Below are 72,089 nucleotides of genomic sequence, written 5' to 3' on the forward strand. Positions count from 1 at the left end.
GGGTCGCGTCCGGAGCATGGCGGGTGCATCAAGCCGTCGGTGCTGCTAATCTGGATGGGGTTGGCGCCGGCGCCCGATGACGCACTGTTGATGATGGCGTCTCTTGCGGAGGCGCGCGTAGTTATTGCTCCTTAGAACCTTTTGTTCCCTGCGAGGAATCATAATGACACCCCATGGGGGTATGTAAGGCGGCTGCCATGTCTTTTGTGAATTGTACATCCTTGTCGTAAAACAATGCGAGAGGCGCGTTCTGCCCCAGCTCAGCTCTCCCTTTCTTTCCTCGCGAGGGCTTGGTGCTCTACACCGACAGGTCCCGGTCCCCAGGCAGGCTTCAGCCATCGCTGGTATGCCAGGTCGCGATGCCGTGGTCAAGGCCAGGAGGTGAGTGGCCCAAGGTCCAGTAAGAGCCCTTGAGTCGCGATGCTCAGGAGGTCCCCTTTAGCGCTCAAGCAGCCTCCGCTGGGCAAGAAAGGCAAGCAACGCTGCCGTGATAGAGCTGCAGTAGGCGAGGGTTTAGCGCTGAGTGGATTTAGTTTTTGCGTGACTTATCTCGTAGGTTTGGTGTAGTTTTTGGCGAGGTGCCGGGCCTGTGTGGCGGCAGCTGGGGTGTTGCTGGGTTAGGCCTTCATGAGCTTCTTCCCTCTTCCTCGCACTTTCCTTCATGCTCTACGTCCTCATGTCCCGGCCCTCGAGCAAGCTCAGCCGCCGCTGGTATGACAGGTCGCGATGCCGTGGGTCAAGGCCAGGGGGTGAGGGCTGGAGAGCCAATAAGAGCCCATGAGTCGCGATGCTCAGGCGCCCCCCTTTTAACACGCGAGCAGATCATGCCGAAGAGAGGGATAGAAAGCTCGCGACGCCACCAGCGTTACTCCTGGAGTGGGTCCTGCGTACCAATCACGAGGGAAACAAGGTTTGCCGTTACGGTTGCCAGCCAGCCATTGGTTGCCCCTAAGGAGTGATGGGGGCACTGAGGGCCGGGTGAGGTGGCGCCTTGCGGGGCTGCCGCGGCCAGAGCTCGACCACTCAGATTTGTCGGTGTTGTAGGGACGGACCCATACGCAAGCGCCGTTCCAGAGCGAGCGGCTCCAAAGGTAGGTGTCAATCGAGCAGGCGGTTAAGTCAAGCAGGTTAAGCATGAAGGGGCAAGTCCGTTTAGATAGATGCAGAAAAAGCAAACGCCACTGGGTCAGGCCCGAGCAGCTTGGGGATAATGTAGCCCGAGGGGCGCCCCCAACTAGGTAGGTAAAGAACATAAGCAAAACGGATACATGCCGCAAGGACGAACCCACGCGGCCTGGGAATGATGCAGCCCTGTGGGCGCTCCCAGCTAAAAATGGAACTTTGAAAGATGTCACCTGATACCGTTGGAGATGGAGGGATGCTAAAGTAGCAGACGACGCGCGGTGAGGATGCCGACCCTCATGAGCTCCCGGGACCAGGAGCCTCGGGAGGCTCCAGGGGCACGGGTGGATCTTCGAGGACCATCTCCATCTCCGCCAGGACCGCACAATGCCTGACCTCCCGAGTGTCAGGACCGGATTTCGGGATGTTGATTTCCCAAAAAATGGCCCTTATGCTTACCATCCCCAGGATTACTGTTAGCTGGCAAGACCCAAACTTGATACAAAAATTCCAAGGAAAGTACATGATATGTAGTACAAGACCATTCTGGCCTATGAGTACAACACAAGGTTTCTAGAGGTTGGTGGCGGAAGCGGTTTGTGGATCATCAGTGTCTATGGGACTCCATTTCCCACGGGAATAGATGACCAGGTTAACTCCTATCTTCGAGGGACTGCTATCACCATTGATTAGGTTCCGGGGCTGTCGTCTCGTTACTCCTCTCCGTACGGGAAATCTGGCCAAGACAATGCCAGGGACAAGCCAGTGAGTACTTTGAATGTACTCGCAAACATTATGAACACATGAATAATATAACAACGATAATCATGCTCGGAAATACTCTATGATCACAACGTTAGTCACAAAAATAAAAATCCATGATGCACGCAAACAAGTTATTCACGCAACACATGAATAATGCAATCAGAGAGTAGAAATAGAATGCCTCAGCCGGGTGTCTGAGCGACACCACATAAAGGGCTCATAAGTGAGATAAATAACGAACGTGCCGCAGTCAGGCCTCTGTGCGATGCCACATAAAGGGCTTATATGGTAAATAAATAACAAGCATGCCACAGTCGGGCGTCTTATGCGACACCACATAAAGGGCTTATAATAAATGAATAACAAACATGCCACAGTCAGACGTCTTATGCGACACCACATAAAGGGCTTATAATAAATAAATAGCAAACATGCCACAGTCAGGCGTCTTATGAGACACCACATAAAGGGCTTATAATAAATGAATAACAAACATGCCATAGTCGGGCGTCTTATGCGACACCACATAAAGGGCTTATAGCGGAATACTCAAAGTGAATATCCCGGAGGTAGAACCGTCCCAGAGATACTCAATAAATCAACTAATGAACATCGTTAGTCCATAATAATAATAATCACAATCATCAAATTTCACTGGTCTAAATCAAAGTTCAGACTTAGTTTTTTTTCCTTCGAAGACCGACACTAAGACCGACATTCGACCCAACCCAAACTGTAGTCCTTAACCATGGACACGGCTACTCGAATAGGTTTAATCTCTGCAGAGGGTGTAGTCTTTACCCACGAGTAACGGATTTCGTTAGTCCATCCGGACTAATTCCGCTTACGGTCTTTCAGTTGAAAACACACCCAACCGCACACACCAGCTTGACTTATCAGTGTCTGGAATCACCCACGACACTCGTTAAGTAAAACTCTAAGTGGGGAGGCTACAACCTCGATTAGCATGGGATCACAAAATTTATACCGCGCGCAAACAGGGGAAGCTACCCCCTCGGCTACAACCAAAACACCCATACCCCCTGACCAGATGACTGGCTTTAATCCATGGCCATGGTACCCTCATCCCGGCCCCTCTGTACGGTGTATGCTAGAAAGAGGTTGACAAATTACTGAACCGTACCCTACCTGTGGCAGGGACTAGTGGTAGCACGAAACAAGTGTGGGGGTTACTGGAACAAGACTCGATCTACGGTCGACTCAGGAGGTTTATGTGTTACCTGCATGATTAGCATAACAAATATGCTTTCAACCAACAGACATAACCACCACTCATCATGTCCCACTGTGCCGTACCGGACACAATCGTCTCAACGACCGGGGACAAGCTCGTGTCTACCCAAGACAGAGGCTTTCCCGAGTACCTTTCGGTATGCACGAGAGGCATGTGAGGGCGACTACCATCTCAACATATCAAACTCCAACAGCATGAATCATCAATATGCACTTGAGAGTCTGATCATATCATCACAGGAAAAAAAATCGAGACGAGAGGTGTTGCAACCGTATCAAACAACACACGACAATATTATGCCAGGGTTCAGAATGCTAGCCTTCAAGTAGTAGGGAGGCAGGGTGCATTCCAAAACTTTGAAACTTTTTTCTCCTCTCTCCAGAATCCTATTAAAAACATTTTTGAATCAATGCATAGTTTCAAAAACATTACCAAAAAGTTGTCTTAAACATTTTGAAATAAATCTTAAAATAAACTAAACAATATTTGAGGTAGGTAGGAAAAAGAATCAATTCATTTGGAGTTATATTTGAAAAGTTATAGGCAGTCAAAGTTTTGGTCAAAAATCTGTTTTTAAGAATAAAACAGAAAAAGAAAAATGTTTCGATTACTGACCACGTCGAAAGCGTATTTTGGTTTTACGCCTCCACTTATCCAGCACGGACAGCGCGAGTGTCACTGACAGTGGGTCCAGCGGGCCCACTGGTCAGGTTTGACTAGTCCTCTCCCTCCTCTTCCTCTGCCCCGAGCGGAGGCGGGACTCCGGCGACGCTCGCCGGTGAACAGCAGTGCCGTTCGAGACACCAAGGGTGGAGGTGGATCCGCGGGTCCAGGGCGGTCCTCCCAGTGGTTGCCAGTCAGCTGGGGATGGAGGGAGTCGCCGGCGGCGAGCTTCGCGGCGGCCAGTGGCTTCGGGAGTTTTGGGCGTTTGAACTACGGTGGCTCTCGGTCGTGTTTGAGCAGGTGGGCGGCTCCGCAAGACGAAGGGGAGTCGGGTGGTGGTGTTGGCTGGACGGGGGAGGGCCTGGTTGCGACGAAATGGACCGGAGGGCGGCGGTGGCCGAGCTGGCCGGAGACGGGGAAGACAGCCTCTCCTGGTCGATTACGAGCTAGGGGAGCGCTAGTGGAGTGGCTTGAGGCTGCCTGAGGTCTAGGAGGAGCTCAGGGTACCCCTTTTATAGAGTAGCTAGGTCGGTTCCGCCATCGCCGAGGATAGGATCGTCGGCCGACCGTTTCTGCTACGGCAGAGCGTCGTGGCACCGACGAGCGCTTGCAGACGAGCGAGGGGATAAGCTCGGACTGCTCCAGGGGCAGCTGGCGCGCGGCTGCGGCTCGTGTGGCGCCGACCGTGGCAGGGGCTCATTGCGGACGCCGGCGTGCCGCCAAGGGCTCTGACAGCGGTGCTGCAGGCCACTAGAGGCATCTTGGCGCGTTCCGGTGAGTGGTCGAGGGTGGGGCGCGGCTCTGCAGGGCGAGCAAAAGTCAGGGGCGCGACGCGGCGGCTCGGTGCACGCGCGTGTAAAACGTGCGCTCTGGGTGTGCCCAGAGCACGCACACGATATGTTTGACAGAATGCCAATGTGGTCTAGAGCGCTCGGCTGAGGCTGGCAACTAACAGGACCAGGCTAGGGTTTGTAAGAAAGCTAATGGACATGGGGGTTAGGCCAGGAGACCAAGCTTGCAATGTTAACTAAAAACCATGCCAAAACTGGTCATGCCTACAAGGTGTTTGACAAAATGTCAGGAACACCTAGGCATTTCTTGGAGTGGTCATAATCTCCAGATTGGGGTCTCTTTAGGTGTAGGAGACGGTGGCCATGTTAGTTTGTCAAGGGATGAAATTTGTTAGTGCAAAAATTTGAGAAAAACGGTTTTTGGCATAAACTAAAAGCTGTCATTTCATGGACCAAAAATAATTCAATAGGTTCATGCTCTTGGACTTAAGAGTTTTGTAAGAAGGGCTACAAGTAGGAAAAAGAACCATGGATGACAGAGCAAGTAAAGATATGGTTGCAGTACAAATCTTCAAGTTGGACCAGAATGAAAAAGAGGTTGATTCAGTCAAAATTTTCAAAAGACATAACTTGGTTTTTGCATAAAGGTGGTTAATATACTCTTACTGACCTCCCCTAATTTTGGTGGAAGTTTTAAAGAAATATTTAACTAGGTTGTAGTGCAAAATTGCCCAGTGGACCAGATTTAAAAAATTAGGTGTAGAGCTCAAAATCTCTAATGAACAGAAGATGTTTTTGCACAAAAGTGATTTAGGGGTATCATATGTCATCCCCAAATTTTGGTGAAAATTTTAGATGCATTTTGTCAAATGGTTGCAGTGCAAAAGAGACTCTGAAAAAAAATCACTTTGAAAGAATAAGGCTCAAGAAAAAAACAATTATGCAGATAAAACTACTGATTAATAATTGTTTTATTGAGAGAGTATAGAAGTCCAATAATATTTTTGGAAAGTTTCCACTTGGGGAAGACTCCTCAATATTAAAGAAAAATGGTTCTGAAATCAACAGAAACTCCAAAGAGCAAAAATCTTAAACTCTTGGCAAAAAATTTAATACTAAAAACATGGTCAAATTTTTGGGGTGTTACAACACTAGCCCCCTTAAAAGAAAATCTCGTCCTCGAGATTTGCTAAGGGTTGTATAAAAAAATTACTCTCACTTAGCAAAAAAAACCCGTATTGCTACTGTAAATAAACGTAGCTACAGTGGGAGGGCAATAAGTGGTGCAAAACTACAGGGTGGCACACTGGCGAGGCGTGGAAAATTTTTCCGGTCAGCTCCTACTATCGGTCACAGTAAATTTCTAATTTACTGAAAATTTACGCCGGTCGTACCCGAGAGCACAGTGCTTTCGGTGGCTGACAGGTGGACCCGGGGTCCACTGTCGGTCTCTTCCTCTACCTCTGGCTCTCTCTTCTTCCTCTCTCTCCCGCGCTCTTTCCCACGCTTTCTCCACCGGAGACATCTAGGTCGTAGGGCATCTAGGCCGTACTGCGGTAGTGCGCGGCGTGCTAGCTGTCGGCGCAGCGTGCACTCACCTCGCGGGCCAGTGCGCTGTCAGCACTGCTCGCGGATTCGCCTTCGAACGCCGGCGATCGAGCGACGAGCGGCGCTGGTGGACTTCGCTCACCGTACACATATCTCGAGCTATAAAACAACCGTGGTGCTCCTCCTTCTTCCTCCATCTGACCTCGCTTCTCCTTCTCCTCCCTTCTTCTCCATTTCTGTCTGCAGGAGCTCGAGACGAGGCTCTAATGGCGGAGGCGATGCCGGACTGGTACGTGATCCTGTTGTGCGGAGGGTTGGCGACATTGCTGGGGCTCTCCATGCTCCTGTGCATGATGATCCTTGTGATGCGGCCGCTCGAGCGTTAGTTCTCCATGGTGGCGGTGATCATGATGATTAGGCGCGGTGTTAGGTGCTAACTGTTGTCAGGGTGCCGGAGGTAATTTGTACCCGAGTAATTACTCACAAATCTCTCCCTCTGAGACTGTGAGGTGTTAAGGGGGGGGGCGATTAGTTTGGTGCAAAATGCGCACGAGGCATTGCACTAGGTCGAGTGGTCGTGAGTCTGCTATAATGGTTCTACATGAAATAAAAATCTCTGTCGTGAAGAAATGTATGCTGCAACATCTCCAAGAAAATCCCACTTCAAAAATTTTCTGAGGGTGAAAACAGTTAATAATTTTTTTTTACCGTAGTAAAATCACTCATATTGATGGAAACTAACGATTTAATTCATCGTACAAATTTAGGATACCACACACAAGTTGCAATACATGAATAAATGCAGGGACCATAAACACCGTAATGACATCTACAATGTTAAAGGTAGTTGGACAGGGTCCTGAGAAAAAGTCTCTGGAATCGGGGCACACTCTTCTTCTATCGGGAAAAGTGGATTGACTAGTCGATGAATGTGCCTCTCCTGGTTGGGCCTCAGTGGTCTGCCGATGGCGATATGAGGATTCAAATCAGCGAGGTTCTGGAGATAGCCCATTACTCGCTGAGTCAAACGTTCTTGAGCGATGACATACTGGGCCAGATTGGCCAGTACTGGGTCTCTCTCGATTCGCTCACCGGGAAAAGATGCTACTTCTCCGGGTGTTGCACGACTTGGGAAATAATAATATCCCCGTTCGCTGGCATAGGGGACCGTGAATCGAAGACGTGTAAGTGCCTCATATGCCACAGCTTCTATGGCCATGTGAGGAGTTGGCATGGCTTTCCCCCACGAAGGAAGCTTCTGTGGGATCTTGGTTTGGGTTTGTGGGAGGGATGTGCACCACTGCCCAATATTTCGAGGTGGAAGGGGTGATCATCGATTTGAGCAGCTCATACTGGGGTGGATGGGTAGCACTCATGGTACTGCAGGTAAAGTCCCACAAAATTTTCACAAAGCTACCTGGGGTTGCATCTGGAGTCCTCAGATAAATACTAGGGATCGGCATGGCAATGGAAATGGTTGTGCGAGTGGTGCTCAGGGTGAGGGGTACTTGGCAAGATCATGGGGTAGCCTCTTATATAGCATTGGGGCTAGGTTATCTACCGTGGTGAAAGGTAACTAGTCGATCAAGTCTGCTCCATGGGGTCGGGGTCAATGCTACAGCTACACATATCCCGGAAAAGTGACGTATTACTGTAGGAGTCATTGGCGTGATTCAGGTAGCTGTGCCTGAAAAGAATGCAACCGCATGCTAACATATTTAATGCAAGGCTACTATTTAAAATAGAGGCACACAAGCAAGCTGTGATTATACAAGTCGAAGCAAGATTACATAACCACAGGACGTGGGCATACTGAGACTCGGTACTACTCGAGGGACTCAGTCTACCTCGTTTATATCTAAATGAGCCTGCCTTGTGGACGTCGAGGCTTCTCCACGGGTTTCGCCCGGAATTAGCTGGAGGGGGTTGAGGGGCTGCCGGGTCGGGGTAGCGATGATGACCATCCCGGGGATTGTTGGCCACAATCCCGCTGGAGCGTGTTCCCAAAATGCGACGAAGCACTTTTGGGGACACCAAAGTATTGTGGTCGATGGCTAGGGCAGTCCTCAAGGTCTCGATCGGATGTCCGAACAACACGACTGGGTTGTCGGCGTCGGGCTCATCTCCTCCTCTTGTCGGGGCTCGGCGAACTAGCTCTCCACGAGGGTGATTTGATCAAATAGTTCCTCTAGTGCACCTACATAGCGCACCAGATGCAATAATGCAGGATCCGTCTCGTGATCTCCGTTGACAACCTGGGGTGGCCTACCATACCCGTCATGGCTCGGGTAGTAGTAGAACGAGCAACAGTTAACTCTGGGCGACAAGTGTCGGAGTTGAACTATAGCCTCTCGAGCAGCTAGTTGAATGGCTTGTGGCTCAAAGGAAGTTGTCCTTCCGGTGAACCTGTAGGGGCATTCTGGCGATAGACCCCTACCATAGATGTGTACAGTGGCCCAGAATTGACGGCACTCACCGCTCATGGGTCCTTGGTACACAACATATTCTGGAGGCTCCTCTAATGCAAAGGCACGGCGGGTGAGGTTTGCTAGCACGGTCACAAAACCTCCAAGGTTGTTTGATGTGGTTTCATTGTGCACGACGGGGCCAGGCATTATGGCTTGGTTTGGGGAAGGAGGCTGGGTTGTGCTGTGATGAGGTTAGTGCGCCCTTTTATAGAAAAAGAGGGCGGAGTCTTCCTTCACACGCTTGCGAATGAGACAATTTAGGTGTCGGTCACTGGCGCGTGATCGACAGGCTAGGCTGATAGGTTGGGCACCGACTGCAAAAAGGTGTCGGGTCACTATGGGGCTGTCTTATGTGAGAAGCTTGGCCGGGGTTAGGTTATGGTCTGGTGGTTTGGTTAACCTAGGTTTATTGACCTGGCTAAGATAGGATTAACCAATGGTCAGCCTGGCTCTGATACCAAGCCTGTCAGGACCAGATTTTGGGATGTTGGTTTCCCAAAAAATGGCCCTCATGCTTACCAGCCCCAGGATTACTGTTAGCTGGCAAGACCCAAACTTGATACAAAAATTCCAAGCAAAGTACATGATATGTAGTACAAGACCATTCTGGCCTATGAGTACAACACAAGGTTTCTAGAGGTTGGTGGTGGAAGCGGTTTGTGGATCATCAGTGTCTATGGGACTCCATTTCCCACGGGAACAGCTGACCAGGTTAACTCCTATCTTCGCAGGACTGCTATCACCATTGATTAGGTTCCGGGGCTGTCGTCTCGTTACTCCTCTCCGTACGGGAAATCTGGCCAAGACAATAGCCAGGGACAAGCCAGTGAGTACTTTGAATGTCCTCGCAAACATTATGAACACAGGAATAATATAACAACGATAATCATGCTCGGAAATACTCTATGATCACAACGTCAGTCATAGAAATAAAAATCCATGATGCACGCAAACAAGTTATTCACGCAACACATGAATAATGCAATCAGACAGTAGATATAGAATGCCTCAGTCGGGCGTCTGAGCGACACCACATAAAGGGCTCATAAGTGAGATAAATAACGAATGTGCCGCAGTCGGGCGTCTGTGCGACGCCACATAAAGGGCTTATATGATAAATAAATAACAAGCATGCCACAGTCGGGCGTCTTATGCGACACCACATAAAGGGCTTATAATAGATGAATAACAAACATGCCACAGTAGGGCGTCTTTTGCGACACCACATAAAGGGCTTATAATAAAGAAATAACAAACATGCCACAGTCGGGCGTCTTATGCGACACCACATAAAGGGCTTATAATAAATGAATAACAAACATGCCACAGTCGGGCGTCTTATGCGACACCACATAAAGCGCTTATAGTGGAATAGTCAAAGTGAATATCCCGGAGGTAGAACCGTCCCAGAGATACTCCATAAATCAACTAATGAACATCGTTAGTCCATAATAATAATAATCACAATCATCAAATTTCACTGGTCTAAATCAAAGTTCAGACTTAGTTGTTTTTCCTCCGAAGACCGACACTAAGACCGACACTCGACCCAACCCAGACTGTAGTCCTTAACCATGGACACGGCTACTCAAATAGGTTTAATCTCTATATAGGGTGTACTCTTTACCCACGAGTAACGGATTCCGTTAGTCCATCCGGACTAATTCCGCTTACGGTCTTTCAGTTGAAAACACACCCAACCGCACACACCAGCTTGACTTATCGGTGTCTGGAATCACCCACAACACTCGTTAAGTAAAACTCTAAGTGGGGAGGCTACAACCTCGATTAGCATGGGATCACAAAATTTATACCGCGCACAAACTGGGGAAGCTACCCCCTCGGCTACAACCGAAACACCCATGCCCCCTGACCAGATGACTGGCTTTAATCCATGGCCATGGTACCCTCATCTCGGCCCCTCTGTACGGTGTGTGCTAGAAAGAGGTTGACAAATTACTGAACCGTACCCTACCTGTGGCAGGGACTAGTGGTAGCACGAAACAAGTGTGGGGGTTACTGGAACAAGACTCGATCTACGGTCGAGTCATGAGGTTTATGTGTTACCTGCATGATTAGCATAACAAATATGTTTTCAACCAACAGACATAATCACCACTCATCATGTCCCACTATGCCGTACCGGACACAATCGTCTCAACGACCGGGGACAAGCTCGTGTCTACCCAAGACAGAGGCTTTCCCGAGTTCCTTCCGGTATGCACGAGAGGCATGTGATGGCGACTACCATCTCAACATATCAAACTCCAACAGCATGAATCATCAATATGCACTCGAGAGTCTGATCATATCATCACAGGAAAAAAAATCGAGACGAGAGGTGTTGCAACCGTATCAAACAACACACGACAATATTATGCCAGGGTTTAGAATGCTTGCCTTCAAGTAGTAGGGAGGCAGGGTGCATTCCAAAACTTTGAAAGTTTTTTCTCCTCTCTCCAAAATCCTATTAAAAACATTTTTGAATCAATGCATAGTTTCAAAAACAGTACCAAAATATTGTCTGGATTTTTTCAAATAAATCTTAAAATAAACTAGACAATATTTGAGAGAGGTAGGAAAAAGAATCAATTCATTTGGAGTTATATTTGAAAAGTTATAGGCAGTCAAAGTTTTGGTCAAAAATCTGTTTTTAAAAATAAAACAGAAAAAGAAAAAGGTTTCGATTACTGACCACGTCGAAAGCGTATTTTGGTTTTATGCCTCCACTTATCCAGCGCGAACGGCGCGAGTGTCACTGACAGTGGGTCCAGCGGGCCCACTGGTCAGGTTTGACTAGTCCTCTCCCTCCTCTTCCTCTGCCCCGAGCGGAGGCGGGACTCTGGCGACGCTCGCCGGCGAACGGCGGCGCCGTTCGAGACACCGAGGGTGGAGGTGGATCCGCGGGTCTAGGGCGGTCCTCCCGATGGTCGCCAGTCAGGTGGGGATGGAGGGAGTCGCCGGCGGCGGGCTTCGCGACGGCCGGTGGCTTCGGGAGTTTTGGGCGTTTGAACTACGGTGGCTCCCGGTCGTGTTTGAGCAGCTGGGCGGCTCCGCAAGATGAAGGGGAGTCGGGTGGTGGTGTTGGCTGGACGGGGGAGGGCCTGGTTGCGACGAAACGGACCGGAGGGCGGCGGTGGCCGAGCTGGCCGGAGACGGGGAAGACGACCTCTCCTGGTCGATTGCGAGATAGGGAGCGCTAGTGGAGTGGCTTGAGGCTGCCTGAGGTCTAGGAGGAGCTCGGGGTCACCCTTTTATAGAGTAGCTAGGTCGGTTCCGCCATCGCCGAGGATAGGATCGCTGGCCGACCGTTTCTGCTGCGGCAGAGCATCATGGCACCGACGAGCGCTTGCAGACGAGCGAGGGGATAAGCTCGGACTGCTCCAGGGGCAGCTGGCGCACGGCTGCGGCTCGGGCGGCGCCGACCATGGCAGGGGCTCACTGCGGACGCCGGCGTGCCGCCAAGGGCTCTGACGGCGGTGCTGTAGGGCACTAGAGGCATCTTGGCGCGTTCCGGTGAGTGGTCGGGGGTGGGGCACGGCTCTGCAGGGCGAGCAAAAGTCAGGGGCGCGACGCGGCGGCTCGGTGCACGCGCGTGTAAAACGTGCGCTCTGGGCGCGCCCAGAGCACGCACGCGACATGTTCGACAGAATGCACATGTGGTCTAGAGCGCTCGGCTGAGGCTGGCAACTAACAGGACCAGGCTAGGGTTTGTAAGAAAGCTAATGGACATGGGGGTTAGGCCAGGAGACCAAGCTTGCAATGTTAACTAAAAACCATGCCAAAACTGGTCATGCCTACAAGGTGTTTGACAAAAGGGACATTTACATTTGTGCCCCTAACTCGAACCCACTACTCATATTTGCCCCTAATTTTGAAGCATGCTCAAATTTGCCCCTCCACCATTAGGTCACTACTCAGAAATGCCCTTCCGTATAGTACTGTAGCACTTTCCGCCCACTACTGTAGCACTTTCCGTCTGCTACAGTACACATGGGCCTTTGACGGTCAAAGGCCTTTGACTGGACGGAAGGGCATTTCTAAGTAGTGACTTAACGGCAGAGGATCAAATTTGAGCATGCTTTGAAATTAGGGGCAAATCTGAGTAGGTGGTTTGAGTTAGGGGCAGAAATGCAAATGGCCCTTGACAAAATGCCAAGAACACCTATGCATTTCTTGGAGTGGTCATAATCTCCAGATTGGGGTCTCTTTAGGTGTAGGAGATGGTGGCCATGTTAGTTTGTCAAAGGATGAAATTTGTTAGTGCAAAAATTTGAGAAAGCTGTTTTTGGCAGAAAACAGTTTGTCAAAGGGTTTTGTAAGAAGGGCTACAAGTAGGAAAAAGAACCATGGATGAAAGAGCAAGTAAAGATATGGTTGCAGTACAAATCTTCAAGTTGGACCAGAATGAAAAAGAGGTTGATTCACTCAAAATTTTCAAAAGACATAACTTGGTTTTTGCATAAAGGTGGTTAATATACTCTTGCTGACCTCCCCTAATTTTTGTGGAAGTTTTAAAGAAATATTTAACTAGGTTGTAGTGCAAAATTGCCCACTGGACCAGATTTAAAAAATTAGGTGTAGAGCTCAAAATCTCCAATGAACAGAAGATGTTTTTGCACAAAAGTGATTTAGGGGTATCATATGTCATCCCCAAATTTTGTGAAAATTTTAGATGCATTTTGTCAAATGGTTGCAGTGCAAAAGAGACTCTGAAAAAAAATCACTTTGAAAGAATAAGGCTCAAGAAAAAAACAAATTATGCAGATAAAACCACTGATTAAGAATTGTTTTATTGAGAGAGTATAGAAGTCCAATAATATTTCTGGAAAGTTTCCACTTGGGGAAGACTCCTCAATGTTAAAGAAAAATGGTTTTGAAATCAACAGAAACTCCAGAGAGCAAAAAATTTAAACTCTTGGCAAAAAATTTAATACTAAAAACATGGTTAAATTTTTGGGGTGTTACACCGAGCCTCCAGAATGCTCCTTATCAGGCGCTGATGAGCAGCGGCCTCATTCGGCAGGCCGAAAGGCATGCGAACGTAGCTGCGAGGTGCCCCCTCGCAACGCCCCACGCGCGAAGGCCAGAGGCGCTCCCGAGACGCGGCTCAGTTGAGCCCTGGCACGTCGATGCAGACGCGCAGCCCATCGTCCTCGCCTGGATGGGGGGCTACGGCGGGCAGGCGGCGGCTGCCGCGCATGACTCTTGACTCCTACAGCTCCTGAGTATTTCTTGCGATGAACTCCTGAGGGTTTAGCCCTCCTTGCCTCATACCTTCCTGAGGGAAACGCGCTTTGAAGCACGCCTCCAAGTGGTGCCCGAGCGCCTCCCTCGTGACCTTGGCAAAGTCGGTGGCCCTCCAGGGGAGAGCCCCCGAGCCTTGCCCGAGGAGGGCGCCGGGCGTGCCTTCCTATGCGACAGAGGGTGGCACCCCTTGAACGGGTGCGGATCCTGTCGCAACGCCTCTGGAGGTGCCTGCCTCCTGATGGTTTGGGCCAGGTGAAGTCTTCTTCTTCTTAGGGACTGCCTCGGGGAGGCTCCCGCTCCTGTGATCCGGGTCTTCGATTGCTGCGGCCTGGAAGGCACGCTCAAGAGAACACACTGCATCCTTTTCTTCGCAGGGGACTGTGATGACTCCACCGCTTCCTGGCATCTTGAGGACATTGTAGCCATGGTGAGTCAGTGCCATGAACTTGGCCAGGGCTGGGTACCCGAGGATGGTATTGTATGGCAGGCGAATGTGCGCGACGTCGAAGTCAATGAGCTCAGTGTGGTAGTTGTTGTGCTGCCCAAAGGTGACAGGAAGGTGAACCTGCCCTATCGGAACAGTGGAACCATCAGTAACTCCTAAGAAAGGCTTGGTCAGCTGAAGCTGATCATATGGCACTTGGAGATTGTTGAACGTCTCGACGGACAGGACGTTGAGTCCTGCCCCACCATCAATGAGGGTCCTGGTGACTTGCATGTTCTGATGACTAGGGAACAAAGCATTGGGAGGACACCGGCTGTTGCCGCGCACTTGAGCTGATCCGTTGAGCTGAACGTGATAGCACACGCGGACCACCTGAGAGGGCGCGTGGCCTCAAGCTTGGGGAGGAATGCATTCACCTCGCGAGCAAACTGCTTGAAGATGCACTGTGAGGCTGGGGCCTGGGCGCCGCCCAGGATGCAAGCGATTACGCGAGGCTCCTGGAAGCCCCCAGCCCCCTCGTCCTGATGATGGTCTTCATTCCTCATAGGCGGTGGTGGCAAAGGAGGGAGGCCTGCGTTGCCTTGAGGGCGGTCCTCACGAAGTTGACCCCTCCAACCTCCCTCGCGAGGCTGGTCCTCCCAGCGGTCCTCGCGAGGTCGGTCACACCACCCTTGGCGAGGGCCACGGTCTTCCCATCGTCCTCCACCTCTTCCTCCTGCTCGGCCATAGCCCCGGTCGTTGCGCTCGGGGCATCGGCCGATGCGTCCATCTCGCACAGCCCTGAGTTCTTGGCATTTGTTGGTGTTGTGGGTGTGGAGGTCGTGGTACACGCAGTACGGGCTGCCATTGGATGATTCCGGCTGATCCCTGCCTCGCTTGGTGTCTGGCTCCGCTGTGAGGACAACGGCTCCTTTGCGCTTCACGTCCTTGACCTTGGGCTTCTTCTCTTCCGGATCAGCAGTTGGGGGCTCGAGGAGGGAGATGCGCCCTTCCTCAGCACTGGCGCACTTGGTCGCCAAGTTGAACAGCTCCAGAGAGGTGCACAGGTCTTCATGGATCGCTAGCTCCTCTTTCATCTTGATGTCACGCACGCCATCGGAGAAGGCTGAGATGATGGCCTCCTCAGTCACCCTGGGGTCTTGAGGCGGGCGTTGTTGAAGTGTTGGACGTACTTCTGCAGGGTCTCTCCTAGCTGTTGCTTGATGCGGCACATGTCACTCATGGCCGGGGGGCGGTCGTGAGTGCCTTGGAAGTTGGCGATGCGGCGAGTGCGCATCTCGTCCCAAGAGGAGATCGTGTCGGGGGGCAGGTTCAAGAGCCAGGTGCTGGCGCCATCCTTGAGCGCCATGGGAAACCAGTTCGTCATGACCTTCTTGTCCCGGTTGGCGGCTTCGATGCCCAATTCATAGAGCTGTAGGAACTCCGCGGGGTTGGCAGTGCCGTCGTAGCGAGGAGGCAGGTCAGGTTTGAACTTGCCTGGCCAGCCCACACTACGCAGCTCGGCGGTGAAGGCGCAGTAGCCTACGGTGGCCATCGGAGCTCTTTGCTGATGCGGGGCTTGCTCTTGGGGACGTACTTTTGCAGGGTCTTGACATGGTGGCACAGGGATGCGATCGTGGTGCACCGGTGTCGGTAGCACACGAGCACCTTCTTGGGGACGAGGCATTTCTTGGCAGCTCATTTCTTGTCGCGTGGGTGCCGGACATGGTGGATCTCATCCTGGGGCCACGCTCCTTGGATCCAGGGCGCCTTCTTGGGGAGGAGGTGGCAGAGGCACCTCCTGATCTGCGCCTCCTGCGCGGGACGGTGGGCGAGGCAGTGGGAGGGACGGTGCAGGGGAGCCCCCTGCGGCGCGGACGAGCTCGGTGATGCGAGCGAGCCACTCGTCGTAGAGGTCGTCGACGGGACGGTAGTGCAGGAGCTCACGTGCTAGGAGCAACGTGGCGTGCGCATCCATGGGCGCGCGATGGGCGTGGACGATGAACCGGCTAGAGCCAGCGACGGGGTGGCGGTGCGGTCTTCCCGCCGCACCGAGGGATGCAGCAACGACGCTTGTTGCTCGTTCCCCGCCAGGCCAGTGGCGGCGTTGGCGGCAAGCGACGGGGAACGACGGAGGCACCCACCGACGGGAGCCTTCTGGGCGACTCGGACGGCGAGAGCAGCCCGACGCGCGGCGCGGGCTCGGCGAGCGTCAGATATGGGTGCGACGGACGACGAACGCAAGGCGGTGGAAGAAGGATTCCGGCGCACCCCTAGCTGGCGCGCCAAATGTCGGATTTCGGGTTCCGGCAGACCCTTGAGGTCCGAACTCTGGGGTGCGCGCGAAGATCTTTCTCCTACCAACTCACGTCTCGAGGCCTCGCAAGGAATCTAGGCTAGAAAGAAGGACACACAAGGGACACGAGGTTTATACTGGTTCAGGCCACCATTGTGGTGTAATACCCTGCTCCAGTGTGTGGTGTGGTGGATTGCCTCAAGGGCTGATGATGAACAATACACGGGGAGAACAGCCTCGTGAGTGGCTGTTCTTGAGCTGGTGCGATGAACTGCTTGGGTGAGTTAAGTCGCCTCTCTCTCTGGTCTACCCAAAACTCTCCTTATGCTCTGTGGTGGCTAGCCCTGTTTATAGAGGGAGGCCCTAGGCCTCGTCCCAAATATCAAGCGGGAAGGGCGCCAACAATTGGCCATTTTGAAGGGGAACATCTAGTACACTTATCCTGACTAAAGTTGGTCCTCAACTGCCAAAGACTCTGGTGGTGACGCCGTCCTGGGCTCCACGGTGACCTCCATCCTACCGCTCCGCTGGTCTTGCTCTTGTTGCACCGAAATGGTAACCTTTGCCTGATGCCTTGGCTTGTGCTTGCCCCCTTTGAACCGAAGGGGAAACAAGGACACTGCGTAGGCCGGCGCCCGCCTGGCGCCCGCCTGGTCTCGATCGTCATGGCTTGCGTCACGGGCACCTCACGAGGTACCCTGCCTTGATCTCTCCGCCCCCTCGCGAGCCCGCCTGATGAGGCTGCTCCTGTGGAAGCTTCCTGTCATCCACCCCGTGAGTCTTGGCCCCTCGTGAGGGTCTTGAGCTTGAGATGATGAAGCTGGGCTGCACTAGTCCCCCACTTGAGCCACGCCGCAGGCCGCAGGCAGGCAAGTCTGGGAACCCCCGTTTCCAGAACGCCGACAGTTCCCGTTAATTCGGCTAGGGCATAAGGGGAGCACCTCTGCGATTGTTACTGTCGGGTCAGCTGGATGTGTACCTCAGACTAGGTGAAGCCGAAAGCTAGCGTTCTTAAGGGAATATTCGATTGGTGAACAAAAGATGTTTCTTACTTATTGCAATACATGCCCCCAGATGTTTATATGCGTCGCTTTTCGCAGTTCGGACATTCACATTAATGCATGCGTACCTAGGGAAAGGAACCCTTAACGGAACTATTCTCCCTGGAAGATGTTTCTTACTATCCATGTAATATAACATAGCTAGTTGGGTACTTGTCTGTTCAAGCACTTATGACCCCCATGCCTGGTTTCCACGCATGCCCCAGTTTTTACATAACTGAGCGGGTATTCGGATACACTCCGGACTGTCAGGTCCATAGGTTGAAGCGAAAAGGTCCGCCTAGACAAATGATTTACAATCTGGCTAGGGACAAAATATGTCCTTTGAAGTACAAAGTCACTTATACTGACTAAATTCTTCTTCTATACCATCCAACAAGCTATCTAGCCTACAATCCTGTTGGGAATACTTCGTGGCTAATGCTACCTGGTCATATACCATACTAACGGGGATCTCTTTCCCATCTGACCCTACAGGTCCGACCTTGGCCATGTGGTTCGGGTCAGCCTTGGTGTATCACGTCTTCACCATGGCCTAGGCTTCCCTTACACCTTGTCGATAGGCCGATATCTTCCATAATCAGAAGCGCCGCCGCGCTCCCTTGAGCATCTCGACAAGCTCACCCATGCCTCCTGATAGAGGCAAAGGTGTCCCGTCTTTCGATGAGATGGTGGATTTCGCTTTGGTGGAAGTCGACTTTGACGATCCGACTACGAACGTGCGAGGACGTCGCGCCTTAGCAATCGCTAAACCAACTCCGAGATGTTATTGACCACGCCGGAGCACGATCAACCTGACCACGAGGGTCTGTTTCCTGCGAGCAAACGAAGAACAAGCAAGAAACTAAGATTGCAATCTGGATATTGCGAATATAAGATGAAAGCTTTATTGATCAAGGTGGGGTTCTGTGACGCCTTTGTCTGGTCGTTGAACACAAATGAAGTACGCGAAGTTGCAGCTATGGCGAACTTTTAATCTAAACAAAACCCAAGGAAAAGTTACTAGATGGATCTACTTATATAGGAGCAAGGGGTGGAGGCCAAGGAGGTGGGAGGACGTCCCAAGGCAGCCTAAAACTAAATCTAGGTCGTACAAGGCCAATGGGCCCAAGTGGAGGTGATGTAACACCTTTGGACTTGTAGTTTGACTCGGATTCTGTTGCAGCATCAGATTGTTTCGTCCACAACTCAACGCTCCGGACGAATTTGAAGGTGATTCCAACTGGGTTGGAAAGTGCACGAAATCTAGTTTCCAACAAAAAAAGAATCACCCAATTCGGAGTCCGTATGAAAAACTTGTGTGCGTTTTGAGTCAGGTGTGTCTGTGCAGTCCGAATCTGAATCCAGAACGTGAGAGACTTGGACTCTATCTTCTCTTGGGCCAAAAGTGACGTGAGAGAACTTTTTGGACAGCAAATAAACATCTCTTTCTTCCTTATCTTCATATGTGGATTGTACAAATGTCCCATACACCTGCAATTAGACAAAACACAAAAGTGTGTGAAGTATTTTTGTTCTGGATAACATAAATAGATTATTGAATAGTTTGCACTAGAAATCACCTGACAAATATGCATATATGCAATATTTTTGGTCATATCCATGGTAGTCATGTCCTCATCATCCTCCCCTTCTTGAAAATAAAGCCGTCCTCGGCGTTGCTTAATCTGAAATGTGGCTAACAAAAAAGACAAGGTGTACATGTTGTATATGTATATGTCATCCATTTTTACGTCCCTTGATTTTTGCATATATGACACATGAATAGATGAGTAACTTGCATAGTTCATAAAATCTAAAGCCAAAAAATTAGCACAAGAAGTAGAAGGCATGAAAATATTGCAACTCAGTTTTCACATATAAGTGAAGCTCTTATTCATTTCAAAAGATTGACAATGTTCATCATTAAACCATCCCAACATTGGTGAATAAACCTTACTTGCATCAAATTTGCATGCTACAACATGCTTAAATAAGCAAACATGCAATAAGTCATTCAACACAGAATCATCACCAAGATTAGAGGTCATATCAAAATGATTAAACATTGGTTCTTTTGCATCAATAGTTAATTCAATGGGTGCACTCAAAATTGTTGGTGTTTCAGTTGTTTGATCACATGGCAAAGTCAAATTATCAACGTAGTCCTCTAAAATAGGTGGTGTGATCAAAGTAGTGGGTAGCTCATCAGATGGTGCATTCAAATTGACAAGGCATTCATCATTCTCATGTAGAGATGGAAGATCAGTACCTTTGTCATTACCTCTTATGATCAACTCAGATGATGTAGCCACTCTCGGAGGCGATGTGTCACATGGTGGAGGTGATGTAGTCCTGACAACAACGGATGTGGTTGTCATAGTATGCCTAGTAGTTGAAGGAACAATCATATCAACTCTTGGAATGTGCACCGTGCGCTTGTTCTCCTCGTGGCCAACACGTCGTTTTATTTCCTGTTCAGCTTTGCAAGCAAGATGAAACAAATGGTCCATAGGATAACACTCTTCATCAATTAGTATCTCTTGAATATCACGGTTTAATCCTCCCCAAAATCTATCCATAAAATCATCTTCACTTTCTTCTAAAGAGGAATGCAACAAGGTAGTTTGTAAATCATCATAATATTTTGTTACAGTTTCACTACCTTGTTTTAAGTGTTGCAACTTCTTAATCATGTCACGAGTATAATAAGCAGGGACGAAAGTATGTCGCATGGCAAGTTTCAAATCATCCCAAGTAGTAGGTATATAATCAGGGTGTAACCGACAATATTCACTCCACCAAACCAAAGCATAACCAGTGAAAGAACCAACCGCAACCTTAACCTTTTTATGTTCATTGAAATTATGGGAAGCAAATATATTTTTTATGTCGAACTCCCATTCAATATATAAAGCAGGTTTAAAACGGCCATTAAATGGTGGTATAGATACATTAACCTGATCATGTGCATTTGGATGTTTGTGCACCTCTTGTGACGGTTGTGGTATTTGCAAAGGTGGTGGCACGTCTCCCGTGATCGACAAAGCCCATGAATTGACTCTGGATCCTGTCATGATTAGTAGAACAAGAAACAAAACCCAAAAATAATGTTCCTATAACTACTAGGATGTGGTGGTAAAACGCTCACAGTAAAGCAAATATCAATGTCTTACAAGTTCTTACCATGCAGCAGGCGGTGATCGGCAACCAGCGGTGTCAAGTAACTCCGAATATTGAGTAAAGCGATTGCCAGGGGAGCGTACGTATACACGGTGTAGAAATATGTGGAGCTGGGTTGGCTATATATGGTAGCAAAAGATTAGCAATAATCAATTCAAAGATGCAATGTTGAATAAACGCTCAACGACGGTACTGTGCTGGTCCTAGGCTAGACCGTACTAGAGACGCGAGCCTAGAACACTAATGAGGTCACGACGTAGCACAACTAGCATCAATGAAGGATACTAAGTAGCTCTTGACAGCAAGATATAAGTGAATATCACAACGGCAGTGAAGATAATGATGAAAAAAAACTGCCAAGCAGGATATACAACAACTCTCTCTCCAACTTTCCTCTTGAAAAGTTTAAGACAATTTTCTGATAAATTCTTTCAAAGAATGCTATTAACTCAAGCTTTCCAATGCAAAAAGAATCACTCAATTCCGAGTTGATATGAGGAGTCAAAGAATTCTAAAACTGGCCTGAAAAATTGGAACAAGCTGTGTTCATGAACTTCGAAGGGCAAAAAGACCTATTTAGAAGCCGATTTTGAGGTGTCAAATATTGAACTAGCTTCTGCAACTATTTAGATGCGGCTCATCGCTAGCTTGAATTTGAGTACTCACGGAGCCAAAACGGACTTCGTATGAGGAAGATGCACCTGTTTTACTGAACAGTGCGCAAAACAGATTCCAATCCGAATTCAGGTACGAGATTGATTCTAGATAGATCCAATTTTTTTTCTTCTCTCTTTTTTTTCTCACGCTTTTTTTTTCTTTTTCTTCTGTCTCTTTTTCTTTTTTTTCCTTTTTTCTCTTTTTTTCTCTATCTTTTTTTTTCAAGACAAACTAGATAAGATGCAGATTGGATCAGGCGAAGATGTGAATGACCTCAACTATGATTATGACAATGAACAGTGCGTAGCACGTGGTGGAAATTAATAGATGGGATGGTGGACAGTGGAAGGGATAATGATGCAGCGGCGGCGTGACTAATGTGAACAGAACTCGAAACTCTAAAGGAACTAGACGCTAAGACCAGCAACTTACACGACGATGCAACCGATAATTCAACTATGCAAGCAATGAATAGAAAATTGCAAAGGCTCAGACTGGCTTGGATAAAGGATGAACAGATCTAACTTTTTTTTGTGTGGCTTTTTCTTGGACAATAGGTAAGAAAATAAATCTAATGTAGGAAAACTGGAAATTCTCACCGAGCAACCTGAAAACTGATACCACTTGATAGAGGCAAAGGTGTCCCGTCTTTCGATGAGATGGTGGATTTCGCTTTGGTGGAAGTCGACTTTGACGATCCGACTACGAACGTGCGAGGACGTCGCGCCTTAGCAATCGCTAAACCAACTCCGAGAGGTTATTGACCACGCCGGAGCACGATCAACCTGACCACGAGGGTCTGTTTCCTGCGAGCAAACGAAGAACAAGCAAGAAACTAAGATTGCAATCTGGATATTGCGAATATAAGATGAAAGCTTTATTGATCAAGGTGGGGTTCTGTGACGCCTTTGTCTGGTCGTTGAACACAAATGAAGTACGCGAAGTTGCAGCTATGGCGAACTTTTAATCTAAACAAAACCCAAGGAAAAGTTACTAGATGGATCTACTTATATAGGAGCAAGGGGTGGAGGCCAAGGAGGTGGGAGGACGTCCCAAGGCAGCCTAAAACTAAATCTAGGTCGTACAAGGCCAATGGGCCCAAGTGGAGGTGATGTAACACCTTTGGACTTGTAGTTTGACTCGGATTCTGCTGCAGCATCAGATTGTTTCGTCCACAACTCAACGCTCCGGACGAATTTGAAGGTGATTCCAACTGGGTTGGAAAGTGCACGAAATCTAGTTTCCAACAAAAAAAGAATCACCCAATTCGGAGTCCGTATGAAAAACTTGTGTGCGTTTTGAGTCAGGTGTGTCTGTGCAGTCCGAATCTGAATCCAGAACGTGAGAGACTTGGACTCTATCTTCTCTTGGGCCAAAAGTGACGTGAGAGAACTTTTTGGACAGCAAATAAACATCTCTTTCTTCCTTATCTTCATATGTGGATTGTACAAATGTCCCATACACCTGCAATTAGACAAAACACAAAAGTGTGTGAAGTATTTTTGTTCTGGATAACATAAATAGATTATTGAATAGTTTGCACTAGAAATCACCTGACAAATATGCATATATGCAATATTTTTGGTCATATCCAAGGTAGTCATGTCCTCATCACCTCCAGGCAGGGAGGCGGACGGCCACAAGGCCTGGGCAATACCCTGCATCATCTGCCGAATTTGTCCGTGCAGTTGTGAGAGCTCTTGCAGAAGATCGCCTGCAGATCCGGGCATCTCCTCTTCGGGACGACCTGTCAGCATACCTACAGACATAATTCTGTTAGCCTGCTTCTTCACCGAACTCTATAAAGGTTCGTTCGAGCACTTACTAAAAATGCCGCGTAGAAGCCTCTTATTCTCCTTCACGGAGTCAGCAAGCTGAGCCCGAACATCATTCATTTCAACGTCCAGTCGGGTATTCGCATCCTGGAGATTAATTTTCTCCCGTATAACCTTTGTAAGCACACGCTCGCCAGCCTTTAGCTGTCATTGAGCATGTTGCCCATCCCCCGGTACGATCCCCGGACTACCTTCGGGATTGTCTGCAGAATCTATTCTTAGATTTGCATTCATGCCGAATAGTAACTGGTACATGCCATTACAATCTTTTCGATCAAGACAAGTATTACCAGATGGGGCCTTCATGGACTCCTCCATTCCGGCAACTGCGGCCCGTAGCTGGGCTTTGCATTCCTCCAGCTCCTGAGTCAACTGGGTATTCTTCTCCGTAAGAACCTATGCATACAATGATCCTTAAATCAGTTGTGCCAACTGTTTCAAGTCTCAGGGGCTACTAATATACATACTTATCAGATTCTCTTACCCGAATATCCTTTACATACTGGTCCGTAGCTCTGGCAAGGCCATCTTGAGCAGCTTGGATGTATGTGTTTCCTGAGTTGAAGGCATTAAACGCCTCTTCGGAGAAAATAGGGTCGCGGAGTACGGCCCATCGTCGCCTGTGATTCATGGCGCTCTCCACTTTGGAATTTGTAGCGGACAGTCTTTCCGCATCCTCTATAGGAGGACCATCCGGCGTTGTCCCTGCATTAGCCTCTGCCCCTAAGTCCAGCCCTGGAGTTCGGTTGGTGGAGGCGTGGCCAGCAGGCTCTCCGAACATAGTCCGGCGAGCGCTTTTTCTGCCAGGAACCACGGGCATTATTATATTTTAAAGATGATAGTCACGGAGCAGGTTTTTAATCATACCTCTGCGACGGTGTATCGGTCCTGACCGCCTTCCTTTTGAGCCTACCCGGCTTCGGTGCCACTTGTTGACGAGTCACCATAGGTTCGGCACGGTGCCCCGTTGACCTTCTCTGTAAGACGCAATGGTGGCTTGGTCGGGGCGAGCGTGGCTACAGTACAGCCGCTTGGTGGGTGTTCACTGTAGCCACATCCCGTCTTATATGGTTGATGGCGCACAAACATCTAGGGGAGGGGAGGGCCGGCCGTTGGGAGCCAGCCTCCCCGTATGCCTCCTGGTCTGGTCATGCTGCCTTTGGGTATCACTCTGGTAGGTAGGGCCCTCCGCCTATGGGTCCTACCGACAGCCCGTCGTGGGAGTATGGTAGCTCTGCCATGGATGATGCGATAGCCGATGTGGCAATAGTGCCGCGTCGGGCGAGGGATGGCCGCCCGGTATGTTGCACTGTGGCCATGTCCACTCCGGGATTCAGGGGTGGCAGGCTACACTGTAGCCACGCCCTATCTCGTCGCCATTATGTGGGTGCAAACTATGAGGTTGCAAGGGTGGGACGCCTGCTAGGAGTCGGCCACTCTGGTGGCCGCCTTCTAGGAGCCGGCCCATGCTGGGTTCGCTCTTTGGACCAGCCGGCCACGAGAAGGCGGCCCTTTGTCTTGGATGCTTGAGGGGCGCAGTCGGCCCCGATGTCTTGAAATGCCATGGGGAGCAGATAAGGCTACCCGTGGTCATTTACTCCGACACAATCAGATGTAAACACCAAGTAAACAGCTGTGGAGGAAATGATGCCAATCCAAATCAATACTAGAAAAAAGTTTGAAGGCTTGAGAAGGATGAACTTACATTACATGCTAACACGGGCTGGACAAAGCCCTTCTCCATGTCGATGGAAGGATAATTCAAGAAATTCCCCAAAGAAACTTCTTTATAAGCATTGCCTTTATTCTATATTTTGGAAAGAGTAAATATAGATAAAATAATATTGAAAGAAATAGAGGATAGTGAAGCTCAGGTGCAGAGTGATGATACGTAATCAAATAGCCATTAATTAAGTATAGCATTACAAGGCAAAAAGGTACTGACAAGAGGAATGGAGACATCAACGTATGCAGTGGCATTGGCTTTATTCAACATTTTGGTAAGAGTAAATGTAGATCTGATAATATGGAGAAAGTGGAGGTGAGGGAGCCATCGACTAAGGGGTCCTCGGGGCGACGGCCCACTGGTGTGGGCCGGACTGATAGAGTTGTATAGTGACAAGAGATCTATGAAGCCGTGGTGTGCCCTCGAAATCAAGAAGGCGCAGGATCTCTTTAATCCCTTATTATTATTTATCTTCGGTAACCCTAACCCTACCGATGTCTATATAAACCGAGGGTTGTACTCTTTAGGGATAGAGCTACATTCATCACCTTATCTCCCTAGGGTTTAGCTCATGTTGATCTCGAGGTAGATCTACTCTGTAAACCATACTACATGTCAATATAATCAAGCAGGACGTAGGGTATTACCTCTTCGAGAGGGCCTGGACCTGGGTAAACACTGTGTTCGTCGTCCCTTGTTCCCCATTGATCCTAGATCCACAGCTCGGGACCCCCTACCCCGAGGTCTGGTGGTTTTGACACCGACATCGGTGCTTTCATTAAGAGTTCCGCAGTGGGTCGCCCAAAGGATCGATGGCTCGCCTGATCATAGGAGAATACATCGGATCCGGGGACATCTTTGTCCCCGGGCAACTCTTCGCATTTGGCAGCATCGTGCTAGACGCCGACCTGACTGGTCGTCCAGGTTACATCGACACCTTCTCTCCTGGACACCGAATTTGATTCGGTGGTCTGGAATATGTTGGAGACACACGGGGTAATCTGGTTTTCACTGGTTTCATCTCTGCCTCCCGCACCCTCGCCATGCCCACTCCGGAGTCCCCTTCCGATCAGATCGGTTGATCGACCTCAACAGCTTCGATCCAAGAGAGCTCCTCTTTAAGTGGGGGCTAGACTCCGCCTCCGTCCAGACACATCATGACTGCAGAAGATCTATCCTTGACCTTTGAGACAGAATTAGGAGGCAAAAGCCAAGAGTCATACTCGGCCGAACCTTCCCTTTACGATGCTCACCAGGCCTTGAGCCCTTACGACAAAGCGGCAACCAACGGCCATGGGTCACCCCGGCCCAAAGAAGCTCGATCTCGAACCCCGAAGGGGAAGCCACAAGCAAGGACCAAAGCCCGTCCTTGTCCTCCAGTGATGGTGCGGACCCCTTCAAGGATCCAGCTCCGCACCCCGAGCTTAGAATGGCCAGCAGAAATCAAGGACCGGTCATGCGGACCATCCCACGTTCATCCCCATGTACACGCCGACTACTCCCAAGCCCCAAGAGGACATATGACGAGACCTCAAACATACGCCATTGGAAACAAGGTGAACCCGCTCCTCTCCGAATCTCACTTTTCACATCTGAGACATGGCTACTACCTCAAACATATGTGCTATGCATGACCAGGAACCAAGAGGAAGGCCATGGAACAGCTAGGGACCTTGGACAAGATGGCGAGGACACCAAGCGCGAGGAACAAGAGGAAGAGCTGCCATGAAGCTACAGCTCTCGGACGTCCAACGACCTCCGGATGACCGACAATCTCCAGACGTCCAACGCCTGGAGACTCCACCAGCCAGATCGACTCCATCCGAGGCAACCTACAACGCCCGGTCGACCGCCTGACACCGGACATCCGAGAGTCATTAGCGCCCGAACAACCGATGCCGACCGAAAGTCCGAGATTACCGGACCAGAGCCAAAACATGAAAAGTCCAAAGACTTCCGGACGACCGGACGCCCACGAGCGAGCGAAAATCCCCACCAAAAATAGCCCCAATTTTTGTTTGTGATTTGTTGGTTTGATGATGTTTTGTTGATTTTGATCCATGGATTTTCTTGGTTTCGAGTGGAACTAGCATCTTCCCAAGTTTCCCCATCTTTCATTCACGAGATCTCTTCAATTTTGACCCCAAAAATCTCCGTTTTTAGCCTAAAATCGCATCCTGAAACTCGCATCTCGCGTTGACCCAGACCAACCGGACGACCGACGCTTTCTCGGACGTCCGAGCCCCCGGAACCATCGGAGGACCTAACCTCCCCGGACGTCCGACACCCCCGATCCAGAATGAAAACATCGGATTTCCGGTCTTTTTCGGATGTCCATCTCGCGCTCCATCCATCGGAAGTCCGACCCTTATCGGACGTGCGGCACCTGTACATATCAATTTCGGTTGATTTTTTTTTTGCCCATAACTAATTCATCCGAACTCCGATTTTGACATTCTTTGGCTCGTTTTGAAGCTATTGACATCCCCCATCCCATAAAAATACCACAAACACCATTTGACTCCATCAAATTTTGTGAATATTGGCACCCTTGACTAGGCCCTCCATGATATCATCCGCATTGCCACCATTGATTTCCGCAACCTGACCGTTTTGATCCATATAGCATTAGTGGTTGCTTGAGTAGTGATTCGAGTCTCCTAAGGTGTTTCGGCTACTTAGGGATGGTTACTTCTTCATCAACCACCTCCACCTCTGCATAGGCTTACCCGCCATATAAGCCAGCCCAACTTAACCCAATTGTTGTTTGAGCTTGTTTGAGTTGTGGCTTGTGTCTCCTAAGGTGTTTCGGCTACTTACGGATGCCAACTTCAACTCCGACATGTGTATAGCCCATCATCACACTTCCGCATTGCTGAGTGCGAACCACCACCGCTCTCTGCTACCACCATTTGACATTTGTCTTTGAGATTTTGAGTTTGCAGTTTTTCCGTTTCCAAAGGTGTTTTGGCTAATTAGAGACGGTTCGACATTGAGAACACCGCCACTCATCATCACCATGAGGTCATCTTCGACATTGACTACTTCACCATTTTGACACCATCAACCATAAGCAAGGGACGGTAACCTCGACGACACCATTGTATATTCCCCTTGCCATTGCATTGATAACCCCTAGCCCATTTTGTGTCACTTGCCTATCGAGAATAGCCTTTGAATATTGCCGGCAACGTTACCTATGCACATTAGTGATCTACAGCTCCCATTGCATACATACCATATCATATTGGTATCATCATATCATCTCTTGTATCACAAGATTGTTCCCGCATATACACAATTGCTATCTTGGTTTGTGCATTGTGCAAAAGTGGTCATACAAAAAACAGAATAAGCTTTTAAGCAAAGAAAAAAGAGTGAACAAAGAGCTTGTAAGCAAGTGTCATAGCATCATACCACATTGCATATAAGATCATCTTGGATCATCTTGAGAGGAACACCGAGAACCATATATACATAGATACTTGGGATAGAAGTCGTTGCATTTTTGTCTCTTATAGGTTGTGCACAAGTTTCATATCCGCCTCTTGAGCAATCATGCTAGTGTCTCTCTAGAGTGGTGCAACAAGAGCATTTTCCATGGATTCCACATTTTGAACTTGTTCCTTGGTTACACGACCCCATTTATCTATCCGTGTGTGTGTTTCCATGTGCCACATATTGCTATTGGTCTACTTGTTTCACTTGCAAATTTGTGAATCTCTTTCAACATTATTGACTCTTGCTAACATTTTGCATCAAATTTTTGTGCCACTATCCTCACCGAGCTCCACCCAAAGCCTTACTTGTGTAGGTGTGAGAAATTGATGAGATTGGTACCAATTGTGCTATTTCCTTGTTACATCATTGAGTGACCATTGATCCATTATCAACATCGGTCAAGGTACATTTGGTATAGTTCTCTCCTTTCTTCCACTCATATTTGCTCTGAGTCTTGTGATGGATAGGAAAGGCATTTCATCTCCGGTCTTCCACAACAACAATGGCGTGTACAACTACAACAACACAACTCCCCACTTCGGATTACAAAGAACAATGCAAGGCCTCGAGAACATCGCCACCGACTTACGACAATCCGAAGCTTGGAAAAGGAACTACATCAACAACTTGTTTGACTATAACAACAAACACATGGAGGAGCTATGACAAATGTTGGTCGACTACAAGTCTTCTTCCCCTTCGTCATCTTTAAGGCGGTGGCGTTCAAGCCACAAGTCCTCAGAGCGCAAAAACGTTGCAAGCACAAGTCATCTACGTCCACATACACATGGCGATCATCATGATCAACATCATCATGAAGGGCAAGTCACCTCCAAGCATCACGTGCACGACGACAACAAATGATCTCTACTAGGAGCTCAAGCATGACAATGACATCATCATCATGAAGATACTCCACATGCGCAACGACATCATCATCATGAAGATACTCCACACGCCAAGGCCAAACTTCATGAGCACAAGAGAAGACCGCGAGACAAGCACCACCATGAGCAAGCTACGGCTACAACAACCACTTCGGCATCTTCGCCAAGTGCTATAAATGCATCTTCACTTTTGGACGTACAACATCTTCACCTACTTCCCACGAGTTCGCCTACATCGACATCTTCAACAACGAGGCGACCAACTACGAGAGGGCGACACTTCCATCTTTGGAAGCCCCACAAGGAAGATGGCCGAGCATGGGAAATTGCCTTCGGCCATGGAGACGAGCTATAAGGTGCCACATCATATGGGCCTCTTACAACAAGATGGTGACAAAAAGGTCGAGCATGGGCCATCCCCTTCGACCACGGCGACGAGCGTGAATCTCTTCAACAACATGAAGACAGTGCCCATATTGGACTCATACTCCGAGTCAACCTATGAGACCGCACATGAGACATTATCGTTGGTCTCCGAGGAGCATGATGATTTGCCACTTCCTACGGCATTCATCTTTGGAGGTGTTATGGATGAGGAGCTTGAGCACGGGAATATCCCTTCAACCAAGGCGGTGATACAAGTTGAGGTTGGAGACATTTGCACCTACATCTCTCTGACACCCAAATATCATGAGATGCCCCATGAGTGAGATGAGTGACTCCACCATATATGACATTGAGTGCATTTCCTATGCTAGGATGAGTGTGACCACCACTAGCCCCACACATGAGAGCATGCCACACATCCTATGTGAGGTTGAGAGCCATTTAAGTGACTCCACCAACCATACGAGTGAGAGCATCTTTGAGGGAGTGACTGAGCCACAACACTTAGTGAGTGAGGTAGTTCACACGGCATGTGAGGCCACTATGATTTCTAACGACTTACCCTCTACTCCAAGTGTGTTTTCCTTTTTGGTGCTAGATCTTCAACAAGATGAAGCACCAATTCTCCTTGAGTCCACCCCTCCATTGGAGACGATGATGGCCATGGTGTACGATGATGCACCCTCTACATGGTACCATCAAGTTGCAACCTCACCTACAACACATGAGCGACGCTCCAAAGGTAACATAAGTGATGATACCTCTCTTGTCCCACTAGTGGACTATCTTGACATCGATTGCTCCCATGATGTTGACACACCTATTGCCATGCTTCATGCTAGTGCGACTTCTTCATATAATAACTTACTTATTTATGATGAATATGATGATTAGCATGTTGAGTTGCCTCGTTGTGATGCTATGCTCCGTAGGATATCATGTGAAAATTCTATTGGTCACTTCATGTTTGACAATCCTTTGAACTTGTCATATGATATGCGTGAGATCTCCCATATTTCATCATTACAATCTCAACATAGTAACTATGCATGCCCCATTAAAATAAATCCTATTTGCACTTATGGCATAGATGACGAGATGATGGTCATTGGCTTTTGTTTTTCATGTGATGATATTGACATGCTTCCTTTACATGATTTGCGCGATTCATGTACTATACCATGCCATGATCACATAGAACCGAATATGCTTTGTTTCAGATGTTGTCAATATTCTCCATGTGATGTTTCCATTAATGCTCATGAGGAGACCCATAGTTTCCTCATACATACTAGGAGATCTTAATGCATTCCATAACTTGCATGATTACCATGATTGTGTGCACCATATGCATTCCATGAATAACAATGCTCTACATATTTCTCGTGATGCATTACACAATTTGAGTATCCATTATGCTATACATAATAACAAACCTCTCATGATGGATGACATGTTTCTATACCATTCATCTCATTTATTTGAGCATTGGATATTTTGTGCTAACAAACACTTGCACGTGCACATCATGATGCACTACAAGAAAAGACACATCAGTGACATTTTGGGCCGAATGAATTTTTTTTTCTGTCATACATATGACACTTCGATGACGATAATTGTGACAAAAACCGGTATCATCATAGATGTGGTGGGCTCCTACTTCTATGACAAAAAATCATCACAGAAAATGGGCTTTTCGTCCTGCGCAGGCCGGAGACGCAGCTGCATGAGATTCTTTGGGCCGTCCATGACAGAAAAAATCATGGTAGAAGCGAGGGCGAGGAAAATTTCAGGGAGTTCTGGGTTACGGTGGGAGGTCGGGGGCCGAGCGATGCGCGTTTCTCTCGTACACGTACGCGCGTGTGTGCGAGGCGTTGGCTCTAACTGAACCCAAGCGAGGCGTTGGGCTCTAACTGAACCCGAGCGATTGCACTGCAGGCTACGCGTTACTGAACCCGAGCGATCGATCAATGGCTGTTAACTGAACCCGATCGTGCGATTCCTTCGCTACTGCTGCTAACTAAAGCCGATCGATGCTGCCTCTGGGATGAACAGTGAGTGTTGCGAGGGGTTTTGGATGAACAGTGAGCGGTGGCGTTGCCTCTGGATGAACAGGACCCCGTGGTGTGGAGGGCTGGATGAACACTAGACGGTGGAGGGGTGCCCGTGGAGGGGTGGTTGAACAGGACATCGTGGTGTGGAGGGCTGGATGAACAGTAGACGGTGGAGGGGTGCCCGTGGAGGGGTGGTTGAACAGTAGCCGGTGGAGTGGGCTGGATGAACAGGAGCCCGTGGAGGCTGGAGGAGGTCGACGGTAGCCCGTGGAGGCTGGAGGGGGTCAACGGTGGACATGAACAGTATCCCATGGAGTCCCGTTTTGCGGTACGCCACACCCCTCTCGATGAACAGGACCCCCGTTTCGACCGTAGGAGGTCCGTTTCGTCCGTTTTGCGGTACGCCACACCCCTCCCGATCAACAGGACCCCCGTTTCGACCGTAGGAGGTCTGTTTCCTCCGTTTTGCGGTACGCCACACCCCTCCTGATGAACAGGATCCCGTTTCAAACGTGGCCGGTCGAACACAAGGCCGTTTCCTCTGTTCTGCAGTACGCCAGGCCTCGTTTCCATTGCCTGTTCCGTCCAAGCCCTCCCGATGAACACGACGATGCATTCGGTTCCGAACCAGCCGGTTGGCTTCCACGCGTTCCGTTGCCTCCCGATGAACACGACACATTCCATTGCCTCCCCATGAACACGACGCATTCCATTGCCTCCCCATGAACACGACGCATTCCATTGCCTCCCCATGAACACGACGCATTCCATTGCCTCCCCATGAACACGACGATGACGCTGTTTCTCCGTTCTGACCCAGCCATGTCAACGAGCCCTCGCCGTACATATGCGCGAGTAGGCGTTTGAGACCCCGCCCGTATGTACACATACGTGGCCGTATTTTCTTTCTTGCACCCTGGCTGCTGTACGTACGTGTACATGCTACGTGCGCGCCTCTACTACGACACGTGCGCACCTCTACATCCACCAGTATATATGTACGTACACGTTCGCGACCAGAATGACAACACTACGTACGCTTCGACCAGGTGGGTCCCGACTGTCAGGCACTTCCTTGCGTGCGAAAATGTAGCTGGTGGGTCCCAGCAGTCAGGGGGGCGAATCGTTTTTTTTTCGGACGCACTTCCTTGCGTGGGAAGATGTAGCTGGTGGGTCCCAGCAGTCAGGCGGTGAATCGTTTTTTTTTGCTCGGACGCACTTCCTTGCGTGCGAAGGTATAGCTGGTGGGTCCTAGCAGTCAGGGGGGAAACATTTTTTTCGCGAAATACGGTGGCTCATCCGGTGGGTCCCTGCTGTCAGGTGGAGGAATCATTATTTTCCACGTAATAAGGAGGCACTTTCTTGCTGCGGCCGTGGACCCAGCTGTCATCCTCTCCACGTACAGTCCATGTCCGATGGAAGTCGTTCCTTGACCACGTTGACCACGCCGCACCGAGAGCACCAGGGTGGTGGGCGATGGCGAGGCCTAGGAAGCGGACGACGCGGAGCCGGTGAAGACGCGGTAGTGGATGCCCACGCGGAGAGGAGTATAAGGGTTCACTCGTTCGGCTGCGGTGTGAGGCTGCCGTCCCCGCAGGGCCTGGCCGGCGGTGGGAATAGTAGGGGGCGGTGAGGCCTCCGCGGCAGCACAGCCGGCCACGAAAGGCAGGAGCAGGCAGCACAACCGGCGCTGCTTTGGGCGGCTGGAGCAAGAAGACCAGAGGTTGAAGAAACACTACGGCCGTTGGATGGACATCGTACGGTCACTGGAGCTAGAATCGTTCATATTGACTAAGTTGACAAGGCCCTCCGTCCCCGTCAACTTAGTAGGCCCACAAGTCAGCCTCCCACCAAGGTGGGTCCCAGCTAGCAGCGGGAGTATTCATTTTTTTGTGCGTAATATGGAGGCACTTCCGGTGGGTCCGAGCTGACAGCGGGGGGAACGTTTTTTTCACGAAATACGGTGGCCCGTCCGGTGGGTCCCAGCAGTCAGGGGGGAAATGTTTTTTTTCGTGAAATAAGGTGGCCTGTCCGGTGAGTCCCTGTTGTCAAGTAGAGGAATAATTATTTTGCACGTAATAAGGAGGCACTTCCTTGCGGCTGCCGTGGACCCAGCTGTCAACCTCTCCACGTACAGTACTCTTCCGATGGAAGTCGGTCGTTGACCACGTTCACCACGCCGCGCCGAGAGCACCAGGGCGGTGGACGACGGTGAGGCCTAGGAAGGGGACGACACGGAGCCGGGGAAGACGCAGCAGTGGAAGCCCGCGCGGAGAGGAGTACGAGGGTTCACTGGTTCGGTTGCGGTGTGAGGCTGCCATCGCCGCTGAATAACAGGGGGTGTGGGTGAGTGGAGGGATGGCCTGGCCAGCGGTGGGAGTAGTATGGGGGCGGTGAGGCCTCCGCGGCAGCACAGCCGACCACGGGAGGCAGGAGCAGGCGGCATGACCGGCGCTGCTTTGGGCGGCTGGACCAAGAAGACCAGAGGTTGAAGAAGCACTACGGCCGTTGGATGGACATCGTATGGTCACTGAAGCTAGAATCGTTTATATTGACTAAGTTGACAAAGCCCTTGGTACGCTCCAACTTAGTAGCCCCACAGGTCAGCCTCCGAAACGGTGTGCCCCAGATGTCAGGGGGAGGAATCATTTTTTGGGCGGACGAAGCTAAGAATATCCGAGATTGAAAAAGAAGCATGACATCCGTTGGATAGACATCCAACGGCCACTGCTGCTAGAACCGTGTGTTGACTATAATAAGTTGACAAAGCCTTGCATACGCGTCAACTTATTTTTTTAGGGGACGCGTCACTTAGTAGGCCCACAAGTGTGTGGCAGAGAACTTATAGCCCATTTGCGTTTTGTAAGAATGTACAACCCATTTTTGAATTCTAATGGAATTTACAACAGCCCATTTACAGTTTGTTAAAAGTACGGACCATTTTCTAGCTAGGACAATGATTAATAATTTTAGCCAATCATTGAAGACAGAATTCAATAAAATTTCCCACATTTTGATGTGATCCGAAATATTTTTATCCTGAAATTTCTAGTCAGATTAAATATAAATTTGTATTACGTAAAAATCCAACGAAACATTGCCTGCGCAACAATGAAAATTTAAGATTTTCAAAATCCATAAATAATATATTATAAACTAATTTCGTGTTTGGTGCATTTTTTATAGTTACTGCCCAGTTTTTATAATTACATCCCATTTATTATTTTTAAAGCCCATTTTCCTGTTAAGCCTAATGCATCCCTCCTAGGAAAGATTTGCAGCCCAGCGGGGCGGAGAATAACAAGTTGACCTTGCCTGGGTATTCCTCAAAAAGACGTATAGCTGGGCTAGCCATTTTCGTCTTGAAAAAAATTAGTATCTCGGCTGGATATCTGGATTGGGCTAGACGGGCCATAGCCCGCCCAGTTAATACCCGTCTCTCCTCTGAACAACAATGAAATCATCGCCAAGAAAAACTCTGCAGTGCTCACGCCTCAAAAACACAAATACTGCTCGAGCTGCTTGGTCCCAGCTGTCGGCCGCACCTTGTGCAATTCTCTCATTTATATTGACTACATACTTGACAATGGTTTGGGACCATGATGTCAGGAAACCAAAAGAAAGCAAAAAAATATAGTTGTACATAATAAGGAGGAACTTGCGTATGTATGGCTATGGCCCTAGTGGGTCCCTAGTGTCATCCTGTCAAAATAAAGTCATCTCCTGAATCCTCATGTTCGTTGGCGATGTTAACAATGCTCGGTGCCACAGTGAGCGCAACAACTCGAAGGACAATGGAGAGGGCCTCGCGGGCCCTACAGATGGTCTGATACAGCGCCCGCTGCTCATTCAGGAAGCCCGGATCATCGGACACCTATGAGCACCTTCGAGAAACTGAGACGGCATGAAATGGTAAGGCCACGCTTGGGAGCTCTGGTTTATTTCAAACTTGTATTACCATACAAGTGTAATTTACTCATCATTGGAAACAACTCGTAAAATACAGGCGTAATGAAACCGAGGGCCCGAGGTCTGTAAGTAAAACCGGCGGGTTACGCGTGTAATTTGAGAGACCAGTGTATATTTTACGAGCACTGCTATATGAACGACATTACCAGAAGATACATGCACGACGTGCGTATCATGCCATCCATGGGCAAGGCTGAAACAGCAGCTAACGGCTGGATTAGCAATCGTCCGATTGTCTTTCAGCGTTTTTATCGTGTGTGAAGTACTTCCGATATTTTACTAGTCGAAATCAACCAACCAAGCGCCTTCGCCCGAGACCATCTGCTTTAATTTACAAGCGTCAGTTTTACAAGCGGTTTTGGTTGGAAAACGACGATCCAATCACGGCCTAATATCATGAGTTGGTCGGAAGATCATATGGTTTCATGTCTAACCTACCCGACTTGTCGTATATGCTATGAATGAAACATCATACGATGAACTTCTTAAGCACGGAAACAACAGAAGAGGATGATCTTCTTAACAAGCAACTCACTGGCATTAGATCGACATGCAAAACAATACAAAGCATTATTCTCAGGAGGCACGGTGAACAGCTCGTGATGCCGCATGCCACAACATTCCGAGCTCAACTTTGCAATCAAACACAAGGCCTGGCATGACATAGACAATATTCAGAACAAACTCTTAACACAGGAATATCTCAGCAGAGTAACTATTTACTTCTAAACTAAACACAGGAATAGGAAGAAACACTCGACGCTACTTACAGCAAGGGCATCCCACTCAAAAATATCAAATGCATGTCTTCTGGCTAACATCAATGAGCAAATTTTGACAAGGTTTTCCAATTCCAATATATTAAACTAACGTCTTCTTGCTAACATCAATGATTAAACTTTGATAAGTGTTTCCCATTCAAAATATGTAATGCCTGTGATCGTGGAGTCCTGTCGTAGCTTCTTGTACTTGTTTGGGCACTTTTTCCCAGGGCACTCCATGTGTTGTTAAATTGCCAATGCTCTCTGTAGACTAGTCATGTCACCGGTGTCTAATAATACTCTGTAAAGCTTCTCGGTCATTCCTTCTGTAATGTAGCGCAAACAATGACTGCTTCTTTTTGCAAAGTGGAACGACCAACTGGACCCATTAATGCAGCAGTTTGCCTTCGACACATTGGCTCCTTTTGTGCAGTTCAACTAAAATCGAAGTCGGAATAAAATCGATCTTTAATTTTGATATCCCTGTAAGCAACAATAGGTATAAGGGAAACAATTACTGAGAAATAACGGTTGATGACTTGTACTCCCAGAAGAAAAGCATCTACTGATCTACTTTATCTTAATGGGAAACAAAGCAGGAGAGTAGTAATTCTCCATCAGTGTGATTCATTCATATTGACTGAGACATTATCTTAACAATGCCTTGTTTCAACATGTATAAAGAATGACAAAGCAGAAAAGTACCATTCCTAAAACAATGCAACTGATTCATTTTAACAGAGACATTATCTTAACAATACCTTGGTTAAGCATGTAGAAATAACTACAAAGCAGGATAGTACCATTCCTAACAAGTGTTGCAGTTTTGAACTAAGATTCAGTAGTTAATTAATTCTGAGAGTGGCATTGCTTAATTTTACCAGCGGCATTAGATTAACGAAAAGCATAAATAGTTCCAGGGGAGAGTGGGTGCAACAACAGTATGTGTTTCCGTCTACTTATAAAGGGGGTGATGCAGAGTTTGTTGTAACAAAGCAGCAAGCATCATGTCTGGGTTTGTCCCATTTTTGTTCACTACTTAATGGGAAAAGACAGCAATACAATAGCTTCAATTCAACATTTATTTAAAACAGTACCAATACAAGTAGCACAACATCTCAAAGCACACTGCACAATCATGTGGATGAAGGCCTGTACTGACCTTTCATGAGACGGACAAGATAAAATATGAATCTGCCAACACGAATAGGAAATCCAATCTCGTTTTGTGCAGTTGCACTGAAATCAAGCAAAGTGTTTCACGCAGCGAAGCAAAATGTCGCAATAGCAACAAGTTGAATAGATATCCCTATTTAAACAGAGGCAAAAAAGGAATCAATTACTGGCTAATAAAGGAGGATGAAACATACGGCCACAAAAATGGTAATCCCGCCAATCCCTAACAAGTGTTGCAATTTTGAAATAAGATTCAGTAGTTAATTTTGAGAGTGGCATCAATTACTGGCTTATGAAGGGGGTGATGTTGAATTTGTTGTAACAAAGCAACAAGCATCATGTCTGGGTTGGTCCCATTTTTGTTCACTACTTAATGGGAAAAGACAGCAATACAATAGCTTCAATTCAACATTTATTTAAAACAGTACCAAAACAAGTAGCACAACATCTCAAAGCACACTGCACATCATGTGGATGAGACCAAGATTTGAAACCACTCGCCACAAAGACTGGAAACAAATCTCGATCTCCTTTTATGCAGTTCCACCAAAATTAAGCAAAGTCACCGGTGTGACATTCAAGTTGAACTGCACAAAACACTCTTAAAACATAAGTGTTTCGAGTAGCGAAGCAAAATGTCGCAATAGCAACAAGTTGAATTGATACCCCTGTTTTAACAGAGGCAAAAAAGGAAACAATTACTTGCCGATAAAGGAGGATGAAACAAACGGTGACAGAAAGAAGCATCTAACTTATCTTGGATGGAAAACAAAGTAGGATAGTAGCATTTCTAAAACGGTTGCATTGATTCATATTAACAGAGACATTCTCTTGAAACAACATTCGTTAAAAAATGTAATTTACTTTTAATAGTGGCATTGCTTCAATTTTCCTGCGGAATTCTTAGATTAACAACAACAAAATAGCTGTATGGGACATGTCAGCACCATGTGCGTCCACACGTATAAATGGGTGATGCAGAGTATGTAGCCAAGCAACATATATGCGTTGGTCCCATATTTGTTCTCTTTGAACCTTTTTCCTATGTGAGGGCGGCAAATCTAGTCCTGCACAAACTACCCGACCCCCCAGTTTCTTTCGCTTTTCAACAAAGAGATCGGTTCCTTACAGATGTGCGTACTGGGTTACCCCCTTTTTTCCCTTTTCGACCTACAAAGCGGCTGGATAGCCAGTCTATACTACTTTCCGCCCCTCCTTTCCTCATTGAACCACGTCCTAGATTATTGCTCCAGCCCACCGCACCCTTCTTTCCTCTTTGAACCAAGACCTAGATTCGACTATAGATCGAAAAAGATCCACATGCAGCTAGAGCAACGACGGTTTCAAAGAAACTTATACCTTAGGGTCGTCGGGATGTGGCAAGGCATGCGGCAACAGGCGCTGGGTGAAAGAGAACAGCGCAGCCGGCAGTGGATTGCCTCCCTCGCCAAAGGCGATAGAGTGAACGCCGCACCTCCTCCCCTTCCCGGTGCGATGGGATATGGACGCCTCCTTCACCAGCTGTGAGAGGGGAGAGAGAGACAAGAGGCCAATGCAGTCTTGTTTAGATCTGGTGAAGAGAGGGTGAGAGATTGAATATAGCAAACCCTAGAAAATGAACACTGAGCCTCCAACGTGTAACATATATGTAGTGCGGCGAGAGTGTGGAGAGTGCAAACCCTAGCGAATAAGCGATGAGGCTCCCAATTATATATATATTACTGTAGTATGGACTGAGCTCCGGTGCCTTCACTGCACCTGCTTTTGGCTGTATGACAGGTGAGCCAGCCACATTTTGGGCCCACCTGTCATAAACCCAAAGGCAGGTGCACTAAGTCAATGAAGCTGCGTCCATATAGTACTCTCGTGTATACGACTAATATATAGTGGAGTGGTTTTCTTATTCTCTCCATAACAATTGTTTTAAATTGTGTAAGTACGAAACGAAACTCTTTATTTAATGTACAGTGAAGAAAACTAGTACTACTTCCGATGAACTAACGATCCACACCCACGCGTCCTGGTCGCATTTCCTGTCCTTCACATGTGGTAAACTACCCTTCCTTAAGTGAACAACCACACATGTGCCAAATTATCGGAAACGTGTGAGAGTGTGTACAAATAAAGAATTTTAATTTCAATTATCGGAAAGGTTTGAGAGTATTACAAAGTTTGACTTCAGTCAAATCTAATATGCGGAGTAAATAAAAATGGAGGGCTACTACGTCCATCTGGGTTTTTAGTCCACACCATTTTTTAAATCAAAGTTAATAGCTGGACAAATAAAATTACAGGGGAGCTGGAGACAAAGTTGTGAGAAGGCTTAGAAATCAATACAAAACTTATGCTCTTAGTACCAACGTCGACCCTTCTTCGAGGAAATATTTGGTTCATAGCCAATTGTGTGATAAAATTGCAGCAACGTGAAAGACGACTGCGTCTCCAACGCAACCAAGGTGAACTGACGAAGGATATCATCTTTGTGTGTAACAAGCAAAGAGCACTAATGGAAGACAACTTGTTTTTCATTGAAAATCGATCTGCTTCACCAGCCGACGCAACCATGAGGCGCAACCATGAGCATCGATATGTCATCGTGGTGATGCATCATCCATTTGGCATCAAGTTTGGGTGAGGCACCTATGAAGTTCGACAAATCCTCATTGTGGTCTGTTTCTTCTCAATAATCAAGCTCGAGGAAGGAAGAACCACGTGGCAGAGGACAGTGAGGCGAAACAACAATGGCCATCCAATTTTGTGCAGTTCCATTAAAATTGAGGAAGACATGCCCGAGTATGGAGACACACATCGCTGTTTCCAAAAATATAAAAAAGGGTTAGCAACGACATCTCAATTGTCAATAAGAATTAATGAAAAGTACACCAACAAACAGAAGCATCATAATTATCTTGATGGGAACTAAACCAGGATACCCGAGAAAAAAAGCATTTCTTCATTTGACCAGTGATAGTAATACCACCATATGGACAATGACCGCACAACCACCATGTACTTTTTGTCGAAACAACATGTATACCTCCACCGAGGCATAAATCAGGACAACTTTTCGAGTGGCATTTCTTATAATAGTACTAGTAGGTGATGTTGGACCAGCCGACGAACCCTAGCTACTATGAATGGGGAGCTGGGGAGTAGTCGCATATAAGAAAACCCGCACGCAACGACCTGGGGAGCTGGACCAGTACAAGAAGTTATACGTCAGGTGGGCGAGATGTCGTTTAGGCGGGCGGGCGGGATCTGCCCACACGATGGCAGCGAACAAGGGCGCGGAGCATCTTCGTCCATGCCAGCGCATGCTCCGAGAGGACGGTTCGCATCGGCTTCCTCCGTCACCGACGGCAACAACGTCAACACTGCACCTCCTCACCTCCCGCAGTGGACGGGATTCGGCCGGATTTGTGACCACCGGTGACGAGAGAGATAGAGTGGACGCTGTCATCTTGTTTTGATATGGAGAGGGTGAGAGAGCGAGACGCGAGAAACTCTATCAAACAAGAGGCTATAATGGAGTAAAAAAATCTCTCCATAGCAGTGGTTCTACATATAATACGCGTGTTCCCGGAAAAAAGAAATGAAAACTGGCGGACAATTTTTTAAGGGTCTGTCTAGGACACATCTAGATGTGACATAGTTATGTCACATCTAAGTTGATGCCCACTCTGTTTGTGGTCTATTTATTTAGTCCTAGTTTTTTTTGTTTCTTGTTGCTACAGTATATACTTGTGGGAGCTTAGATGTGATAACCTTAAATAACATCTAGATGTGAATTAGACAAACTGATTTTCTAACGTACCAAGAAAGAAAACTCGATCAAAAACACTCCCCCGCTTCCAGGTCACGAGAGTCGTCGCGCACACACACATAGACATAGACATACATATCCGTGTTTACGTAAAATTCCATTTCCATCTCCATCTCCAATCATATTTGTCCAACTGGCACATTATTTACGTTGTTAATTATATATGCAGCAATATTAATGTACAACATCTCTTGTTTGCGCACGTACGGACCGCTGCCATGGCCGGTCCTAACCAACCCGAACCCTCTTCATCACCCGCGTGTGCTTCCCGCCCGAAACGGTCAGTGCACATTCATGCCCGGCCAGAGCGGACGCGACCTCTCACTGGCGCCGGCATTGAAGCGGCGCGCCAGCCGAGAGAGCATCACCCGCGCCACTTCTGGGTGCACGCGGCTGCTCCGCATTCAAAGGTTGCAATAGCCGGCTACAACATGCATGTAAAGAGTTCTTGGGAGTCCGTGTAGCTAGCTGTCCTCCCCCAACTCGTCAATCTCTTCCAGTAGTGCTAGTACTCCATGGCGCGGTCCATCGACAAGCAGGCGGGAAAGTTATCGTATACTCGGTTTGCGGTGAGTAGCATGCCGAGCGACCGTGTGGGGTCGAGCCGTGGAGGAGGGTGAGACACGAACACGACAGACGTGATTTAAATGTTGGTTTTGGTCGATGGTGCGATCCAACGAAACGAAACGTTGGTTTCTCTCGGTTTCCATTTTTCTCCGGAAAAACGGTAACTTTCCACTCCATTTTCATTCCTATTCCAAGGTTGCCCCGTAACAACATTCCCTCAAATACAAAGGAAAACTAACACGCATGCTGATGCATCTCAATGATTCACAGATAATAGCCAATATTTACTTCACAACTAAAGAAAAAAGTTGTGAGACCATGTATGAAAGAAAAACTACTGATGGGGTCACTATGACTTAAACCCTAAACCCTAAACATGATTTAATTTCCTGGCCGGGTAGAACCTGTCGAAGGAAAGACGGCTGGCACCCACGGATCATACAATGCTTTTGTGCAGTTCCACTAAAATCGACCTCAGCATCCCTGATGGCAAAGATATTGAAGAAGTGTGATTAGAATAATAGTACTGGCACTAGTTCATGAGACATAAACTCATCACACATAGAAGCCAGTAGAAGTAGAGAAAGATCTACATGGAGATGGAGCTACGGCAGTGGAGCAAGCCGGCTCCAAAAGGAAGATGGACTATACCTGGGACGTCGGGCTGTAGCTAGAAGGGCGGTTGGGACGCGGCATCGACCCATACCGCGATGACCCCCGATTGGGACGCACCGACTATGGGTTTCCCCCCTCGCCGATGTCGACCGCGTCTACTTAGAACATTGTTCCCTTCCCCCAGCTGCGGGATCTGGCCCATCGTTCTATGCTTGTGAAGAGAGCAACCTAAGCAAGCAGGCTTGTAGCTTAGGCTCCTGCTAGTGTATACATAGTGGTTTTCTTTTTCTCTCCATATCAACCATTTAATGTTGCGTATGTGGCATTCAAGAGTGAAATGATGGTTGCTTCTCCCGACTAACTTACGGTGTGATTTGACTGCTCGTTAATGGCCCCTGCATGTACTCCCCCTACGTGTATGCAACAGTCACATGTACACATGGATGCAAAAACGCGTGCGACACCCTAATGCATGCATGTCCGAGCACACGACGGAACACACACGGTCATGCTCAAGTGCTCAACCTACACGTGCATGCACTCACATATTCAGTCAGGGTGAGCTAGTGACCGTATAAACACCGGAAAATATATATATTGAGCACAATGAGCGTATTATGAAGTCCAATGACCGTATTTTTACAAACATACAGCGACAGACAGTGTATTTATCTCGTGTGAAATTAAGCCATATTAACGGAAGAGGAGGCAGTATGGACTAGCATTAATTTGCTGTGTCCCGTCAACTTGCCGAACGAGGAGAAGGTTGCAGGATGGGAGAAGCTTGCGCGCGATGGCTCACAGGACAAGGAGAAACTTTTGACTAATGCAAGCTCTCCCTTGCTCAGGCGGTGGACGTGAAATAGTTAATTCGGTGTCAGATTGCCAGAAGCATACACTATACTACTAGTGATATTATTGTTTGACTTCCCGAATAGGCGAACAACCAAGCGCAAAGTTTACTAGTACTAGTACTACTACTATAGTCTATAAAGGTATGTACTATACTAGTACTAGGAACCGGATGGAGGAGCGTCTGCACTCTTATTACTCCCTCCGTCTAGGTGTCTAAGTCATCTTACGAAAACCAAATAATCCCAAAAAACGTAGGCGCGGTGCATTAACTTCTACCTCATTTCTTGTTTCTTGACATATCAACCAATAATGCTTTTAATGACTTGAGACTATCAAACATGACATGCAGTGGTTAGTTCATTGCAAGCAATACTATTAATTAGCAAATAAACATTAATGTCTGTCATCTTCCCATCCTCCTTGGTCACGGTGCACATCCTAAGACGACTTACTCACCTAGACGGAGGGAGTAAAATTTTAAAATGTGATAAAGCAATCTTCAACACATTTGGTTCTCTTTGAGGGTTCTCGCATGTGATAACGGAAGTTGATTGAATGGAACACTTGCCATAATTCTCGCTTAATTCTGGTTCATATCCTGTTACAAATAGTAGCGCTCGGTAATATTTCATCTTTTTTTGTTATTCAGCATGTAAATAGGTCAGCAAACCTTGCGGCGCATCTTCATGTGAACCATGCTTGCTGCACTTTGAATGTGGCCGAGAGCTGGCTTGATGAAACACCTCGCTTCCTACTTCTTTTTTTGTGGGGTACCTTGCTTCCTAGTGACCAGTGTCTTGGCTGATCGTCCTAAGAATGCTTATATATGAATAAAGCTCTCTCATTTACCCGCAAAAAAGTTTAAGCCATATTAACCGGAAAGGAGGGAGTATGGACTAGCACTACTTTTTGGTGTGTCCCGTCAACTCACAGAACGAGGAGAAGCTTGCAGGACAAGGTGAAGCTCGCTTACGCCTTTTGACTAATGCAACCTACCCTCGGTGGACATGCATTAGTCCATTCGGTGTCAGATTGTCAGAGTCATACATTGTAGTACCCAACATACGGAGTGACATCATTGTTCGGCTTCACGAAGAGGCGAAGAGCCAAGCGTAGTAGTACGAGTAGTACTACTACTAGAACCGCATGGTGGAGCGTATGTACTCTTATTTTTTTATCTCTGATAAATTACATGTTTATTCCGGAGAAGGGCGGAAAACGGTAGCCCAAAATGTAATGAATGATATCAATCAACCAACCATGCTTGAATATATCTTGGCCTCTGTGCGAGCCCGTCTGTGTGTTCTCGCTCCTCGTCTCTCTCAAGGAACGGCGGGTTGGCTCTTTGCCCTCAATTGAGATCAGTTTGCTCACACTCCTGTCCCACATGTCAGTGATATGCCAAGAGGAGGTGCGTTGACCGACTGGCCATACGCGTACTTGGTTTTGCACCTTCATACTACTCCTCCCTCCGTCATAGTTTACAGGGCGCGCTTCATTATGATGCATTTCTCTCAATGAGTTTCCACCACTAGAGAGACTTTAGATGCGTTTGGTTTAATGCTCAATTAATTAGGGCGTGGTAACCGCAATCAAGTCCACAATTATCTCTCCTTGTACTGTACTACTAAGGAGTGGAGTAAGTGCATGCATGTGTGTACCCGGGGTGGAAGCACTGCATGCATGTGTGTACGCATTATTCCCTCTAGTAATAGACGTCGTGCTATTACTATCAATGCTCTTTTTCAGGCCGATCGCTAGTCGCCTTGGTCCCACAGATTTTTTTTTCTTTTTTCTGAAGCGCGTTGTATAAACAGTGATGGATGGAGTAGTATGACTGGATTCAAAGAAGAGCGTATTGATGGTTGCTTCTTCAGAGCAACTTACAGTGGGAAAGGTGGGGCTTATGATTTGACTACTCATTACTCACTATTAATGCGGCGCAACGACCGGGCTGATTCTCCCATGCGGTTGTGCACTACCCACTCGGTTCTTAAATATACTCCGGAGTATTTGTCTTTCTAGAGATTTCAACGAGTGACTACTCAAATATTTGTCTTTTTAGAGATTTCAAATGGACTGGCACATACGGATGTATATACACATATTTTAGAGTGTAGATTCACTCATTTTGCTCCGTATGTAGTCACTTGTTGAAATCTCTAGAAAGACGAATATAATATTTAGGAACAGAGGGAGTACACATATGAAGCAAAATGAGTGAATCTACGCTCTAAAATATGCCCGTTTGAAATTTGTAAAAAGACAAATACTTAGGAACGAAGGAGTATTATTTTGTGCATGGCACATGGACCCGGATGATGAAGAGGCTTCTGGCAATGCTATGAAGCTTCCATCATTTGTTTACATAATTGACATACTATACAAATAATTTTCCAGCGACATGAAATTGTACAATGGTGTGAGCTTTCAGCTTTTGTTTCACGTGTCTTGCCATCGATGCTCTTTCGGAAACAATAAAAAACTAACTTCCTTGCTAATGCATGTCAATTATTAGCAAATCAGAGCAAATAATTACATCACAACTGAAGACAGAGTTGTGAGAAGGTGTTAAATTGAAATTGATCCATGCTTTCATTGGCAGCAACGTCCCCCCAGCTCTGTCTAAATCAACAAGGCATGTGGGGAAAAATACTAGCTGTCTGGAGCATGCAACATTCCGATCATTTTGTACAGTTCCACTAAAATAGAGCCGAGCGTCCCTGTTCCAAAGATATTAAGTGTGATTACGATAATAGAGGACTGATGATGAAACAATAAACACACAAATAGAAGCCGGTCACCTTTGCAGTCTCTCTTAAGACTAACTAGTTGGAGAAGATTAGGCTCGGAGTTGGATGAGGAGGATAGAGCAAAACCAATCTCCCTTTGTGCAGTTGCACTGAAATGTAGAGACGTTGCCCGTGTGACATTTTAGTACAACTGCACAAAACACTATTAAGAAAAAAGTGATTTGTGCAGTTCACGAAAAGGTCGCAATAGCAACGAAGTGAAATGGATAGCCCTGTTTGCAAAAAATAGGTAGAAAGGTAACAATTACTGGCCAATAACAGTTGATGACACATGCGACGATAAAAGAGAAGCATATTCCTTGTCCTAAGGGAAGATAACAACACGGTTGTGTTTGTCTAAAACGGTGTGAGGACGAGAATGCAATATGGAAAGTACGCCGGACGAGCTACGTTTTGGGCAAAGAACTATGGAAGATCCACATGCAGCAACGTGGGAAGACGTGCAGTGGAGCAAGGCCGGAGGGGATACTTGGAGGTCGTCGAGATGTAACTAGGTGAGCGGCGGCGGGCGGAATCGGTGAGCAGGTGGCGTAGGCCCTGCCATGCCAAAGCTTGGTCAGAGAGAACGACGTGTACCGCAGATCGGGACGTGCTGCCTCAGCGCCGTCGAACGGAGAAACGATGCACTTCCTCCCTTTCCCCCGGCAGACGGGATGCGGCTGGATCAGTGACCAACGGTGAGAGAGAGAGAGAGGCCACCACACTCCCTTTCCCCGACGGACGGGATGCCGCCGGATGAGTGACCAACGGTGAGAGAGAGAGAGGCCAACACATCCTTGTGTGAGATACTCTGAAGAGCGACAAACCAGGCAGGCAGGCTCCATTGTATATAGTGAGCAGACTACCTTTTTCTCCATAAAAATCATTTTATATTCCGTGTACGTGCCATTGAGCGCTATAACTTTATTTAAAAATAATGCGGCAACGTGTCAAGTCGAACTTTGTTTCGTGCACGCGTGGTACACGACCTCCCGAGGTAAACAACCGCTACAGGCATTCAAATTAGCACGTGGGCTGCCATTTCGTAAAGAAATGAGCTCCACCATGTACCCGCACGGGGTGTGGCTGGGCACGAAGTGTGAGTACGTGCAAGGTGCACCTATTCTCTTCTTGTATACGTACACCACCTACGTGGGGTTGTGTGAGAGAGATACAAACCTAGAGAGATATAGTGCGTGGGTTATTGAGAGTTTTTTTTGGGGGGGGGTCAATCAAAAAATGTAACATATGCAATGTGTGTGAAATAGAGTCCTGGATATAACATATATAGAGAGGGGGCGATCCACAAGAAGTGAGTGGAGGTATCATCGGCTTGAGGTGTCCATAGAATCGAAGAGAGGGATGATCTGTGTGTGTGCGTGCACGATCGATAAAGAGTGTCATCGAATTTGTGTGTGCCCACGTCAAAGATATAGAGTGGCTGGCCTACTGGAACGTGAGAGGGGACATGTGCAGTTTGTCTCTGTGGCATGGATACCTACCTGCAGCGCTCGACTATCGGTGTGTGGTGGGGGAAGAGGGAGGCCCAATTAACTATAGAGGTACAATGGCTGGTATATGTGTGGAGAAGGAGAGAGGCCTACCTCATGTATTAAGGAGATCGATCTGCCTCATGTATTAAGGGAGATCGATCAGCATCCATGCATATGTGCAGGAGAGGAATAAGGTTGGGAGAGAGACAGAGCTAGAGTGTTGGAGGGGGTTGTAATGGAGTTGCTTCTAACAATGGTGGGATAGGCTTGCTAGACAAACGGAGGGCACGCCCGCAATATCAATAAGATAGGAGATGGATGCTTGTTGTCTCTGCACGTGCGTGTGAGAGACGGGTTAGGAGGCATGCACGAATGATGAGGGGGGACGATGTGGCTGTGGTAAGTAGACGTAACTACATAGGAAGATCAATCGCCATTTGTTAGAGAAAGGAGAGACATAACTTTTGAGGTACGTCGATCGATGGGGGGGGGTAGTTAAAGTCGATCTAGGTATATGTTGGGAGATCGATCGGTATACATGCATGTGTGTGTTAGAAGCAAATGAGGCACGAGGAGAAGGATAGAGAGAGAGGGGTGCATGTACGAGGTGGTACGAGAGGCATACTATATCGAGGGAGGAGGAGTGTGCAAGTACGAGAACGATGAAAAGAGTGGTGGGAGTGAGGCATGGACGGTGACAAGAGAAGAGGGGAAGCTTGTGTTTGTGCTAGGCACACCTGGCTAGAGAGGCATATCGATCGATGTGTGCCGTAAAGAAGGAGCTGGGGGCCTACACACACCGTGGGTGAACGACCTAAAGTGAAAAGACGAATTTGCACGATGGAGCTAGAGAATGCTGAGGGAGGGTGAGAGGGATGCGGGCGTGTGCATGCACAAGAGAAAGTTAGCGCTAGCTACAAAGATAAGAGGGTTGTGTGGGTGTAAAAGACGAATAGAGATCATATATACTTCACTATAAAAAGCAAATTCGGATATTTGAAGAATTTATCATAGTGTTTTAAACCGACGCATGTGTGAATATATATAACGGTGATACACATGGTGTGGTTATGAACATGTTATACTACATTTAATATATTTTATCTCTACTCTTATAAAAAAACAGAGTTGTTGATGATGGTGTGCCTGCCATCCTGCATTATAGGTCGTCCGATTTATATCTGGCGGATAGCAAGGAAACTATGATGGTTGAAGTTGGCAACAATCATGATTGTAGATTCTTATTGAAATAGAGAAATGAATTCAAATTTAGTTCAAATTGCAGCGGTAGTATAGACATTTGGAATGCACTAAAATGTTGGTATGAGTAGGTTACATGCATTATACAGCAAGCGAAAAAATTTAATCGGACATAACATGGATTCATACTCCCTCTTTCCATCTATATAGGGCGTAATGAGATTTTAAGACCGCCTTTGACTATTGACAAGATTAATAGTACATGACATGCACAATGTCAAAATTATATCATTGAAAGAACCTTTCACAGACGAATTTAACGGTGTGCTTTGTGTAAGTTGTATTCATATATCATTGCTCTAATATTTGGTCAAAGTTAGCATCTAAAAACGCATTAGGCCCTATATAGATGGAAGGAGGGAGTAGCTTTGAATAGCATTTGTATAGTAAAACAGGGCAAGACTCTTTATTTGTGTGGTGTGAATAGTTTTATTTTTTTTCATTTTATTTTTGGTTGAGGGAAGTGCGAATTGATTTGGTACGTACAAGTACAATATTACTACACGTTAGGCTTGTCCCTAAAATTCAACCCACGTCTTATTATATCCCGAAAATTCAGACATCATGCTCTCAAAACTGGCGCCTTCACAACCTGCGCCTTGCTATCCCGATATTACAACACGCGCGAAAACTCCCACCAGCTGCCAAATCCCGACACGTGAAATCCCCCTTCTAACCCTGAGCCGAAAGGGCCGCTAGTTCAAATCGGTGGGGGGTACTTTTGTAACACACCCTACATTTTGGACAAGCGCCTCCCTAAGTCATGCTTCACCCCCTCCCATCGCCCCCTTTTCGACATTCGAAATCCCAGGACGCCATAACCTCTCCGCTCCACCCGCGAAACCCCACCCTTCTCCGTCTGCCACGTCACCGCTGCCCAGCCGGAGCCTCTTCCCCGGTGACGTCGTCCATCGCAACAGCTCGACGTCCCTCGTCCACCTCCCCGGATGAGGATCCGTTGTCCATCTCGCCGTCCCACCGGTTCAGCCGCCCCGTCCTCCACCTCCAAGGAGCTGCTCCGATGATCGCCTCGTCTATCTCGGCTGCTCCATCCCCACAGCGCCACCTTAACTGCTCCACCGGAACCGCAGCATCCTCACCGACTCCTCAGACGAAGCCGACGCCTACTCGGCGCCACCAAAGAGGTTGTACACTCATCGCATCGCACCTTCTCCTTAACTCGACCTCCCGGCGCTGACGATGCTCCATCCCGCACCCCCATGGAGCGGCTACCTTGAAGACGGCGCCGCGGGCGACATCTGCACAGCGGCTCTCCCCCAGTGCGAGGCCCCTTCGGCGGCGGCGGTCATACCAGCCGGATCTGCTGCTGCTGCTCCGGCTCTCGCTCGCTCGCTCGCGCTGCTGCTGCTGCTGCTCCGGCTCTCGCTCGCTCGCTCGCTCGCCCAGCTATTGCTGCTGCTCTCCCCCTCGCTCGTGCTGCTGCTCTGCTCCGATTAAGCCACACTTCAGTCGACTGAATCAACTTTTGGGTCAGTTGATTTTCAGGGGTTGGGGGGGCCTCGCCGGAGTTAAGGAAGAACAACCCGCAGCTGGGACGGGGGCTCGTCGGAGAGGTACCCCACTATCTATCTTAGGGTTCATGGTGGGGGGGTTCCTAGAGGGCTGGCTGGGGCGGCGGTGGCGAGTTGTTTCGGGGCGGCGAGGCGGCGCTGGGGCCGGCGAGGCGGCCGGTGGTGGCTGGCAGCTCAGGGGGGTGCAGGTTGAAGATGAACTGCAGGCCCTCCCTAAACTACATGTCAAGTGCCTCTCTGCTACCATTGCATTCAGTTTCGACAGTAGCATTCAGATTCCATAGTAAATTTCAGTTTCGACAGTTAAGTTCAGAGTCAATAGTTTTTACCTCATCCGTTGTAGTCAGGTGGTTTTTGGTGATGTTAATTTTACGTCCATTTTACATCATCTATTGGATATGCTATTAGAATCCCACTTGAGATTGACGATGTCTGTCTTGTGCTGCTTCAGCCTTGACGTCTTACGGCTCACCGGAGCTGCTCCAACGACAGAACGATCCATCACAACAGAGTAGTGCCCTGGACACCATCTACAGATTCCTCAGATCTTCCTCCACACCTCCGACAGCCACCTCTGCCTCAACTGCTTCAGTGACCAACCCAATGATGCTGAGGTCGACACGGCTACGGCAAAGAGGTTGTACACTTGTTGCATCACTTATTACTATACATTCACGTCGATCCATTAGGGCTATTTTGGTTCAACAAAAAAACATCGATCCACTGGTTGTTACCATCACTCTAAATTTCTGCATGCTCTCCTTACATAAACTCACCATATTTTTTTCGTATGCATGTCAGATATTGTACACAGTCATGTTGAACATGTAGAGAAAAAGAGAAGAGTTTTGCGCGGCAATACAATGTCATGCAGACATCGCTCCATGGTGTGTTCAATGGCAAACCCTCCCCACCCCTCTCCAGATTGTAATCCAGAGGAAGATATCTGTTCTGAGGCGGATTCAGACGCCGCTGACCACTCCTATTTACCCCCCAAGGTGTTTGCTCTACCTTGGCATGATGATGTTAGTCATATCATGCATATGTTGCCTTATAGTGCCTGCTTTTGACATCATATATGTCATCTGCTTAGTTTAGACATGTTCTGTAATGCCACCTGTTTAGTTTCTATAACATATATGGGAATTATGCAGTCTCATGTCTTTTAGCCAGCCATAATATATGTGAAATGTGCAATGCCATCCTGTTTAACCAGGCATCATATATTTGAATGATATCTTGCCCATCCTTTTCTTCATTACATTTCCATTTGTCAACAATGTTTGTACATTAAACTACTCTTCCTGTGAATCAGCCATTTGGGTGGGAGATGGAAAAATCTGGAGTGAAAACAAGGCCTTCAGAGCAGACAGTGCTACCTGTCAAAGAAGATCTATTGTTGGGTCCCGATAGCTCCTCAGAGATGGATTCAGAGACAGATGACCAGTCCTATTCCCCCACTGAGGTGTATCCTCTAACTTGGCACGATTATACTGCTCATATCATGCATACAGTGTCTTGCGTTGCATAGTTTAGACATCATATACACAATATTCAACACCATGTTCTTAGTTCAGACATCATATCGAATGCCCTATGTTTAGCATATAAATCACATATGTGAATTAAATGATGCGATCCTGATTACTTAGGTAACATGTAGGTGAATTATGTCATGTGATCCTGTTTAGTTATTCATCATATCTTTGAATTATGTTATTCTATGCTATCTAGTTTAGATAGACATCATATATGTGAAATTATGTCATGCTATCCGTTTTAGTTAAACAATATACATGTCAACTATTTCATGGCCTCTTTTTTCCACACTATCTATTGCATCTGTCTCTCATACAATGTATATACATTCAACTATGTTTCCTGTTTATCAGCCATTTGAATTGGAGCAGGTGATGCCAGTATCTAGTGGACTAAAAGCATGGTCTTCAAATAAAATAGTGCTACCTCTTGGTGGAGATAGCACCCCGGTTGTACATGCACAAGAACTAGCCCTACCACACATAACCCAAACTCTCGCAGATTGTACCCCTATTGCGATGGACAGAGAACCAGCTTCACCCAATTTAACCCCAACCCCAACCGATAGTAACCCAGTTCCTATTGACACAGCACCATGTCCACCACAAAGCTCCCAGACAAGAGCAGTTAGTAAGGCAGCTCCAGTGCCCAAAGGGCCAGTACTATCACGGCGAACCCCAACTCCACCAGTTAGTACGCCTATTCCTGTGGAGGAAGCACAACCAGCTAGTCGTAGTTTAGCATCTATCGCATTTGATGTTGTTAAATCGTATGTGCGTATCTTCCCATCTTGAAAATATTATATTGAAGATGAAGGAAAATTCCAGTTGCAGGTGTTTGTCCAGGAGTTATGTGTAAGTAATGTTATTCATGGCAATTACTTTGCTTCGTCCCATACATCCTACCTCCATGATGGTTATAATACATCAAACTTTCCCGTTTTTCTCTATAGATAAGGACCGATTTGGAAACTCAGGACGAGGTAACTTGTGCTAATACCTCTGCTATCTTCAAGAATGCTTGGTGGTAGTATCAGAATTACCTGAAGAAAACGTACTTCACCGGCAAAGAAACTCATCAAATTCCCTTACGTTCTCCTGAGACACATTTACTGGACGATGACTGGGAATGCCTTGTTCTGTACTGGTCCCGAACCAAGAATGTGGTAAGGTCTATGAGCTCATTTTTTATTTTTAGGTATTATATTCTTGCGTCTTACTGTACTCTGTTCATGTAGAACAAGTGCCTAAACCTAAAGAACAACTGTTCTAATTTAAGATTCCATTGCTATCATAGTTCAAACAAGCGCTAGGCGTTAATTGTGCATTTTGCCACCGCCTTGCGCTTTACTGACCAAAGTGCATGCTTATGCGCAGTTATGCATAGATAATGCATAGTTATGCGCAATGCGTTTTGCCACGCCTAGAGCCTAGGCGCGCTTAAGCGCTCGCTTAGGCACGCCTTTTTTCAACTATGATTGCTTTGCTCTTGTATTATTGTATTTACTCATACAAACTTATTTTTAAATTGAAGGATACAATCGAAACTCCAATGGCACAGCAGGTATGTTCACGCATGTTTCTTTAACAGTTTGCTCTTATCAATAGCTCTGTTGATTTTAGTTTCAATTGTGTATACAATTGACTTTCATATCATCCACATTACTAGCATCACAACAGAGCCAATAGTGTTGTTGTACATGTAGACCCGTGGTACCCATCTGAAATCTTGTTGTGCCGTGTAGTTTCCCACACTTTGTATTCTTTCACTGCTGCTTTGTCTTGAACTAATATGATTTGAACCATGTCTCTATTTTGATTTCGCAAGACAATGCAGTGACCATAGGACATAGATATATGTTTGTTTGATGCTTTTATTATGTACTAGTACTTGGCAATAGAAGAGTTGGTAGTTTAATCCTGTCCACCTTACTAATGAACTGGCTCACCGAAATGAGTTTCATATACTAGTACATGCTAAACTTGTTATGTGTCTGCTTGTTTCTTCTTTTAGAATGCTGACAGAGTATTGGGGAAGAGTGCCTTATTAAGCAATGGTAAAGGAAGTAATGCAGATAAGGTTCAGGATAGTGACACATCCTTGTTGGTCTCCAACAAAGCTGATAAAACAGCTAAGGAAGACTATCTTGAAGACAGCGAGACAACCCCAAAGTCCTGTCTTGGTTTAGTGTTCGAGTTACTGGCCACTACCGCTTGCATAAGCTATTCAAACTCACTGTCTAAATCAGTTCGGTTTCTTGAGTCTCAACTACAAGCTGAAAGACATCGATCAGCTGTGCTGCGACAAGAAGCGGAAGTACTGCAGAAGTCCCTGGAGCATTCAGATGCATACTTTCTGGTGCAACAGCACGCGTTGGAGGATTTTGGCGCCAAACAGGACAAAGCTAATCAGCTTGCTAAGCTTATTGCCAGCATGGTGGATACCCAGGATAACGTTTCTTGAGCTCTTCTGAAGTTGTTTGAGTTATGCTCTTGTTTTGCTGTCGCGTTTTTTTGCACCGGTGGCCAATTTTGACGGCCAGTGTATGTAATGTGCTGCTTTGTTCCCTATATTTGCACTGGTGGCGAACTTTGATGCCCAGTGGATGTAATATGTGTAATAGCGGTAATAGGCTAGCATTAATTGCTTGCTTATTTATTTCCTTATTGTCTTGTTTAGTTGTTTGCTTGTAGTCACTGCAGTTCTTTTTCTGTTTTTTTCTAGTGGCCACAATAGCCTATTTTTGGTAACTAGGCCAAAATAATCATGGCAACACACGGACTGTTGTAACCATGGGCCTCCTGCAGGCCGTATGATCCATGGGCCTTCGTCCGGCCGTAGGATCCATTGGCCTTGTATACGGGCCATAGGATCCATCGGCCTTCTATACGGGCCTTAGGCTGCATGGGCCTTCTACGGGCTGTAGGGTCCATGGGCCTTCTATGGGACGTACGATCCATGGGCCTTCTACGGGCCGTACTATCCATGGGCCTCATACGGGCCGTAGGATCCATGGGCCTTCTACGGGGCGTATCATCATTTCACCAATCATGGGCCATACTATTCGTGGACCATAACGGGCCGTTAATAGGCTGTATTTGATAACTCTATGAAAACAGCCCAACGGGTTTTTTTACATGAAAACAGCCCAACGTATTAACGGTCCACAAACGGGCCGATTGTAACGACGGGCTGAATTTGGCCCACAAGCAGAAAATGACAGTAACGGGCCGTATGTAACCGAGTGCTGCAAATGAGCCCAAGAATCAATGGGCCCTGAGAAGGCCGAATGATAACTTGGGCTGGAACAGCCCAATGGAATAACGGGCCATTAATGGGTATATAGTGATACACTGTTCATTACGGGCCAGTTTCACCACCGGCCGTTAATGGGCCAAGAGTTACAAAGGTCCTCATATGGGCCGAAAGAAGTCATGGGCCACACATGGGCCGGAAGTTAAAACGGGCTAAATCATATTGGATGGCCCAGATGACGCTACTGGGCCTAATTTGGATAGGGCGTAACGGGCCCTGGGTTAGCGGGCTGTAAATGGGCTATATGCGAACAGGCCGTTAACAGGCTTTCCGTGGGCCGGCCCACCACCTTTTTACCAAGTCAAACGGGCCGACCTTTTCACAGGAATGGGCCTCTGTTGGGTCGTGCCACGTGTTGCCGTATCATAGGCGCCTTCGGTCCAATGAGCGGATGACATCTGTCCCAACGGTGAGCCAACATGTGTTTCCTCCAGCCAATGATGATTTTACACATGGAAAATTCCAATTGGTCGGGGCTGTTAACGGGTTATCGGATCCAAAACCTGACCCGATAGCTTAACAACGTTCCTCTACAGTGGATGCCACGTGTCGGACACCCTTGACGAAAGCACTTCTGTGACGCGTGATTTATCTTCATGGAAGTGGACACTTCCGTGATGATAATTTTGGTAATGTCATGGAACACTTCTACGACAACACATGTATGACTATCTTGATTCTGTCATAAAATCATCATGGATGTACATGCATGACAAAAAACGCGACCTACTGTGAAAAACACGTATCATCACGGAAGTGTATGTTTTGTAGTGATGGATGATGTGTACATATACCATGCACACACAATTTTCCCTTTGTCTTTGTTTTGTGTAGGTACTCACGTATACGCGTCAACCTCTCAATCCCAAGAGTTGATGAAACAAGATCTAGAGAGGAAGGATGCTTTCGGATCATGTGAATTGTCCTTACCACCGTTCTCTTTGCGCAATGACTACGCGCATCTCTTTTACTTGTCTCTCACACGGCTATGGCTATATACCATTTGTCACCTTATGCTCATTTTACCGTGTTCACTTTGCATGTTATACCTGCTTCTATGCCTTTGCCATGCAATTGTGACCCTTGCTTGCATCTACCCATGATTCACCATTATGCTACTCCTATGTGTATTTGCATGCTTGGTGGAGATACTAGTAGCTATTGCCATGACTTCTTTGTGCCCCATGCTATTGATGCTTGTTGTGTTGGGAGAGTCATGATGTCCCATTGCTATTTACATCTGGCCTCTCGCCAATACATTGATGATATTTTGCTCATATCTTGCTTTCATGCTTGTGATATGTCATGTGCATTATTCATGACCACTATTTGCACACACGACATGCTTCCCATGATTCCTTCTAGTATGTTGCATCTTCGCACTACTAGCTTGCTTGACTTGATCACTATGATTGCTTGCTTTGTCGCATCACCCATGTTCGATTCTTACTCGCTTTCTTGGGTTGATGACATATATGTTCATGCCTCACACATGATATATCTTGATCATTGTCTCTTGTGTCCATTAGTTCCCTCTCTCATATCCACTTGTATTGAGTGCAACCATACTATGCTTATTGATCTTGGAGACTTTGACACCTTACTTGTGATGCATGCTTGTTTGACTGGGCCTATTGTATTTGGTTGTTCTCGCATCATACGCCTCCATGCTATGAAATACCCCCTTCTCCATTCTTATGATGAGCATGATGCATACGCTTGTTGGGTATGTTACCACACGAATGATAGGTTTTGCACTTCCGCTAACCTCATTTGTTTTCACGAGTGTTTGCCATGTTTTTTCGTTTTGAAGGATTCATGAGGTGGCACCATCACGAGACATATTGGACATGCAAAGGTCTACATGATGTGCGACACCAACATTTTCGACATCCTCATAAAGGTGAACTCCTTCCCTTTGAGCCATCCTCACATATGCATATTGGATTGGTCATTCTTTCATTGTTGTCTCCTTCTTGTCTACATGTTACATCTATTGGATGGAGGAGCAACATTGGAGATGGACCCTTTAGACTTTCAAGTTGAGGAGCGCTCGCACTTATTGGCTGCACCTTCGAACCTCCACTCATGCCACGACATCGAGCATCGGTACATGAACACTCCTTTGACACATTGCACCAACACCTACACATTTGTTGATAGTGCTCATACATGTCATGCTCAATGGACATTTCATACTCACCACAAGTTTGCACCGTATGCATGGATTGACTCACATTATTCTTCTCTTGTTGCATCTATTTCCATGTCATCCATGATATATACGCTTATGCATTTCCTTAGCAAATTTGTTGTGATCTTTCTTGATGACATATTCATACATCATGATCATATTGCCCACTATCATTTGCATGATCACATAGTCACACTGAGCACCAATTACCATGTTCATGCTTTTGATACACCATCCCATTATGACATCATTTTGCATGATGGTAGAATTTGTAGCTTTGTGCACCATGACAACTACCACAACTTTGTGTGCACGACAAATGAATTTGCTCCCATGAATGCTTTGCATATCATTCTAGATCATCTTGAAAAGCTTCAAGCGCTTTGTCGCGAACAATCTCGCTGCACGGACCCATACTTACTTGATGGACACTTTGTGTGCGCTGACCATTGTATTTCCGAGTGTCGTTTGTGAATGCTCTTTTTCCATGTATACCACTCTGGCAACACCGTGGAGTACTTGGATTGTGCAATATCTTCAATTCCGTCCAACTACAAGTCCGTCTACAATAACCGTTTCCATGGAGATGAGGATCATGATCCAAGGTCAGATCTTTCCCTGGGGGGGGGAGATAATGCGAAGCATCCCACGTTCATCCCCATGTACACTCCGACTACTCTCCAAGCCCCAAGAGGACATATGACGAGACCTCGAACATACACCATTGGATACAAGGTGAACTCGCTCCTCTCCGAATCGTCACTTTCCACATGTGATACATGAGTACTACTTCAAACATATGTGCTATGCATGACCAGGAACCATGAGGAAGGCCATGGAACAACTAGGAGCATTGTAAAAGACGGTGAGGACACCAAGCACGAGGAACAAGAGGAAGAGCTGCCAGGAAGCTACAACTCTCGGATGTCCAACGACCTCTGGACAACCGACAATCTCCGGACATCCGACGCCTCGATACTCCACCAGCCAGATCGTCTACAGCTGAGGCAACCTATAGCGCCCGGAAGACCGCCCAACACCGGACGTCCGACACTCGTCAGCGCCCGGATGACCGACACTATCGGACCAAAAGCAAAACATCGGAAGTCCGAAGACTTTCGGACGACCGGACGCCCTCGAGCGACCAGACGACCGAGAGCCATCAGACGTCCGATGCCTGTCTGCGCACAGTGTATTGGGTCGAAGCCCATGTACTCCCCACTTACCCCTTCGTGGCACTATACTATATATACTCCTCCACCTCCTCCTAGTTAGGGTTAGCAATAGTTTAGCTCATTTGTGAGATAGAGCTTTCCTCATCCATCCAGATTTACTCCACCGAGAGAGACTGCTCCATCTTCAGACAAGATCCACCTTTTATTCAAGACCCCTTCATCGGAAGACCCATCAAGGCCTCCTCACGGAGATGAACTAGTTAACTCTTGTATCGTCCTTTGTTGGATTCGGATCGTGCATTTCTTTGTGTTTTGAGGATCTAGCACATGTGTAATCAAATCTTGTTGGTTTGAGTGATTTCTCTCCTAGTGTTTCCCCCTCGTGTTCCTCGTGTTCTTTATAGGATCCCCTCCAATCGTGAAAGATCGGGCATCTAGGGTTCTACCCTACATCAACCGGCTAGGGCACTGACCGCCCCCACCCTGTTACAATGCAATTCGTCCTGGAGCCCTTGAGTTCGGCGACCCTCGCAATGGTAAACGAGGCGCAAGACCCAATTCAGAAAGTGACCATCCAGGAGGAACTCCCTCGGCCTTCAATCATCAACCCTTCGAGGCTTATTATATCCTGAGGATAGACGTGTTGTTGCTGCTGTTTGTGAATTCACTAGCTTTGCTTCTATTTGGTGGTCTGAACATTGTAGATTATATCCTATTCCAGCTACTTGGGCTGCTTGGAAAACTGCTATGCATAGTCGTTGGGCTCCACCATATTATCAACGTGAATTGCTTCATAAATTGTAGTGTTTAAGACAAGGAAAAATTCTGTAGAGGAATATTATCAGGAATTGCAAACTGGTATGATTAGATGTGGTATTGTTGAGGGTAACGAAGCTATGCTTGCATGTTTTATGGGTGGATTAAATAAAGAGATTCTGACCATTTTAGAGTATAAGGAATATAACTATATCACTCCTTTATCCCATCTTGCTTGTAAAGCTGAATGAAGTGCAGGATCGACAGGCATTGGCGTGAACTAACTTTTCTGCAGGTCGATCTTCATCATGGACACTGCGTGCATCCTCTACTTCCACTGCATCAGCACCTCAATCACCTCCAGCTCCATCCGTGATACAAGAAAGCAGGCACAACCACCACTATCTGCTAAGAGCACACCTGCCTGGCCTGCACAGAGCTCTTCTTCTTCCATGGCATCAACAGGGCACACAAGTCTCGGCGTGTGATGTTTGCTACTAAGGATGGTGGGTATGAGTCCGCTAGTGACTAAGATGAGGAGACTTTGGCTCTTATTACAAGTGAAGAACATGGTGGAGATGATTCTGATCATGAGATGCAATATCTGGCTGCTGAAGATGCTAACAGGTATGAAAGTTTAGTTGCTCAATGTGTTTTGAGTGTGCAGGCCACACAAGCTGACCAAAATCAGGGGCATAATTTGTTCCATACAAAGGGAGTTATGAAGGAACATTCTATTCGCATCATTATAGATGGAGGGAGCTGCAACAACTTGGCTAGCATGGAGATGGTGGAGAAGCTATCTCTCACCACAAGACCACATCCACATCCTTACTACATCCAATAGTTCAACAACAGCGGCAAAGTTAAGGTAACACGTACTGTTTGCGTGCATTTTAGTATCGCTACATATGCTGATTATGTTGATTGTGATGTGGTACCCATGCAAGCGTGTTCCTTATTACTCCCTCCATTCCTAAATGTAAGTCTTTTTATAGCTTCCAATATGGACTACATACGGAGCAAAATGAGTGAATCTACACTCTAAAATATGTCTATATACATCCGTATATAGTTTGTAGTGAAATATCTAAAGAGACTTACATTTAGGAATGGAGGGAGTACTTGGTAGACCATGGCAATTCGATAAAAAATTTGTACAGCATGGTAGAAGCAATCAGTATACTCTTGTTCACAAGGATAAATATATTACTTTGCTTCCAATGTATCCTGATTCCATTTTGAAAGATGATATTAATAGAGCTAATAAAGCAAAACAGGAGAAAAATAATAGTGAAAATCATATTGTGGCAAAAGAATTTGAGCAACAAATGAAACCTAATAATAAACCATCTAGTGTTGCTTCTGAAATTAAATTGAAAAATGCATGTTTACTTGCCACCAAATCTGATATTGATGAATTAGATTTCAGCAAATCTATTTGCTATGCTTTTGTGTGCATAGAGGCATTATTTTCATTCGAGGACATGCCTTCCTCTTTGCCTCGTGCTGTCACTAACATTTTGCAGCAGTTCACTGACGTCTTTCCGCAAGACGTGCCACCGGGAATACCAACTATTCGAGGGATTGAGCATCAGATTGACTTAATTCCCGGTGCATAGCTACCAAACTGTGCCCCATACCGTACCAATCCAGAGGAGACGAAGGAGATTGTACGTCAGGTACAGGAGCTGCTTGAAAAAGGTTATATACACGAATCCCTTAGTCCTTGTGATCTTCCAATTATTCTAGTGCCAAAAAAGGATGGTACATCACGTATCTGCGTTGATTGTAGAGGCATTAATAGTATTACTATTCGTTATCGTCATCCTGTTCCTAGGCTAGATGATATGCTTGATGAATTGAGTGGCTGTACAATATTCTCGAAAGTTGATTTGTGTAGTGGATACCATCAAATTCGTTTGAAATTGGGCGATGTATGGAAAACAGCATTTAAAACTAAGTTTGGATTATATGAGTGGTTAGTCATGCCATTTGGGTTAACTAACGCACCTAGTACTTTCATGAGATTACTAAACGAAGTTTTACATTCTTTCATTGGATGATTTGTGGTAGTCTATTTTGATGATATACTGATTTATAGCAAATCTTTGGAGGAACATTTGGAACATTTACGTCTTGTTTTTATTGATCTACGTGATGGACGTTTGTTTGGTAACCTCGGGAAGTGCACCTTTTGCATCGACCGAGTATCTTTTCTTGGCTATGTTGTTACTCCACAGGGAATTGAAGTTGATAATGCCAAGATTGAAGCTATTGAGATGATGGCCGCATCCCAAAACGGTCACACAAGTGAGGAGTTTTCTTGGCCTCGCTGGTTTTTATAAGTGTTTTGTGAGAGAGATTTCAACACCATTGCTGCACCTCTCAATGAGCTTACAAAGAAGGATGTGCCTTTTGTTTGGGGTTCCGCACAAGAAGAAGCCTTCAAAGTATGGAAACATAAGTTGACACATGCTCCTTTACTCCAACTTCTTGATTTTCATAAGACTTTTAAACATCAATGTGATGCTAGTGGAATTAGATTAGGAGGTGTGTTATTCCGAGATGGCAAACCTGTTGCATACTTTTCTGAAAAATTGAGTGGGCCTAGTCTGAGTTACTCTACTTATGATAAGGAATTATATGCTCTTGTTCGGACTTTGGAAACATGGCAAATTATTTATGTCCCAAAGAATTTCTTATACATTCTGATCATGAATATTTGAAACATATTAAATGTCAAGCAAAACTGAATCGTAGACATGCTAAATGGGTTGAATTCATTGAGACTTTCCCTTATGTCATGAAACACAAGAAGGGCAAAGAAAATGTTAATGCTGATGCATTGTCTCGTCGTTATACTATGCTTTCACAGCTTGACTTTAAAATATTTGGTTCGGAGATCATCAAAGATCAATAAGTGCATGATGCTGAATTTACAGATGTATTGCCGAATTGTAAAGAAGGTAGAACATGGAACAAGTTCATCGTTAATGATGGACTTGTGTTTCATGCTAACAAGCTATGCATTCCAACTAGCTCCATTCGTCCTTTGTTGTTGCAGGAGGTGCATGGAGGAGGATTAATGGGACACTTTGGTGTGAAGAAGACGGATGACGTACTTGCTACACATTTCTTTTGGCCAAAGATTAGACGGGATGTTCAGCGTTTTGTTGCTCGCTGCACTACATGTCAAAAAGACAAGTCACGAATCAATCCTCATGGTTTATATATGCCTTTGCATGTACCTAGTGCTCCTTGGGAGGATATATCTATGGACTTTGTTTTAGGTTTACCTCGAACAAAGACGGGGAGGGATAGCATATTTGTTGTTGTGGATAGATTCTCAAAAATGGCAGACTACCATGTCATAAAAGCGATGATGCTATCAATGTTGCTGATTTGTTCTTTCGTGAAATTATTCGCTTGCATGGTGTGCCAAATACTATTGTTTTAGATCGTGATACTAAATTTCGTAGCCACTTTTGGAGATGTTTATGGGCTAAGTTTGGGTCTGAACTGCTTTTTAGTACTACTTGTCACCCCCAAACTGATGGACAAACTGAAGTAGTCAATAGAAGATTGTCTACTATGCTTAGGGATGTTTTGAAGCAAAAATGTGGGAAGAATGCTTGCCTCATATTGAACTTTCTTATAATTGTTCGTTGCATTCTACTACTAAGATGTGCCATTTTGAAATTGTGTATGGTTTCCTACCTCGTGCACCTATTGATTTGTTGCCTCTTCCATCTTTGGAGAAGGTTATTTTATGCTAAACAACATGCTGAATTGATCTTAACAATGAATGAGTTAACTAAGGAAAACATTAAATGTATGAATGCTAAATATAAACTTGCTGGAGATAAGGGTAGAAAAGAAACATATTGTGTTTGTACCTGGAGATCTTGTTTGGTTACATTTGCGTAAGGATATATTTCATGATTTGTGCAAATCAAAGCTAATGCCACATGACGATGGTACTTTTAAGGTGATAGAGACAATAAATGATAATACATATAAACTTGAGCTGCCTGGAGATTTTGGGGTTAGTCCCACTTTTAACATTGAAGATTTGAAGCCTTATTTGGATGAGAAAGATGGGCTCCCATCAAGGACGACTTCATTTCAAGAAGGGGACGATGATGAGGACATCAATACCGCTGTTACACCCACAGCCCCTGCGACTATACATAGTGGACCAATTACTAGAGCTCGCGCACGCCAATTAAATTACCAGGTACTTTCGTTTCTTGGTAATGATTCTAATGTTCATGAGAATATGATGTTTCCTAAATTGGACACCTTTGTTTTGCTTATAAATGAAGGGCCTAGCCTGGAGAAGGATGAACAAGCATGGAGATGAAGGCATGTGCAAGGGAAACAAGAACAGAGTTTCAAGTGATGATTTCAAGACTTCAAAGCCACCGTAATGAGTACATGAAGGCTTGGACAAAATGTACAAGACGCCACGTCACAAGTTTCATCCAAAGGCTATTATAGGTGCAGGTTCATGTTATTGTTGGGCCAGGCACATGTAATTTTGAAATACATGAGTATAGGATATTTCTAGAGTCCGTATGTGTGGGGAAACAAAGTTATGGTTGGTTTTGGACCCCTCCTACAAGGGGTCACAAAATTCCCCCTACTCTCCATATATACAGCCCTTAGGGCGTCGTTTAGACTTTGGGTTTTGTTTAGATTAAAAGTTCACCATAGCTGCAATTTCGCATACTTCATTTGTGTTCAATGACCAGACCAAGGCGTCACTGAACCCCATCTTGATCAATAAAGCTTTCATCAAATATTTGCAATATGCAGATTGCAATCTCAGTTTCCTGCTTGTTCTTTGTTTGCTCGCAGGAAATAGACCCTTGTGGTCAGGTTGATTGTGCTCCGCGTGATCAATAACCCTCGAAAGTTGGTTTAGAGATTGCTAAGGCACGACGTCTTTTTACGTTCGTAGTCGGATCGTCAAAATCAACTCCCATAGAAAACGATAGCTATCTCATCGAAACAACGGGGCACCTTCGCCTCTATCAGCTAAAGCCGACGACTGGTAGCTTTCAGACTAAACATACGGCCACACAGGAGTCAAAATCAAATCATGACAATATAAAAAGGTCAGGCGGATGCATAATAAATCATAAGGTCCACTTGGTACAAACTTAATACAATCACTCAAGCATTACATCTTTTGAACACTGGCCCTCTATCACCCGCGCGCCGGTCATCACCTGTGCAAAGTACTTCTGAGGGCGGGGATGCTCCTTTCCCTTGGGCGGAGGACCAGTGGCCATGTCCATTGGATTAATCTTCGGCCAATGCACCATGGTCTTTGCAAAATGCAAGCCTCACCCCCTTAAGGCACGCAGACCATTTTACGGTGTCAATTCGGAGCGATGCCTCCTACAGCTTTTGTACAAGGCCGAAGTAGGTGTCCAAAATGGGCTCCGTAGGCCACAGACTGACCAAGAGGTCCTTCACGGCCCGCTCGGACATCCAATGCATCTCCATCAGCTACTTCATTTGATGGCTGAGGAGGGGAGGACGCTCGGAATCCGGAAATTGTGACCAGAAGAGCCACTACATGGAGTCCTCCTCGAGAGTAGAGTAGTGCTTCGCTGAGGCCGCCACATTCTTCTGAAGTTCAGAGAAGATGCCTACAGAGTGCCAGACCCGTGTCAGCAGGGCGATCATGTTGCCACCAAGCACACTCTGCAGTAAGTATTTCTTACCATTTGCAATTTGCGTGACTTTGTAGAGCTCTTCCCGGACACCTCGCCTGTCAGTCCTCGCCTCCTGGAGCTCCTTTTCCGCCTTGGATAGCCAGGAGGATCACTCCTCCTGCTCCTTCTCAAGGACCTCCAGCTTCTTGGCGGCATCCTGGAGCTCCACTTGCACTTCGGTCACGTAAGCCGCGTGCTTCTCACCAAGGAGCTTGGCCTTCTCGAGCTCGACCGCCGCCTCATCAGTGGCTATTTTCTTCGTGACTGCCTCTGCGTCGGCTTTCTTCAGGGCCTCCCTCAAGCCCTCGACCTCCATGGCGGCAGCTGCATGATCATCATGATAAATGATTAGCATACAGTCTGGACCATCAATATCCGGCGTCAAGCAAATACACATCTTATCAAAGGGCTTGCCTTGCACATCATCAAGCTGTTTGTTGACAAGGTCAAGCTCCTTATCAGAAAGCTCGAGCTTACGATCCATCTCCTCTAGTGCCGCGACATTAGCAGCCGCGGCCATGGAAGATGGCTGCACCAGCAAAACAAATGTCGACATTATTAATCATCCTATTAAATTTGAGACTCTATAGGCTTCTCCGAAGTCCTTGCAGAGTCTCGGGGCTACTATGTACACGGCCTACCAAAATTAAAGATTACAACCGCTCTATGAGAAGGGAGCATTACTTGACTTACCTCAAAGCCTGTTAGAAGGCCTTGGACAGCGTCGTTCTGTCCGGATTGGATGGACCGAACACCTCTCATAACCGCACTCATAAGTGTGGTGCCCATCAACGATGACAGAGTTGCTCACCAACTCCTCCAGCAGGTATAGCTAGCCAGCCGCTGCCCGCGTAGAGGTGTTCGGCGCTGGCGTTGGCTTCCCGACCCCTTCTCCACTAGGAGGAGCTTGTGCCATCGAGAGCCTCGGGGGCTCGGGAATGGACAGTTGATGGGGTACGAACGGTCCGGACTCCCTTCCCGCGTCAGCCAAGAGGGACGCATCCTCCTGGTCTTCGGTGACCGAGGTGTTAGGATCGGCCATTACTATTTCGACCCCCCTCTATGTTAGGAGGGGAGTACTTTGGGACAACAGCTCTCCAATCTCTTTGGGGATCGGAGGAGGTGTGGAATGCGAGCCACTGTCCGCCAGTTCGGTGGGTGGGGACGTCCCCTCCGAGGTCTCCTTGGTGGGGTGGTCCCGTTGTGGGCTACACCACCAAAAAAATAATCTACGATCAACCAGTGATCACTGCAGAATATGTCGTGGTGGGCGCACGACAGATGCCAAGGGATGGCTAAAGAGAGGGGCAGGCTCGAGGGCACCTTTGGGCTCCAGAGGCGATGTCGGCATGAGCGAGCGAGGGACGCAAGACATACCCAGGTTCCGGGCTCTCCGGAGAGATAATACCCCTAGTAATGTCGTGAGTGGTTTATATGTGGATGCATGTAGTAGTACAGAGTTGCTCCTGAAGCTGTTTGGAGGAGGAGGAAGTAAGGCAGGCCAAGGCTTAGGCTGCTCCTTCTCCTGGTCTCTGTGTGTGTGTTCTATTGATGGTTAACATTAGTGTTCGCTGTGCGTGATCGCCCCGTGCATGGAGGCCTCATGGTGGGTTTTATAGGTCAACCCCCAGGGTTACAATGGTAAAGTTACATGGCTATGGGGCCGGGATGTCAGTGTTTGGGAAGCTTGAGATGGGACCCGCCAGGTGCCAGGATTGGTCGGGTTCTCCGGGCGCGGGCCCCGTGCACTAGGGGGCACTGTTCTCCATCTTGTCGTGCGTCACAGAGTGGTTGGGCCGGCTCAGCTAGAGTGGCGCATCACCTGGTCGCCATCGGCTTGCGTCAGTAGGACGAGGGTGGCACTGTTGCCATGTCGTCCCTGGTCAGCAGAGTAGTTGGGCCACTATTGCGACGCTCCTGTCAGTCAGAGGAGTTGGTGGGGCGTTGTGGCCACGCTCATCCCCATTACGGGGACTTGTTCCGTCGTATGCCTTGGATGGGACGGGAGCTGACCAGTGCCCGGGTTGGGGAAAACACCATGAGGGCACTGGCTTGATGGAGTCTTGGCTTATCGGGTTCTGCTGGCATGCGCCAGCAATCCTGGCCGTGTTGAAGTCTTGGGCGGGTTGAGGGACTTGGCCGGGTTTTGGAACCCGGCCAAGCGCGAGTCAGAATGAGGGGCGATGCCAGCCCCGATGTTTTTGAAAAGGATCCGGGTTCTGTGGCCTGCCCGGGGTTCATCCCCCCGACAGAATAAGTCAATGGAAAATTCCACGAGGTATACCTGGTCGCAAGGGACTTGACCCTGGATCCCTTCTTTGGGATCTCCTCGGACGCTTTGGACTCCTCATCTGACCTGTCAGGTAAGACCAGTTTGGGCCGGCACCGCAGACTGTCATGGTGGGCGCCAACTGTCGTGGTGGGCGCACGGCAGATGCCAAGGGATGGATAAAGAGAGGAGGAGGCTCGAGGGCACTGGTGTGCTCCAGAGGCGAGGTCGGCATGAGCGAGCGTGGGACGCAAGACATACCCAGGTTCGGGGCTCTCCGGAGAGATAACACCCCTAGTCCTGCCGAGTGTGGTTTATATGCAATAGTACAGAGTTGCTCCTAGAGCTGTTTGGAGGAGGAAGGAGGGATGGCCAGGGCTTAGGCTGATCCCTCTACCTGTGTGTGTTTGTGTGTTCTACTGATCGTTTGGCTACTTCTCAGTTGCACTTGCCCGTATGCAAGAGGGCTCCTGGGGGGGTTTTATAGGCCAACCCCCCAGGGGTACAATGGTAATGTTACAAGGCCGTAGGGCCGGGTTGTCAGCGTCCTACAACCTGGAGCTGGGACCCACCGGGCATCAGGGCTCGCCGGGTTCTCCTAGGTGCGGGCCCCGCTTGCTTAGGGGCACTGTGCGTCATCTTGTCGATCATCAGGGAGTGGCCGGGTTGAGTTGGGTACAGTGGCGCTCCATCAGGTCGCCGCTTGTTGGCGTCAGTAGTGACAATGGGGGCATTGTTGCCACGTCGGCCCTGGTCAACGAGTAGGTGAGAGGCACTGTTGCGACGCTCCGGCTGACCAGAGGCATGGGCAGAGCACTGTTGCCTCAGTCATCGGTAGATGGAGACTCGTCCCATCGTACGGCCTGGACGGGACGAGAGCTGACCCATGGCTGGATTGAGGAACACGCCAAGGGCGGAGATGGCTTCTTGGGGAAGTCTTGGTGTGCCGGATTCGACCGCCCTGAGCTGGCTGTTGGGGCTGAGTCGAGGAGCTTGGCCGGGTTGGAGAGTTCGCGCGAGCCAGCTTGAGGCGATGCTAGCCCTATTGTTTTTGAAAAGGATCCGGGTTCCGTTGCCTGGCCGGGGTTCATCCCCCCGACACTGCTTGAGTTAGGTATGATAGCACTATTGGCTATCTCATAACTAGATAAAGACCATTTTGCCACTATGGTTACCCCTTTAACTATAAAAGGAAAGGCAACCTAGAAAGGGATTTGGACCCTTGCACACTTGTACGCGTGTAGCATCTCTCCCCGAGGCCACCTTGTCAGGCTTGAGCATTGCGTGTTCATCGTGTTCCTCCATCCAATGCACCAAAGCAGGAGTATTGTTTTACGCTTCCCAGTGGCCCCAACCTGGGTAAAAATCACCAGTGTCACCACCGTCGTACTATTCCATGCCTTTGCTCTTTGTGCAATGTGATCTCCCCATTGCCGAACCACAAAGGGGCCAATGGCCCCATAGGTGACCATGTTCCTCCACGACACATGTTTAACTTGAAATGAAAATAATTCAATTCATAGTATGCCATGAAATGCACATACATTGAATCATAATAAAAACTCATTCACATAAGCATGAGCGTACGAAGTAAAATCTACTGTCTATACTAATAATATATCAAGCATACTATTATAACAACATAACATGAAATAAAAACTAGCATAAGTTAAATTATTTAAGTTGAATAAATGCAATAATATGAATTTAGTTCAAGTAAAATCAATTCTATTGCAAAGCCATCCTTGCAAACGATTGTTGTGGCTTGCCTTAGTTTAGAAGAGGGCCACAGAACTCCTGGTCCTCTTCAAGGCAACTTGAACCTTCTTAAAATAATTAAAAGACCAAAAAGAAATGTCACATAAAGCATTTTATTGCACCAGAAAATAACTACATGAAAGTGCTAGTTATCAACTAGAGGGGGGTGAATAGGCGATTATTATGAAAGTCTTCTAAACACGAGTGCTTTGTAGACAAACAGGTAATCTGAACCTATATGATATGCAGCGGAATGTAAACCACACTAGGCAAGCGATAGTCAAGCAAGCAATATAGTGAAAGCATAAAGACTAACAACAGCTAGGTAGAAAAGGATCAGAATGGAAGACAGTATGAAGCCAAACAGTTACAAGTCTTCACACAGTGAAGTAAAATGCATCGGGCAGGCAAGCAATGACTTCGCGAAGACAAACTAACAAGTAAGGAGGGTAGGGGATAGAACCAGATGCTTGGTGAAGACGGGGATTTGGTAGAGCAGTTCCAGTTGTTGTGACAACTGTACGTCTGGTTAGGGAGGCTAGGATTGAACTCAGAAGACTGTGTCTTCACCTTATTACCCTAGAGCTAACGAGACTTAGTACTTGCCCTATCACTCAGGTAAGTCTTCAAGGTAGACTTCCAAACCTTCACAGACGCCATTCATGAGCAATCCACAATGACTCTTGGATCCTCAGAATGTGAAGCCTAACCGGCTGGAGGATGCACAGTCCTCAAGTGTAACAAGTCTTCAGATCACGCGGACAAAAATACTTCAGTGATGCCTAACACTCTTTCGCGCTAGATGTTTTGGGCTTTGTAGTGGATACCATCAAGTTCGTATGAAATTGGGAGATGAATGGAAAACAACATTTAAAACTAAGTTTGCATTATATAAGTGGTTAGTCATGCCTTTTGGGTTAACTAACGCACCTAGTACTTTCATGAGATTAATGAACGATGTTTTACGTGCTTTCATTGGACGATTTGTGGTAGTCTATTTTGATTATATACTGATTTATAGCAGATCTTTGGATGAACATTTGGAACATTTATGTACTGTTTTTATTGCTCTATGTGATGCATGTTTGTTTGATAACCTTGGGAAGTGCACCTTTTGCACCGATCGAGTATCTTTTCTTGGCTATGTTGTTACTCCACAGGGAATTGAAGTTGATAAAGCCAAGATTGAAGCTATCGAGAGTTGGCCACAACACAAAATGGTCACACAATTGAGGAGTTTTCTTGGCCTTGCAGGATTCTATAGGCGTTTTGTGAGAGATTTCAGCACCATTGTTGCACCTCTCAATGAGCTTACAAAGAAGGATGTGCCTTTTGTTTGGGGTACGGCACAGGAAGAAGCCTTTACGGTATTGAAAGATAAGTTGACACATGCTCCTTTACTCCAACTTCTTGATTTTAATAAGACTTTTGAGCTTCAATGTGATGCTAGTGGAATTGGATTAGGAGGTGTGTTATTACAAGATGGCAAACCGGTTGCATACTTTCCTAAAAAATTGAGTGGGCCTAGTCTGAATTATTCTACTTATGATAAAGAATTATATGCTCTTGTTTGGACTTTAGAAACATGGCAACATTATTTACGGCCCAAAGAATTTGTTATACATTTTGATCATGAATCTTTGAAACATATTAAAAGTCAAGCTAAAATGAATCATAAACATGCTAAATGGGTGTAATTCATTGAGACTTTCCCTTATGTCATTAAACACAAGAAGGGTAAAGAAAATGTTATTGTTGATGCATTGTCTCGTCGCTATACTATGTCTTGACAACTTGACTTCAAAACATTTGGTTTGGAGACCATCAAAGGTCAATATGTGCATGATGCTGATTTTAAAGATCTAATGGAAAATTGTCAAGAAGGAAGATGTGGAACAAGTTCATTGTTAATGATGGATTTGTGTTCCATGCTAACAAGCTATGCATTCGAGCTAGCCCTGTTCGCCTTTTGTTGTTGTAGGAGGCATATTGAGGAGGATTAATGCGACACTTTGGCGTGACGAAGATGGAGGACATACTTGCTACACATTTCTTTTGGCCAAAGATGAGACGGGATGTTGAGCATTTTATTGCTCACTGCACTACATGTCCAAAAGGTAAGTCACGACTCAATCCTCATGGTTTACATATGCCTTTGCCTGTACCTAGTGTTCCTTGGGAGGATATATCTATGGACTTTGTTTTAGGTTTACCTCGAACAAAGAAGGTAAGGGATAGCATATTTTTTTGTCATGGATAGATTCTCGAAAATGGCACACTTTATACCATGTCATAAAAGTGATGATGTTGTTAATGTTGCTGATTTGTTCTTTCATGAAATTATTCGCTTGCATGGTGTGCCAAATACTATTGTTTCATATCATGATACTAAATTTCTTAGCCACTTTTGGAGATGTTTAGGGCTAAGTTGGGGACTAAATTGCTTTTTAGTACTACTTGTCACCCCCAAACTGATGGACAAACTGAAGTAGTAAATAGAACATTGTCTACTATGCTTACGGTTGTTTTGAAGAATAATAAGAAAATGTGGGAAGAATGCTTGCCTCATATTGAAGTTGCTTATAATCGTTCATTGCATTCTACTACTAAGATGTGCCCTTTTGAAATTGTGTTTGGTTTCCCACCTCGTTCAACT

This window comes from Triticum dicoccoides, chromosome 1B (genome assembly GCF_002162155.2).
Source record: "Triticum dicoccoides isolate Atlit2015 ecotype Zavitan chromosome 1B, WEW_v2.0, whole genome shotgun sequence".
In the NCBI taxonomy this organism is placed as follows: domain Eukaryota; kingdom Viridiplantae; phylum Streptophyta; class Magnoliopsida; order Poales; family Poaceae; genus Triticum; species Triticum dicoccoides.